The sequence below is a fragment of the Tubulanus polymorphus genome, chromosome 6, assembly GCF_964204645.1.
Source record: "Tubulanus polymorphus chromosome 6, tnTubPoly1.2, whole genome shotgun sequence".
Taxonomy (NCBI): Eukaryota; Metazoa; Nemertea; class Palaeonemertea; order Tubulaniformes; family Tubulanidae; genus Tubulanus; species Tubulanus polymorphus.
This window is the reverse complement of record NC_134030.1, coordinates 17,929,145-18,001,233: the sequence shown is the minus strand read 5'-3', so window position 1 is coordinate 18,001,233 and position 72,089 is coordinate 17,929,145. Positions and strand designations below refer to the sequence as shown.

Genomic DNA, 72,089 nt, shown 5'->3' with positions numbered 1-72,089 from the left:
GATATAGCAACTTTTCCTTTTTGAGCTAAAGATATTGTTTTGCGGTTTTTGAAACTTTTAGTACCATCGGCTGCGTAGAATCCAATGAAGAACCATTTTTTTAAATTATTTTTTGCATTTAATACATAATCTGGAACTATCTTTTCTTTAGTTGAAGTATTACTTTTCACTATTGCATGAATATAGAATTCGTTATTATATTTTATAGCAAAATCTTTAGGATTATTCACATGTATTCTATAAACTGCTGATGATTTCATAACATCCATGATTTTAAAAGTTTTATTTGGATAAACTTCTTCACAGAATTTCTTAATTCTTTCTAATAATTTTAAGTCTTGATTGCATAAATACCAACAATATTTAGTTCCACTAACATAATTATACACACCTGCTGAACCATCACCCATGAAAAATCCTTTGATAAAATATTCTTTTTCTTCCAATGTTTCGGGTTCTATATTATAAATATTATCAATTATCATCAAATGACATATGATTCATTCTTGGGTAAAATCTTTTATGTAATAATTCATCTCCAATTTTTATATCAGTTGGTTTTATTTCATCACCATTTTGTTTAATTAAACTATGATCTTCTGTAACATCTACAAATCCTAATTTAGTTCTAACTCTATAGATTTTCTTATTTGTTTTATGTCTGATAATTTTATTTAATTTTTTCCATCCATTTCTCGTCCAAACATCCATTAATCCATTTATTTGTATTAATTCTTTTTCACCATATGAAATATAACATTCATTTTGTTTTGGAATTATTTCTGAAATTCTTCTTACCAATATTTTATTATTACATTTTAATAATATTGGGGTGTCAGCTGTTACAGAATCAAAATATAATATTTCTATATTTTTTTCTCCAAAATGGGGTTGTAATATGTTATAGTAAAATTGATACATTAATAATTTTGAAATTTCTAGAACTGATGCACCAATAAATATAGGTTTATTGAACTTCATTGAAGTTCTCCTCATTTTAACTGCTGCTAAATTTTCATCAAATATTCTGTTGCCTATAAATTTCGGATACGATTGTAAATGCCTTAATCTTTTACCATTACTAACTAACTCAATATCATTTCTATTTCTTATGTTTTCACAAGTCTTGCCATAGAACGCATTATTCATCAGTTTAAAGTAATCTTTTTCAAAATCATTTTTTGATATTGTTCTCTGTTGAGTATTGAAATCTATATATTTTTCTAACCACTTTGATTGATTAAATTCAATATATCTATGTACTTTCTTTAATTTCATTCCTTGTTTTAGATAAAATTTTAACATTCTATAATGAACAATATAATTGTATTTATTATTTTGAGTAAGTATTAATTTTTCTGTAAAAACATGATCTTTCGGTTTTATTTTCTTCTGGTATTCACTTAAATAACTATCATCTACAGTTAAATGTTCTGGGCAATAAGGTAAGTTTCTTGTTTTAAACTTTATATTTTCAGGATATTCTAAATCAACTACAAAGAAATAACCAATTGGTGCTTCGTCTTTTAAACTCGCAATTGCGCTTTCCCAATCAGTTTTATCATCATTTTCAACTTCTGTTAATATAAAATTTTTATATGGTTGAGGTTGCATCATTGCCCAACCATATAAATTATTGGCGTCAATATATAATAATTTATATTCATCATTTGCTTTAAAATACCTATCTCCCATAACACCACTAATTCCACCTCTAATTGATTTTTCAAATAATAAAACCATATCTGGTTCTTTTAATAAATCTAATTCTACATTTGTATATTTTAAACCACATTGCCAGGTTAAACCAGGACTAGAGTAGCAATAACAAGGATCAACATTAAAATGGTTTAGATTAACTTCTCTAAACTTTTCAAATATGTCAGCCAATATCATAACATCTGATTTTAAATATAAATCAACTAATTCGCCATGATTTTTCATCTTAAAATGGTTCCAAATATTTAATGTTCTATCAAAAACTTCGTCTTTCACATACTCCTCTTTTAATTTATCATAAAATTGATCTTCATAATTCTGTTATATTAAAATCATCATGTGTTTTATAAAATGAATAAGGAATTGCGCCTTTATATCTCAATAATTTAAAATCTTGTTCATTTGGATAATAATATCGAGTTATAATAAAATCATTATTTTGAAATCATTATAAAATGATTTTGATAAATTATCTAATGAACTTGCTAGAAATCTATAAGAATCTAAAAATCTAATGCAACCAAATTGAAATGAAATATAATTTTCAGATGTTTTAGCTAATAGTTTAAAATCATATTTTCTTACATTTGCTTCATTCATAGCATTATATTCTTCTATTTCTTGATTAATTGCGCCCAATTTTCCCGATAATTGTTTTATAAATAGATGGGTATCATAGCCTGATAAATTATGAAATAATATTGGTACGAAATTTACTTTTTTAGCTTGTAAATTGCAATCTTCATGAGCAGCTCCACGATATTTTGAATTTAAATGATCATGATCTCTAACTCTTTTATCAAATGAATAAAAACGTTTTTCACAATAACAACAATGAGTTGCATAATTAAAATCAATTTCATCTTCTTTTGTCATAACTATTCTTTTATTTTTGTTTAATAATTTTGCAAAATCACTTTCTAATTCAATAATTTTATCACAAAAATCATTAACTACATTTTCACCTCTAAAAGAAATATATTGACTTTCATATAATTCGGGATAATTTGATTTTATATAAATTCCATAAGCAGCAGCTCTTTGATGAACTTTTTTAATTGTATTTATAATTGGTGGGTCTTGTATTATGTCTTCATTTAATTCACTTCCTTTATCCATTGATTTTAATAATTGCTTTTTGTTATATATTTCTTTTCTATCTTGATCAGTTAATTCTTTATTCAACGATTCAAAATCCCCATAAATTACAAATGGAACAATATTTTTAAATTTATGATTAGTAAATTTCAATTTATAATCTTTTTCTGTTGGCATTATTAATTTACAAAAATCTTTATTATCACATAATTCTTTATGTTTTAATAATGTATTCTCAATCATAAATTTAGATAAACATTTTCTACATAGATAAATTTTATTATGATGATCACTTTCTGTTCTAAAGAATAAATCAATTTGTTTTAACCACATATAATGTTCATTTTCATCTTTTTTGTAATATAACAAATCTATAGCATTTTCATCATCATAATATTCTGTTAAATATAAAGCTTCCAATGTATAATCTTTAATATTTTCACCTTTTGTCTTTGGTAATTGCATTAATTCGAATACATTTATTTTTAAATTATTAACTTTTTCTATTTTAGGAATCATTTTTATAGTTACTGGATATTGATCAATTTTATATAATGTTTCATATTTCCGGTAATTTGTTATTCTAAAACTATGCGTCATATCTTCTGTTGGGTGTAAACAACTTATAATCGCCCACAGAAAACATTTATTATCATCATTCTGTATATTAATTACTGCATTAGTTTTAAATGGTAATTTAATATAACTTGATGCTTTCATATCTTTTTCTGTTGTAAAGTTTGAATCATTTTTAAACATTTTATTACTTTTTGATGTTTTATTTCTTTTTGTATTATAAACATTTAAATCTAAATATATAATTTCATTCAATGTTAAACCAGAAACCTCAAAATATCTTTCTTCAATATGACGTTTAAATTCATTTAATATTTTTTCTAACTTCTCTTTTATTTGTGTTTTTGAAATTATTTCTTCAGAGTGTGTTTGAATATTATAATCCATTTTTTCTTCTGACTTAATAAAACTTACTTTCCCAGAGATACTAATTTTTGGATATTCAACATCTGTTATCAAATCTAGTATTTTTTCTATTATTTCATTAAATTTACTATAATCTTCTATTGTTGTACCTTTAAAAAATCTAAATATAATTGCTGCAGGACCAATTTTACTATGTAATGTTTCTAAGATTTCAATTGTATCTTTTATTTCTAGTGAATCAATATAATTTCTAACATTTTCCATGTAAGGTTTATTTGAAATGGATTTTGTTTTTGAAGTTGATTCTTTTACTTGTTGAGGTTTATTATCAAAATATTCTAATCCTAAAACATTTTTATTTAAATTTTTATAATGTTTTTGTGATTCGAGATGTCTATTATAATTCCTTTTTACTATAAATTCATTACAAACTTCACATTTTATTTCATCCACATTCATATTTTCTAATCGTTCTTTTCTTTCATTGGAATTTTCTGGAGTTTCAAAATCTATTAAATTTTGTATATGATTTGAAGATTTTTCATGTTTAGTTTTATTAGATTTATCGATGTATTTTTTACAATATTGACAATAATATTGATTTTTATTGACATTATTGTTTTCTAGTTGGAACTCACTCTCTCCCATTTATTAGGGAAAAAAATTACTTGTGGTGATGAGTAGGAAAAAAAAATTACTTGTGGTGATGAGTGGTGTTTAGTACTCTCGTACTCTGGTATGAAAGCCTGATATTCTAATTACTGTCAGCTGTAGCTTCACTTCAGGATAGAACGATAACCACACTCAAACGTGGTGAACGGATAATAAAAATTTTTTAGATTCAATAAATAAATTCTTGTTTTTACGTATATATATATATATAAAAGCTTCAGTTACACACATGTTTTAATACTATTCGATCAGATTGCTCTCAATACTTTTAATACGAATACGAATATTCATTACACTCCAATCACTTCTATGGTATATGGAGGAGGAAAAACAGCATTCATTTAGGAGGTAAATGAAAACGTATCTTAAAACATAACAAACATTATTTACCGAACATACTATTTACATATTACCCATTGGATTCATATACATCTAAAGGTGTCCCCCCTTTCGAGTTTAGAACATTTATATTCCGTGGTATTATACCGGTACCTTCTGAAACATGGCCATGGCCGCGACTGCACATCAATACCCGGCATTGCGATTTTCCGTGTTACACTTATATATAAAACATGTACAACGTAAGGTAAACGGAGATCGGGAAAACACAAACAATGAACGCTTTTACGGTTCGCAGCGCTTTTACGGCCGCAAAATGTGATCTACCGATCTCAGAAAAATTATGTGACCCAAGCCTCAATAACCCTCATCCCCCCTAAATCTCTACATATTTCCACTGCTCTCTGGAATGATGAGATAAAAGAATAGAAATCGACATCAGTAGCACCAAAGCTAACCGTACCATTTTTTTCTCACTACTTGAAATAAACTATGCGCAAAGCCAGAGAAAAATTTGCGATTTAGAGAGAGATAAATACAATGCAACACTCATCATCGATTCGATACAGCAGTTGCAGGCCTATTTGAATACTTGTAGTAAAGCGCGGTCGATTGATGCGCGCGGGCAGTATCTTATCTTCAAGCACAAAACTATCGTATTATTTCCAATAATTAATTGTTACATGTTTACACTCTTTGCGTAAAAGTAACGACACATCTGAATTTCTTCCGGAAAGCAAAGTAAAATTAGGTGACAATTGGAACTATTTAATTTCGCGCATTGAAACATACATACGCTTTAAGCGGCGTGATCAGTACGCACAATAGGGAGCATTTACTGATTGCTAGAAAAGCGATAAACTTGTCGTGTTGTATTGCTATAATACTTAACACTGCATTTTCACATTTGTGATCATACGTACTAATTTCCCCTGGAGCGGTGCCCCGGCAACAGTGCGTCAGCAACAGGTGGGATTCTCACGCGTATCTCATTGAGCGGTGATGAGTGATAACAGATATCAATTTCTTCACACGGTCAGCTTTTCCGATATCAAAATAGTAGGTCAGCATCATTGCTTGGTGACGTAGCTACGATAGTCCCAGTTGATCGTGTCATCACGTCTGGCGCAACCTCGGAAATCCTCTCGATGACAGACACTGTCCAATAACCATCGGATCGCCTCTCTGGCGCCATACTTGCGTGGGTTTGATTGCAGCCCACCGAAACTCGCTTCAGCGTCTCAAACGTTTTTTCTTTTGGCCACATGGCCAATGAATTGTACTTTTCGTGATTGATAAACGCAATGCTTATTTCGCAAAGGAATGATTTCTTATAAATGCGTCGTTCATTTACTCTTCACTTTGTTTACACAGTTCACCAAACTCACTGTTGCTTTTTTCACGGTATGTCGGTGATAAACCTAAGCACGTATGCGCTCTCTAGCGTATACAATTGATATATACGTATCCAATTGATAGTCATAATTTGTTCCCTCTTATATATCACGGCTATATGATGCACCCACTAACATATATGTTTATCATATCATATACGATGGCACCAACAATACTTTAGAAATCATTAATTTAAAAAATCTTAAATACCCCTTTTAAATGAATAGAAACTGAGTAAACAGTAAGCTTTCAATAGAGATGACGTCAGGAACACGTACCTGCACACATCTAGATACAGTGAGCACCTGCTCAAACTGCCGATTTATAAGTGTATTTCAGGAAATGACTGAAATGATAATCAGTAGCATATTATAACTTGTGAACATATTACTTCATAGAAAAAGTATGACATGATATTCTATTAATTGTACATGTGCCCTTTAAGCAAGTAGAATCAACATCGCGGATTGAATCCTTCATTGTAAAGGAGACATGCTGAAACTTCACTATCATTAAGTTCCAAACTTTTTTTTTTTCTATTCCAGAAATTATATAACTATGCCTTTAAAATTCCAATAAATCGACCCTCTAAACCTTCGACCTTCATTATATATGACTCATCAACGATATTCGAGATATATCAAAAATTTTGAAATTATGTACTTTTACAAAGGAATTCCGTTGGTAGTAATAAGTTGGAAAACTGTTCCGATTCGACTTTTTTTACTAAAACACCCTAAATCGATTCGGCGCTATGGTTTAAGTTACAGCGCATCATCAAATACATCGAAAAACCAACCGATGACCTCTCGTAACATCTCTATTCATGGCCGTCGGAACAGGGGCGGCAGGGGCGGCAGGGGCGGCCAAAGCCGCCCCACTTTTTTGCTTAACAAAATATTTTTCAAAAGCACGCTGAACCGCGTAGCAGCTCGTCGTTCTCTGTACTAAGTGGTTGGCTCACCGCTTCTCGTGCTTCTGTGAGTGAGACCGTGAAATGGCCCCAAAACGCATCTCCGGCGATTGAATTTTCAAAATTTTTCTAGGGGAGGGCCCCTAAACCCCCTTCAGAAATAAGCCTCGCCACTTAAAAATTCCTTCCGACGGCTCTGCTATTACCTTTTGACATTTCATTCGTTCCAGGTTTTCTATTCTCACATGGCACGAGTATACGATATTCCTCAGTCCAGACGTATTTACGTAACCATGTCTCGCCTGAGATAAGCGATAGCTAACCTGACCTCGGTCACTAGGCTAATCGAGACGTTTCACAGTTGCTATGCAACCACAGTAACCATTGGATTAGAATACATATGAATATATTTACCTACACTACAACCCTTTCTTCCAAATTATCCACATGTTTTCGTTTTCTAGTGTGTTATAATATTTACGGAAAATAATACTCAACAAAAAAGGCGACTATAGGTATGTATATGTAGGTGATTCAGACGGTGGGCAGACGTCTCGATCGAACGCCTGTTTATTTGACGATGTCACAATTTTGATCTTGTTGATCGCATTTTCACCAGAGTCGGGTTTCGGGTTTCACGAAGGGGAATTTAAGCTCCCCCTAATTCCGGTGTGCATAATTAGCGACGGGGCTGGTCATTTTATTAATGATAGTTTTTTCATCGTATAGGAATAATGCAATAATTAATTTGGAATTAACTTCGGAGATAATTACAATTAATTACTTTTCCCTAATTAGCGTTTGTGAAAGAGATTTAATCATCGAATTCACTAACTAGAATAAAGCACTTTCAATTCGAATTATCACCTAAACCGGGCCCAGGGCATTAACCCATTTGGCTGTGGGAAAAACTACATATCATATAAGTCACGCGTACAATCTATCTCGTAGCTTCATACACTCATATCGGAATGATGACGTACGTATTAGCAGTAGCTGGCAGTTTTTAAAAGGAAAGAAATTTCCGAGGATTTCACTTATTTCACAAAACCTTCAATGAATAAAAGAAGATATTATGAGTTGCTGAGTCAAAGTGCATGTCAACGCTCCGGGCAACGCTCGCGGTCAGCACACCTGGTTGCGCGATGTGTTAAGACGTCTCGATTAGCCTCGTCTCGACTGGTGGTCAAGGTTGCGGCTAGCACTTGAGAGCAGACACCATAGTTACGCAATCATATCATTTACCTGTCCGCAATAGAGTCGAATCGAATATACCAGCGCCACCTGGCGAATAACTAGCCAGCTTCACATTTTGAATTGGGAGCCGGGAACCGGGAGCCGGCTACCGGTTCCCGGTTCCCGATTCGGCTCCCGATTAAAATGATTTTCAAATATGTTGACAATATTTCAATACACATTTCAATAGCCAACTTCATATCGCTGACAAAGGTAAACCAATTAACTAACCCGAATTAAGCATTTTCCATTAGAATTATCACCTAAACCGGGCCCAGGGCAGAAGAACTAGTAACATATAACAAATCATGCAGTACATCTTTCTCGTATCAGACCGATGATGCTCACATCGCAGTATTCTCCACTATTACATTCCCCAGAATTGACGTCACCGCGTCTCTGTAGGCAGACAAAATGAAATTAGGTCACCGGCGTCTCTGTAGTCAACGAGCAACAGCTGACGCTCACATCGCGCAAATGTTTGTTTTCATCATCGCGCGCAGTGACGTCACGCGGAAAGTCCAAACTTAATGGTAGAAAAGTCTACCTAAACTTTATCGTATCGGCACGAAATCTATTCGTTAACACAGATCAGACCATCCTCTTTCAATCCATACCACTCAACGCGTAATCGAAGCCACACGAACGGAGATTACGCGCTACAAAGTTAATACGCTATGGCTTAGCCGCTTATAGTATAGAATATAGTTGCATAGTAACTGTGTATATTGAAGTCACACGCGTGCTGTTAATTCAGACGTCTCTATTAGCCTGGTGGCCGAGGTCAGGTTGCACTCATTTCAGCAGACATAGTTACGTAATTATGTTTACCTGCTGTCCGCAATAGAGTCGAATCGAATAAGTAGCCAGCTTCACATTTTGAATCGGGAGCTGAACCAGTAGCCGGCTCCCGGTTCCCGGTTCCCGATTCGGCTCCCGATTCAAAATGTTTTTGAATCGGTAGCTGAACCAGTAGCCGGCTCCCGGTTCCCGGTTCGGCTCCCGATTCAAAATGGTTTTGAACCGGGAACCGGGAACCAGTAGCCGGTTCCCGGTTCCCGATTCGGCTCCCGATTCAAAATGATTTTGAATCGGGAGGAAATCGTCACACGCGTGGTGTTAATTCAGGTCTCGATTAGCCTGGTGGCCGAGGTCAAGGTTGCACTCATTTCAGCAGACATAGTTACGTAATTATGTTTACCTGCTGTCCGCAATAGAGTCGAATCTATGGTGGCTGATTAGGGCCAAGTTAAAAAAAAAAAATTTCGTGCAATATACCATGCAAAAAATATATTGCTTCGTTTCTGCGTCCGTTTCTGCGCGGCGCAAAAACGAAATTTACCGCGCTAAAACGCGCCAAAACGAGCGCAGAAACGAAATTTCGTTTTAGCGCCCGTTTTGGCGCGTTTCTGCGCGGTGATTTCTCGTTTTTGCGCGGCGCAAAAACGAAGTTCGTTTCTGCGTCCGTTTTTGCGCCGCGCAAAAACGAAATTTACCGCGCAGAAACGCGCCAAAACGAGCGCAGAAACGAACCTTCGTTTTAGCGCCCGTTTTGGCGCGTTTTAGCGCGGTGATTTCTCGTTTTTGCGCCCCGCAAAAACGAACTTCGTTTCTGCGTCCGTTTTTGCGGGGCGCCAAAACGAAATTTACCGCGCAGAAACGCGCCAAAACGAGCGCAGAAACGAACCTTCGTTTTAGCGCCCATTTTGGCGCGTTTTAGCGCGGTGATTTCTCGTTTTTGCGCCCCGCAAAAACGAACTTCGTTTCTGCGTCCGTTTTTGCGGGGCGCCAAAACGAAATTTACCGCGCAGAAACGCGCCAAAACGAGCGCAGAAACGAACCTTCGTTTTAGCGCCCGTTTTGGCGCGTTTTAGCGCGGTGATTTCTCGTTTTTGCGCCCCGCAAAAACGAACTTCGTTTCTGCGTCCGTTTTTGCGGGGCGCCAAAACGAAATTTACCGCGCAGAAACGCGCCAAAACGAGCGCAGAAACGAACCTTCGTTTTAGCGCCCGTTTTGGCGCGTTTTAGCGCGGTGATTTCTCGTTTTTGCGCCCCGCAAAAACGAACTTCGTTTCTGCGTCCGTTTTTGCGGGGCGCAAAAACGAAATTTACCGCGCAGAAACGCGCCAAAACGAGCGCAGAAACGAACGTTCGTTTTAGCGCCCGTTTTGGCGCGTTTTAGCGCGGTGATTTCTCGTTTTTGCGCCCCGCAAAAACGAACTTCGTTTCTGCGTCCGTTTTTGCGGGGCGCCAAAACGAAATTTACCGCGCAGAAACGCGCCAAAACGAGCGCAGAAACGAACCTTCGTTTTAGCGCCCGTTTTGGCGCGTTTTAGCGCGGTGATTTCTCGTTTTTGCGCCCCGCAAAAACGAACTTCGTTTCTGCGTCCGTTTTTGCGGGGCGCAAAAACGAAATTTACCGCGCAGAAACGCGCCAAAACGAGCGCAGAAACGAACGTTCGTTTTAGCGCCCGTTTTGGCGCGTTTTAGCGCGGTGATTTCTCGTTTTTGCGCCGCGCAAAAACGAACTTCGTTTCTTCGTTCATGCGCGGTAATTTTGGTCGGATGGTGGCGCCAGGGTTCATCTCGTGATACTAATTACGGCCTTAAAACGTTGTATTATTATACCAATTATTTTCTAATTAATTTAATTTTCAGAATTACGTTTATACGCAATAAAACTTCCTTTATCGGTGATTTTCTGATTTTTTACGAAAGCCAGTAGCACTGCCTTCAGTTAAAAGTAAACAAATTCAAATTAAATATTTGTAAAAATTGACGTTTTGATGCGGTAGCCAGTGCGTCAAGAATAGTGGTTATATTCACGGTTGAGAAGAGAGTAGGGCGTGCGCGTGTAGTTTTAATACAATACAATAAGGTCAGTTCAGTTGAACGTCTGACTGCCCCATTGATACGTGTGATATTGACGACGCGCTATAAGGGTTCCTACGCCGCTACGGCCTCCCAAATCCCACAAATAAACCCCTCGCGCGGTAGATCATGTCGTGTTTTCTACAAGAAGAAGGACAGGATGATGATGTCAGCTCAGGTATGGAAATTGTCTGATTGTCAATACTGATATTTCGAAATTTCATCAAAATATTAATTCTTGGTATTCTAATCCACTCTGACAACTGGTTATATTTCTTTATAGAGGACAATATCATCACACAATTGTTCAACGACGGATTTACTAATAAGGAAATTTGCCACTCACTCGAGACTTATTTTGGATTGGCAATGAGGTAAGAGGTTATGTAGCCCCTAAATAAATGTTACATCCTGAGAGATCGATTAGGCTTAATTATGCATTTTTGCTAAAATATTCGCAGAATCGTTCTCAAAACCTTGCTCTCTTTGCAGTGAGCGTACATTAAAACGGCGACTCAACAAACTGGGATTGAAAAGGAGATGTAACTATCAATTACATGAAGTTGTCAGTGTAGTAGAGGTAATTATACGGTGAGACCTATCCATATTTAATTTCTAGTGTTTCATTAATATCAAAATGTGTCATCGTAATATCAAGAATGTATGAATGGAGATTCAGATATCATTCTGACAAGTTAATTACTGCCAGTAATATAGGTTTCTTTAATTATAGGAAGAGGTACGTGGCAGTGGTAGCTGTTTGGGCTACAGAGCCATGACTAGTCGATTGAGGAATCGCTATGGAATTCGTGTTCCTAGGTACGATGATGGTCCGTAATTATCAGGAGTGATACATCGACTGTTAACCTATATTTTAACCCAGCATTGATGAATTATTTTCAGGACAGTTGATTCGGGTGTCCAGCGCTTGATTGATCCTGAAGGAGTCAGGGAAAGAGCTAGTGGTATCCTCCGTCGCCGTAATTATTCAGCCAAAGGTCCTAATTATTTGATACATGTTGATGGGCATGATAAGCTTAAGCCGTATGGCTTTGCTATACATGGAGCCATAGATGGGTAGGTAATCGGTTGTTTTTCCATATGCTGGCCTGGATTGTTCTATTATTTGATCTGATATGTGTGTGTGTGTGTGTGTGTATGTCTAAGTTATTGCTCCAATGTATAGTTATTCTAGGAGGATTCTTTGGCTCAACGTAAGCAATACAAATAATGACCCTGCTGTTATTGGCTGGTATTTTGTCGATTTTATAGAGCAAATAAAAGGTAGGTATTTTGTCATTATGCAACAACCCTGAAAATATCATCTCAATTTTCCAATATTTTCGATACTCTAATCGAAATAATGCATGAAAAATATTAAATTGTTATTGCCTTACAACGACTGCTTTGAGAAATACAATGACTTCACTATTACAATGCAATGCCATATATACATGTCAAGAACAATTGGGTATTCATGTATTTTTTATTATTTGAATTTTTTTAGCTGTACCTCGTTGCGTCAGGATTGATGCGGGGACCGAAAATGGTATTTTGGCATCCATTCAAGAAGCTTTCCTTACGGACCATACAAATGAAGCCAGTGTAGGAATCGGAAGATCTACTAGTAATCAGGTTCGTTGACGATAAAAATTTCACTCTTTTACAATGAAAAAGATTCAATCATCACTTTCTGATTACATATATTTAATTGTTGACATGTATCCGTAATAACCAACCTTAAAAACACTGCTAGCTAAAATAAATTTATAACCAAAGCTCAGGCGCGGATCCATGAGGTAGCACCTGGGGCACGTGCTACCCGCTTGACTTTCAGTTGGGCCCCAAAAACCTTTCCCATCATAAATTTGGTACCACCTGAGGACGTCCAATGGCCTAATATGTCCCCTAATATGTTTTTCTTTGTTTGAAAGAAGCTCAAATGCTTGAAATTGCATCTGCAGGGGCTTATTTTCAGAGGGAGGAAACCCCCTTTGGCTTTGCGTCTTCGGCGCTCACTACCAGTGGATATTGCCTCTTTGCAATAATTATCGCCCTTTCATCAGGTGCTACCCCTCCATATATGCCCTGGATCCGCCCCTGAAGCTTTTGCATACCTATTTGATTTGTTTTGTCATTTTATTAGTTCCCTGTAAATATGTACATTATTTACATCAGCAAAAACACCAAAAAGGGTACGTGCGCACACAAACTATAAATAGAAAATGTTATTTTCCTTCAGCGAATAGAGAGGTGGTGGCGAACACTGAGACATTCACTTGGCCAATATTGGATGAATCTGTTCAAAGACATGGCGGATCGTGGTTTGTTTTCGAATGCTGATCCTATTCATATGTAAGACTTAATCACTGAATGTTTGTTTTTAGCCCACTTGGGACTTTAGTCCCAGCGGGCTATTGCGTTCACTTTTCATCCGTAGATGGAATCCAGCTTCAATGCATGGATTGTCTTGATCTTTGATTTATACATGTATCTCCCCTAAACACATCTTCAGCCCAAAAACTGGCCCGGTCAGATTCAAGATGGCCGACTCGCGGCTATTTTTGTTCGCCAAAATCGTACTTACACATTTTTGGAGTTTTTAAGGGCAATTTTAAAGACACTTCAATCTTGATCTTTCAGATATGTTTGTATCCCCCTATGGTGCATCAGCATAAGAAAAATTGGGTCGATCGGACACAATATGGCCGTCCTGTGACCTTTTTTATGCCCAAATAGTTCATTTTTGACCAGAATTCAGAGACCTGAATGGTTTGCCATTTTTCATTGAAATTCGTGATGGGTATATTTTGAGAAGGGCTCTTAAACAAATTGTTCGATCAGTCAAGCCTGACGCAATTGACAGCCATCTTAGTGTCGACAGTCCTCATTTGTAGATAGAAAATGGTTTTCCGGACTCATTCTATGATTGTGTTGAATTTCAAGGTCATTGGTTTTTGTATTATGGTCACCAGGGGCGTTGAATAGCCGATTAACTTAGTATTTTCATATTGTATTTGTCCCTAGGCATATTTTGTAACCACAATCAATTGCAAAATTGTAGCTTGCGACATTTTGAATGATTGTGGTCAGTTTCAAGGTCATTCTTTTCTTGATATGTTCACTAGGTCCATTGAATATTGAAATTTTCAGATTGTTGAGCATTTCAAACCACTTTCCAAGTGGGCGTGGTGTCCCTGGTCCCCTAGTTGTATCATTAATATGATATATGGATATATTTTCAAGTATTACCATTTTCAGTGACACGCTACGATACTGTTTTTTTTATTTGATCACCAACGACTTGCTTGACTTCCAAAGGGAATGGAACACACATGTAATTCGTCCACAGAGTAACATGGAAGTACCGAGTGGTAAACCTGATTTATTGTACTTCACTCCAGAGGTGTTTGGTGAGTTATATTAAAATAATGTCACAAATTATACCATTTATCATTTGCCTACATAAAACGTTTGAATATATATCTCTAGTGAGGGAATTTATTATTATGTGGAAACTAGGGTAGGATCCAGGATTTTGGATAAGGGAGGCGGGAGGCATGCGGCTAAATCCCCCGAGGGGGTCTGGAGGCCGTTCTCCTACAAAATTCTGAAATACAGGATTTTCAGGCATGAGGACAAAATCCACACCTGGGGTCTTTTTCAAAACGTATCTCGGTGATATCAAGGGGGCGGGCGGGGCGTACGCCGCTTCCGTCCCTCTAAATCCACCCCTGGACCATACGCATTTATAGCATTGTTGTCTTTGATATGGTCATTGTACTTATGGTTCTCGTATAATGACCAGTATGTTTATCTGAATTTGTATTCTAGGAACAGATGATTACAAAGTGGCCATTGATACGGGAATACTGGATCAAATACGCCGGGATTTTTGCAAAATCCCAAATCAAACTCGAGGGTGTGATCCACAATTTTCCGCGTTATGTGATGGAATTCTCGCGCAAAGCAATTTTGGAAGATTTCCTTCAACCTCGATCGAAGCTTGCGACATGTATGATTGGCTATTATCTCAGTTTAGATAAATGTGTAAAATGTATTTTGTATACATGTTAGTACTGTATGTATATATTGGAAGATAAAGACAGAATAAATTCATATTTTCCAAGATACTTCTTATTAGATCTTTATTCTTGTAGACTTGCTGGCGGACACATATTCAACAATGTTAGAATACGTCTCTTGGTGGAAATATCTATTTATTGAAGGCAGTTGTCTTGGGCAAAGCCTTTACATGTTGTTCTTATCGAAACATATTTGAATGGTATCTAAACTCGATCAATGGTTAATTGAAGAAGTCCTACTGGTACCCTTGGATGTTTTTATTGCTGTCTGTTTCTTTAGTTCTGACACATTAGCTTCTGTTTTTCATCCTGCGAGTTTATATACTTTAGGTTACTTGTATTTCTGGTCATTCCACCTGATGATGGCTGTTAATCAACAGCCAAAACGTTGTGGTCTCGTTTTAATAAATTCTATTATTTAAAATTCAAATTGTGGGACTTCTTCAATTATGTACAGTCTACACGGATTAGAGTGTTTATTCAACTACTATCAATCAATAGTGGTGGGTTAAATTGACCAATTGGCATCTAATTCTGCTAATCTAATCTATTAACACAATCAAGTCTAAGCATATCCAACTCATGATCAACACTGACTTTAGTTTTGAGTTGTTCTGTTTAACTTAATGGTTTCTCTTGAAGAACAAACAGTCTCAACCAGAATGCCGACAAACATCAAGAGAAAGCGATTATATTTCTATTAACTGGCAATAAATTTTATTGTTATATTCAACCACTGTGGGGAAATAAACATTAAAAAATGTGTCAGGCATATAACTTTGTCTTCATAAAATGACCTTAACATTCATACTTTGATGTGCTAGCACACAATAGGTAGTATTTTAAACAGATTGCTTAGTCATCCCTAGGCAATCAATAAAAAAAAAGTTAATGTTAAACAGTAGATTATCCTAAGTTTCGTTTCCATAATACTTAGTCGTCCATCAATGAATTGTAAAAACATTTTAGTGCATTTATAACCGTAATCAATACCATAAAATCTAAGCTAGCATAATCACTTTTACTTAAAACAGTAGATAATGCAGTGTCACACATGTAACTAGAAGTAAAGTCTACAAACAGTTTAACAGATTATAATCCAGCAAATCACGGTTATGACCTATGCCTCAGTGAAAGTTTGGCTGGCATTTTTTATTGCTGCATCCATATAAAATTTAAACAATTCGTAAGAATTGTGTACCGGCACCGAAAGAACATTGCCGCATGTGTTTGCAATGGGAAAGTCTTTAGTACAGTCACCAATATCTCCCGGATGTCGAAACTGCAGGGTTAATTTAGGGCTGAACCCTAAAACTGGAATCTCTTCTAGGCCAGTGATGAAACGTATGAAATCCGTAATGAATTCACCTAAAAAACAAATTTAATCAGAAAAATACTTAATTTGCTATGAAAAACGCCACCTGGTTGTAAAGCAACCACATTTTAGAACCACCAAATATCAAAAGGATCCATAGAAGCGTCTTCAAAATTTCTCAAACTAACTGGATTCTGTCTAGGGACGAATGAAAAGTGAACGCAATAGCCCGCTGAGACTCAAGTTCCAAGTGGGCTAAAAATTGGTATTACTGTCTATTACAGCTAAAGTCCCAAGTGGGCTAAAAATTACAACATTGCTAAATTTACCTTCGATATCAAGGATATATTCCTTGAAATATCCGTATGCTCTGTTTTCCAAACGTAATCGATTTGATTCTGGTTCGCTCCAGTAGGTTTGTTCCATGTCGAATAGAGCATACACATCCTCGGCTGTATATTTTCTGCCATCCAGTTTACAAAACGCATCTTTAAAAAGATGTGGGTATGCGGTTATGTAAAATAACACGCCATTATCCTCCAATCCAGATTTTAACCTGAAAGGAATGATACATTTTAAAGCAAATCGTGGCATCTCATCGACTCAATCAATTATATAATGCATTTTTAATTTCTATAGTTTGGTGGCCATTTTTAAAGAATTATTTAAGTGAAAAAACATGTAGTCTGTCCACTGATGTAGCCCTGCTGTGTATCGTTAACCCTAATTATTCTTTATTTATGTAATGGCTCGAATGTTGCAGCCACTTGTATTATATGGATGATGAACTGAATTACTATTAAATTACTTATTGCCATTGGGAGTAGGCCTAAGGAAAGAATATACGAGCTTAATAAGTTCCAGGTTTATCATGTTATCAAATTTCAAGATTTTAAAGTTTTCAAAAAGCGGTGAGATCGAAGCATTGTATTTTGAATTAGTTATTACCCGAACAGCTTTTTCCGCAATTTAGTTAACGTATTGATTTATTGTTTAGAAATCATAGGCCCCAAACAGGAAGACAATAATTGAGGTGTGAATCTATATAGCTATATTATAAATGTCCGAATTGCCTTTGAGATAATACTTGTGTCCACAAAATACAACATATATAATATAAAGGCACTGAACTTACTGTGCCAAAGGTACACTCAGTCGCTGAACAGCCAGAAATTTACATAGTCCTTTGATTAGTCGCTCCTTGTTGTTATATGTTGCCAGAGTCATGCAGCCAGAAACTGAGATGACGCATTCATGTTTTGCCACCATCTCGTTGAAGCTTTCTTCATCTTCACATCCTGCTATCTATAGAATCAAAAATACATGTATTTTTGATAGAATTCAGAGAAAAAAGATAACTGTTGCTGTGAATACATGTTTACTTGATCTTGCCCATCATCTGGGGAAATTTGTTTACATGAAGGCTTGGCTGCGTTTCTAAGCTACGTTCAAGAGGTAATTTTTTCTTTATAAAAATGTATCAGATTAAGAAGACATTTCCTTACCTGTTCTAAAGTATCTTTCTCATCCCCGCAAGCTTCCAACGGTATCTCATTCCCTCTAGTCTCGTTTGCAATCATCGCATACGTAAATGGATCCAAGAAGGTTGGTAGTGGTCCTCTGTGCGTTATGCTGTACGAAAGTATGCGTCCAGCTGCCAGATAATACTGCTTTTCAACGGCTTGAATTAATGGAATACAATTAATTAATCATTCTGTGATACACTTACAATGTATAAATTATTTGTGTTTAATTTTTCTTCCTTTTACACATTTCTGTCAGTCTAGCATAATGCATACTGAGCCGTCCTTGTTTAAGACAAGTGTCACCAATTACTGTAATAAATATTTTTCCAGAGATTCGCGATGGTAAACTACAGGTTAATCATTCTTACCAATAAGCTGTTGAATGATGCCAAGTGATTAGTATGTGATTATATAAACAACAATTTTTGGGAGCTGTATGAGTTTTTGAGATGAAATGATGTGCCGATAGATATTCACCTGATGCGCTCAAAGCCAAGAATTTTTTCTCTTCATTTCCAGTGAACAAACACGAATTACTCAGCTGTTTGACGAAATAAGTAAGAAATTCTCTCGTTGGACCACCTCCATCAATTGCAAATTCCGCCTCAAACAATACGTTTAATCTGTTTCGGGCGCACCACTGTCTTCTTAAAGCAGCTCGAAATCCGACGTAGAGTGCCTCACTGCGGTCCCCTACATTTATCAAATTTACCCCATTTGCGTGTTCATCGGGCTGAAGCATGTTCAATATATCTCTGAGTGTCATGAGATCGTCTGTGTCACGAATGATAATTGTACTACTAGCACCGTCAATAATAGAGTCCTGATCTGAAACCAAGCCTGCTATTGGACTGAGAACAGTCGCAGAATGTTGAGAAGTACTTGCAACAGCTACTTGGTTCATCTGAATGTGCTGATTCTGTGTTGTTGGTTGTTCCATCATCTGATGAATTTCAGGGGGGCGAAACTCGTCAGAAGAGAAAAGAAATGCTGACATCGAACTTCCATTTGTTTGGCCGAGTGCTGACTGTGAGGGGGTTGATTGGTTAGGTTGACCGGTTTGGAAAGGCGGGTAAGAGAGTCCAGTGGTGAAATCAAGTGCTGACTGTGAGGGGGTTGACTGGTTAGGTTGACTGGTGACCGAAGGCTGATGAGATCCGAATGCTGATATTGAACTTCCAATTGTTTGACCGAGTGCTGACTGTGAGGGGGTTGACTGGTTAGGTTGACTGGTGACCGAAGGCTGATGAGATCCGACAGCTGATAAAGGGTCCGTATCTGCTTCATGTGTCGACAGTTCTTCACAACGCGTATGTAGATAAAGTCTTATGGGAAAATTGTTCACCGATGTCGCATAAGTCCCGAGACAGAATGGTTCTCCATTTATAAGATTTGGTACGGACTTCCCAGTAAAATCACCGACGTAAACATCCGTAAGATCGGAGCATTGTACATTATTGGCTCGTGACAAACCATTCGGAAGAAAATAGTTTTGTAACTCTTGTTTTAGTTCTTCGTAACTGAGGGATTTTTCTAAGTCCAATTTAAACGATCCTCCTCCTCTACTGATTGGCACCAGTTCGTATTTGCCGTTTGCCTTCGCATGTTTCCACCCAATTCGAATTTTGTAAGTTGTTTTGACAGCGTTTTGGTTTCCTATTTTACTATTCTCAGCTGCTTTATCCTTGTTGCTTACGCCTTGTTTAGTTTTCAGTCGCCGGTACGAGTGAAGTCTGTGAAGGACGCTGCTTGAACTTGTCCCTGAAATAAGAATTCATATAGTAAAATGCTGGAATCAAATTTTAAAATTATCCATTTAAAGTGCGTACGCTTGACTTCTGGGTATTTTTAACCCCCCTTCCCCCCATGTACGCTATCTGTACATTTTTATAACCCACTTGAGTAAATACTTCAGTAAATACTAAATAACCCCCCTCCCTATAAAACTAAATTTTTCAGGATTCATGGTTTAAAGAAGGCAAAATTCTCCAGCCTTCATCAGAGCTCCGACGACGATGTACCGTATCGACAAAGTGAAAATTCCTGGGAAATCCCAAGAAATATAGGGGATATTTGTAAAAATCACAATAAACTTCCCCCCTTAGAAAGTATGTACACTTTTAGCTCACCCCTCCCCTCCCCCTGTACGTTTTTGTACGGATTTTTAAAACCCCCCTTCCCCTATGGGCATACGTACTTTATGCACGGCTCCATATTTTTCACAATCAGAATCCACAGATTAATGCATGAACTGTTTCTACTTTTTAGAATTAGGCAAATGTAGATTAATGAGAGATTAATAATAGAACAAATTCTTAGTATAATCAGATCACTTACCAGTACTGTTCCGAGCTACTCTGCATCGTTGTTTCAGACGATTTCGGTCACCAACCGTTGTGATTCCTATCGTACAAAAATCTTCATCGCTCAACATCTCTACATCTTCTAAGCCGATCTAGAGTAAAGATATGAATTGATTAAATAACAGCTATAGCCCATAAGCTACAACTTAATAGATGGGACGCGTATATGTGGATACTACAATGTGTCTGAAATATATTTCTTTTATCAGATTTAATGTCGTTTGACCCTTAAACCTCGATGAGAGTCCCTGTAGAAGCGATTTGCCTTAAAGCCTTGCGGCGAACAGGCACCTCGCTCGAGCAGCAACGTCGCGGTCGGCAAAACATTTAGTTGCCGCCCCTTCCTCACCAAAAATGGAACTCTCAGCCACGTACACCATTTATTTTGAACCGTACATTCCCGGCTCGCGCGATATTTTGACAGAAAAATTTTTTTCAAATCAATTTTGTAAGTAATTGTATTAATAATGTTTTCCTAGGGAATTTTCGGTAACTTTTCTTGCAGAAAAATATATTATTTAGATTTATTACACTTATCTAGATTTCATCTATTACATATTAACTACTTGTTAGCAATCTGAGCCAGGCCAGCACTACTACTTACCTTCTGTTCTTTGAATATACTAATGAATTGCCCGAGACCAAGTTCCTGTAATATATCCACAAGCTGAAAAACGAATTACAATTTACTTCTGGGTTCATACGACCTTGACGTGTTGCTGGAACCGAAATTGACACAGAAAAGGAGTGTGATTTGGAGCCGTCGGAGCACACGTCGGAGCATTGTAACTCCGATATCGCCATCGGGAATTACCGTACACTTCGGATATATAAATTATGGACCGGGCCCTCACTATCACGGATAGTTTTGTAAAATTACAATTGTCTTTGCTTTATAGGCCTTTGATTTATTCATTTTTACCAATTCTATGAGGCCCGGGAAAATTTTGACCGGCAGCGCCCTTTTCGGGTTTCCAGCGCGATATCCATAGCAACGTAGGCTACCTGGTTAACATACCGGTACGCACGTGCTATTATATCCCAAATCAATGTAGGCCAACAGACGATGAAAATATATACGTATAGTATTGAGTAGTTTCTTTGAGATGACCACAATAAAATCGGGTCACTGATAAAGTATCTGATGATGATGATGATGATGAAATAACAAGAGAAAAAGCTCACCTCAACAGCGTCCATGATTGCGAAGAAGGCGATCGATACAGGGGTCGTCTCAAAACTTCTATAGAAAACGAATATCTTCTAGTCCTCGAAACCCTCTTCCCGATGATTTTAAAGAGCACCCTTCTTTTACAGAAAAATGACACTTCTTTAGATGAGAATAGAAGGGCCCAGACACTATGATGCCAGAGTTAATCGTTTAATTTGAAAATAAATCGAGTTGAACCATTCTGTTTCCAAAAGCACGCAACCATGAATTAGATCTTCGACAATAAAAACTCAAGGGAGTTCATAACTCGATGTGCACTGGGCATCAATATCGGCGTTTAGATAGACCTAACAAAATTTTGAATTATATGGCGTTTATTGTAATTAGACAAATTTCATGATATATTTTCTATTTAATAATTTTTTCGTCATTAATGGGCTTACTGATCAATTCAATGTTTTTCACGCCGTCAATAAACTTTCAATTTAGTTTTCTTGTTTTTCCACGATTTCGGGAAGTGGGGGCTAGTTAGTCAAGTAAGTGAATTAGTGCCTTGGGCTCTAAAATAGGCTACGTTTTAGGATGAAGTGTTGAACTTTAGAGATGGGCCCCGAACGTGGTGCCGTTGTGACCTAGAATGCACGGCTCGGGACTGCACCACGTGGTAAAAATGGACGCAGAAACGAAGTTCGTTTTTGCGGGGCGCAAAAACGAGAAAACACCGCGCTAAAACGCGCCAAAACGGGCGCTAAAACGAAAGTTCGTTTCTGCGCTCGTTTTGGCGCGTTTCTGCGCGGTAAATTTCGTTTTTGCGCCCCGCAAAAACGGACGCAGAAACGAAGTTCGTTTTTGCGGGGCGCAAAAACGAGAAATCACCGCGCTTAAACGCGCCAAAACGGGCGCTAAAACGAAAGTTCGTTTCTGCGCTCGTTTTGGCGCGTTTCTGCGCGGTAAATTTCGTTTTTGCGCCCCGCAAAAACGGACGCAGAAACGAAGTTCGTTTTTGCGGGGCGCAAAAACGAGAAATCACCGCGCTAAAACGCGCCAAAACGGGCGCTAAAACGAAGGTTCGTTTCTGCGCTCGTTTTGGCGCGTTTCTGCGCGGTAAATTTCGTTTTTGCGCCCCGCAAAAACGGACGCAGAAACGAAGTTCGTTTTTGCGGGGCGCAAAAACGAGAAATCACCGCGCTAAAACGCGCCAAAACGGGCGCTAAAACGAAGGTTCGTTTCTGCGCTCGTTTTGGCGCGTTTCTGCGCGGTAAATTTCGTTTTTGCGCGGCGCAAAAACGGACGCAGAAACGAACTTCGTTTTTGCGCGGCGCAAAAACGAGAAATCACCGCGCTAAAACGCGCCAAAACGGGCGCTAAAACGAAGGTTCGTTTCTGCGCTCGTTTTGGCGCGTTTCTGCGCGGTAAATTTCGTTTTTGCGCGGCGCAAAAACGGACGCAGAAACGAAGTTCGTTTTTGCGGGGCGCAAAAACGAGAAATCACCGCGCTAAAACGCGCCAAAACGGGCGCTAAAACGAACGTTCGTTTCTGCGCTCGTTTTGGCGCGTTTCTGCGCGGTAAATTTCGTTTTTGCGCGGCGCAAAAACGGACGCAGAAACGAACTTCGTTTTTGCGGGGCGCAAAAACGAGAAATCACCGCGCTAAAACGCGCCAAAACGGGCGCTAAAACGAAGGTTCGTTTCTGCGCTCGTTTTGGCGCGTTTCTGCGCGGTAAATTTCGTTTTTGCGCGGCGCAAAAACGGACGCAGAAACGAACTTCGTTTTTGCGCGGCGCAAAAACGAGAAATCACCGCGCAGAAACGCGCCAAAACGGGCGCTAAAACGAAATTTCGTTTCTGCGCTCGTTTTGGCGCGTTTTAGCGCGGTAAATTTCGTTTTTGCGCCGCGCAGAAACGGACGCAGAAACGAAGCAATATATTTTTTGCATGGTATATTGCACGAAATTTTTTTTTTTTAACTTGGCCCTAATCAGCCACCATACGAATCGAATAAGTAGCCAGCTTCACATTTTGCAATTGAGACGTCTAAACAACCATCTTATCTCTGCGCCAATGTTAGTGGTCTCACTGTTTTACCATGCAGCCGTGGTAACTATTGGATTAGAATTTTGTGTGCGCTCTCATTTCAAGCTATTTTCGGTTTAGGGATGAGAAAAATGTTCTTTTATGTTTTCTATGGAATTTGATAGATAGGAAAATATTAAGTTTAATAGAATATTGAAGTGATAGTTTTTTCATCTTCGACAATGGATTTACCCTGCATGAAGGGTGATTTATACGGTAGGCAGAAGCGTCTGTTTATTTTATATCTTACAATTTCATGGGCTTGCAGATATTGTTGTCTTGGGGATTCGATAACTTTCGTTAGAAACTTTCTCTCTTGTTAACCCTTTCAGTGCTGACTAATCAATACCCTATAGCTCGGGAACAATCGATGGTTTATTGATTAAATGATTAAAGAGGCGAATAACATATGAAGAAGTCGATTCGGTGACGAGAAAAACGACCGAGCAATACACACGTTCTTAAACCAAGTTATGTTATTAATAGACGCAGCTTACTGACGTATAGCGACCGCGAGTCTCGCGGTCGCATACGCAATCGTGTTTAGACGTCTGGATTGGCTCGCGCCACACCTGGCGATTTCTTGTCAAGGTCGAGGTCGAGTTTGTTTATCAGCAGAGTAGACATAGTTACGTAAAATGTCTGGACTACAGCACAGTGTACACCAGCGCCACCTGGCGAATAAGTAGCCAGCTTCACATTTTGAATCGGGAGCTGAACCAGTAGCCGGCTCCCGGTTCCCGGTTCCCGATTCGGCTCCCGGTTCAAAAGCATTTTGAATCTGGAGCTGAACCAGTAGCCGGCTCCCGGTTCCCGATTCGGCTCCCGGTTCAAAAGCATTTTGAATCGGGAGCTGAACCAGTAGCCGGCTCCCGGTTCCCGGTTCCCGATTCGGCTCCCGGGTCAAAAGCATTTTGAATCGGGAGCTGAACCAGTAGCCGGCTCCCGGTTCCCGATTCCCGATTCGGCTCCCGGGTCAAAAGCATTTTGAATCGGGAGCTGAACCAGTAGCCGGCTCCCGGTTCCCGGTTCCCGATTCGGCTCCCGGTTCAACAGCATTTTGAATCGGGAGCCGAATAAGGAACCGGGAACCGGGAGCCAGCTTCACAGGGATATTTCTGGTAGGATATTATCAAGACCCGGTGATTTGCCTTTTTTTAAGATTTCTTATCGTTCTTAAAACTTCATCTCTAGTTATGGGGATGTCTAGATCGTGAGGCATATTAATAGTTTCCGTATCATTTTCATTAAGCAAAGGATCAGGATCAATGTCATCGTTTGATTCAGATTGAATTATTCCGCGAAAAAAAGTTTCGAATTTAGCTAAATTTGGGCAGTTCTCATTTTTATCTGCGTGTCGAGTTTCAAATGATTTTAAAATCTTCCAAAAAGACTTAGTGTCATTTTGAGATAAAGCATTTTTAAGTTTTTTAGCTATCTTTTTTCTCGTTGCGGATTTTTGCTATAGATATTATCTTTCTGTAACGCTTACGTTTGGTTGGTATGTCTCGTAAATTGTTAAGATTGAGTTGGTTGTGGTAGAGCCCATTCGCTTTGCTAAATTTATTCCTGGCTATGGAGCAATTTCTATTAAATTAACGACGTCTTATCCGGCGTCTGATTGGTCCCGCAGCATGCCGAGTATTTCCATCATACCAGGGGCCAGTTGCTGGAAAGTTGGTTAAAGATAACCAGCGGATAGCTACCATAGATACAATGAACTTTTAATTGTCACTATGTCAATTATCCACTAGTTAACTCTGACCAACCTTTGAGCAACTGGCCCCCGGACGATAAGAGATTGGTTATATTATAAGTAGCTTCGTTGACGACATTTGTATTAGGAGATTCTTTATAGATTAGATTATCCATGCAGTGGGTTAGTTGATTTATGAAATCATCGCTCTGAACGGTTTCTAAGAATCTGTTCTGTGTTAGTTTGTTCCAGGTTATACGCTCCGGTAAGGCATTATACTCTGGATTACTATGTAAAGAACTGTGGTCATGTACCGTGGTTCTAAGCTTTTACCGATAGAAACAAAAACCGTGGCATGATCTGTGAAATGATTTAAATCGGAGATTTCAAAATCTCGTATAATGCGTAGTGCATCTGAGTTTATTTTGTGTAATAGTCCAACGTACTCTTTCCATTCGGTTGGAAACATGAATTTACCCAAATCTTTGTCATTAAACGCTTTTCCGTTAATTAAGAATGAAAGATTGGGTACTTACATAATTCTAATAGATCGTTTCCATAATCGTTGCAAATTTCATCACATGAGCTTCTTTGTGTGCTAAGATTAATATCGTTTTCTAAGTATATCAAATTGTTATTAGTGAATAGATTTTCATTAGCATCTGTTTTATTACCAATTTCATCTACAATGGGACCCAATTTATTTGCCGTTCTGGAATTGAAGTCTCCGAGAACAAGTACATTCCCTTCGATTGAATACGCCAGAATTTCAGTTCGTAATACAGTCATTGTATCCGCTTGTGCGCGGCTGATATGAACGGGCGATACATACTGGTGTTTGGACGCTGTTTCGGCGGAATTCCATGTTTCTGATATCAGCACGATATCATTATTATTGAATAAGTTGAGAACGTCAGGTAGCAAGTTTGCAAATTCTGACATTGTTATTTCTGTTGAACAGGCCGTGAATGTTTACATGGCATATTTTTATCACCGCACTTTTTGGATCCTAACCCGGTGTCGGGTCGGTTTGGTCTCTTTCTTGCGAATTTTCCGCAGTTGGGGCCTGGGGTGTAGGCTGTTCGCAGGTGAATTCGCTGCCGTTCCCTTTGAACAGTTTGCCGTCGATGTAAAGTTTCACTAAAGTATCACTAAATTAAATATCAATATTCGTTGTACAAAAATACATTGTTCATTGTGAATCCAATTCTAGTATTTCAGGAATGTGGATGTATGGAATACAAGTTATGTTATTTCGTTGTTCAATTATTTAAGGATACCCGTGCTTGATTATGTGTTGAATTCAATATACCCCTGGGCCTTTGATCCAATCTAATAATAAGTTATAGACACTAATTATTGATTACATCTCAGTGCGCAGCTGCTGATTTCTGTTCACCTTTCATTGCAAGGAAATTAGTTCTTAGACTTAAGTGATATAGATAGATAGAAACAAAGACAACTTTATTAAACAAGAATCACTTAGCAATGCATACTTTTTAATCAAGAAATATTTCATTTCATTTATGACTTTCAAGTGTTTTGAACATAGAAATCAATGTACAGAAAAAGAAAGTCACATAATCTGCAGCACAGATGATTCTTTTACAGAGATAAAAAAGTAGATAATTTAAATGATAATAATGATCATACAAAGTTATTTTCAATAATAACACAGAATGACTGATAAGTTGATATAATATACATTTGATATTATAATAAGTTTAATTAATAGCCGCATATTATACCCGATCCCACGAAGAAATTCCCTTTTTGTTCAGTATTATAATCTTCACACAGATTTTTCAAATGGAGTTGAAGGGCGACATAATTGCGGCGTACTCGTTTGGTTGGGCGTTGTCCGATATTATCCTGTGCAATTGCCCCCGAAACCGACGCATTGTCCTGTTGAAAGCTGGCAGGAGTTCGCCAAATTGAGGGATGATGATGCCAAACGATATCAAAAAAAGTTGCAGTTCCACGATACGCAAATATTGTTTGTACGTGCATCATCCTATTTGTTCAATTGTGTTAGCCCCAAACTGTTGTATTTTCCTCCATGTTGACTGCGTCAGATGAAAAAAGCACCCCTTTATTTCAACTAGACCATCGAATGTAGTGTACACGGCGTTTTGGAACTGCCTTTTCAAAGTCTGCCATGATAAACTCCGGATCTGGAAAGAACTCCCGTGTTTCCCCCTCTCTTCTTACCTACAAAATCGAAATAGAGAACAATTTTTACAAACTTAATGTAATGAGTACGAAAGCAATGTCTCTTGTCATTCAGAATGTCTCTTGTTTTCACTCTGAGATAACGTATTCTTTTTAGCGCCAAAATCTTTAAATCCGAGGTTTTTAGCTTGCAGTAAATTCATTTTCTCTGTAAATTCTCTCTTATTGGACAATACGCGGCTGTAATTGCAGTTTCTACGAGTGGCACCCGAATGACGTAGAAACCTATTCAAATAATGGTGGGGCCATCGAAAAGAATCCTTCCATGAACCATGCTCTTGCTTCTCCAAATTTCCCAATACCATTTTCGGTTGCAAATATTGCTATTCGCCGCCGTTCTGCGGTTCTGTTGTCGTAAAGTTAAAATCGTTCGTCTTGTCCATCGTCAAGGGAGGTAGAAGCCCTTTTTCTTTCGATGACTAGTTCCTCGAGTTTCTTTAGGTAGATTCTCCTTTTTTTCTCGACGAGTTGACCTTTTGCAAACTTCTTCCCTTGCCATTCGAGCCCTGGCACCACTATCATCAACTTCTATCATAACCCTGCTATATATTTGGACTGGATTATTTGCGGTTGCATCTGATGTGATTTTCTTCATCGCCAAGTCGATCTTGTTTTGGTGGCTGCTACAGCAGTGGTATCGACGAAATCGTTATGGTACACTGTTTCCATCGGATTTTCCATTTGTTGATCTGTTATAATAGCACCACGACACCCATCAGTTTTGTTTTTCACACTGTTCCATCTTATTTGCTTTTTGTGTAGTATATTTCTTTACGTCCATGTAGGTATTTAGACATAGCTTAAATCCGCTTTTCCCTGTTTTAATGAATTCTGCCATGTTCTATTGTAATTGAATTAATTAAATTAGATAATTACGTTTGGGTTAAGTAGTTATTAGAAAACATTCAAACACATGGATGTGAGTGAATGTTTTGAACTCACAAATACTAATTAAATATATTATCACTGGAAATCAATTACGTAATCAATTAATCACTTTTGCCTTGGTATTTACTGGATTTACGGTTGATTAACGCCGTTCATTAAGGTTCTTTACCAAGTTTTTTATGAAAATATGTATTTGTATTAGAGCTATAATCGGGGATGTAGAGGGCTGGGTGACATTTCAATTTCGCTTTGGATAAACAGTTTCCGTTTGCTTTAGATTAGACATATATCTTAAAATTGTTCTTGCTAGTCTAATGGGAATTATATATTTTTTCTTTTTATCATGTAAATTATGCAATGAAATTAGAAACTGTGTGTAGGGGGAGCACGAAAATCCCTACATCTACTAATAACAGTTACAACGACGACGTAGACATGGACTGTATTATAGCTTTATTTCGAATGACCAACATTCTAAGAATACTTGACAATTTATACAAGTTTGAATAGGAGATAATGGACGGACAAAAGCAAAAAAATTGCAGGTTGAGAAACCAGGAATAATGATCAAGAAGAGTTGAACAAGTGCTTACTATTCAGATAAGTATTCGAAAAGTAATGGAACAACGGTTAAATACAGCCAAGATTAACGGTGAGCGAGCTCAGCCCATTGTGGTATTGCTTTACAAGTGTACGAGCGTTGAAAATTTCATGAATCAATATCACGGCGATAACACTGTGGTTTAAGCTCGATAAAAGTTAATCGATCAGTAATTCAATTTTAACAATGGTCTATTCATGTACACCAGATGGTGAACTGATATCAGTACACTCAATGCAAACTAAGTTATAACTAATTAGGGTTTTCTGACATTCATCTTTCAATGATATTTCAGAATTTGGTTTAATTAACAAATCTTTAAAAATAACTTTTTATCTATTAATATTATAATCATATGATTTTATAATAATAAATCTTTTTCTTCTTTCTGTAATTCTCAATTAATTTTTTAAATCATCAATTTCTTTTTCTAAACTTAATTCTTTTTGTCTATATTCAATTTCATCAATTACTTGATCAATTACTCTAAATCACACTTAATTGTTTTAATTTTTTCTTGATTTAGTTAATTCATCCTCTAAAGTATAAATTTTTTTATCGCTAATCATTTCATCGTGTGCAATTTTATCAGGTGATTTTTGTAAACCTTTAATTTTTCTACGTGCTTGTTCAGGAAATGTCTCTAAATCTTCATCAGTTAAATCAATAAATCCTTTTTCTAATAAAAGTTGCATTTGATTTTATTCGGTTCCAGTACCAGATGTATCTAAAGTACTATTTATCTGTTCTTCTGAATTATTCAGTCTATCAATTTGTTTTTCTATTACTACTTGTAATTGAATCATTACTAATTGGTTGAGTGTCTCTTCTCGATGTTTCTGGTGTTGAAGTTCTTAATTTATCTAATCGATCTCCATACTCTTCCATTTCTGGATCAACATCAAAAGGATTTAGATTTGGATTTTTAAATGGTGAATATTTGTTATTATCAATATTCTTAATTGGTTCTTCTTCATTTACTTTTTCGACTGCATTCCATATAATTCTGATAAATTCTGTACCACCTTTTGATTTTTCAATTGTAGATCTTGCTAACATTCCAGGATGGAACAGATCTTCTTGCCCCATTTTAGATAATATAAATACAAGATTATAAACCCAGGAATCATTTTTAAACTCTAAATTAGACATGAAAAATTGATCATCTTTTCTAATATGTTCTGAAATATCTTCTGGTTCAATGTTATATGTTACATCTTTTGGTAATATTTCATCAATAACTGTATTTGTTACACTATGTTTTATGATTAATAAATCTTTTTGCAATATAGGATTTTCTTTCTTTTCTAGTTTTAATTACTTTCCTATCGGCAGCTTAAAAATAATCTATTAATTTTTCATTTGTTTCAATATCATATTTACATTCTTCATGATCACTATTTCCACTAAAATCATCATCATATTCATCATCATTAGTTATTGTATAATAGTTGGTTCAGGCCAATGGTCGAGAGGTCGTGATCATAAAAAATGATAGTTGGCTCACAATGATAGTTGGTTAAAGGTTGAGAGGGCGAAACAGAACATTGTTCGATTTGTTTGGACTGATCCTCCCTTTTCCTGCTTCTTTCCTGTAAACAAGTCACTGAGTGCATTACAAGGACCTTCTTCACCTACGCATATATGTTTTTAAGATGATTTATTAAATGAAAAAAAACTGTAGTCCAAGGTGTACACCTCCCGAAGTCAATACTTTGAATATCAGACCTGAAGGTCAAATTCTCTTCGTTTGACCTTGGGAGGAATATTCCTCCCAAAGTCAATTGTTTGAATATCGAACCCCTTGGTCAAGTTTCCATCGATTGACTTTGGGAGGAATATTCCTCCCAAGGTCAATTTTCACAATAGGGGTCCCCTTAATTGGTGACACTCAAAGAACGCGCGGCTCAGATTCCTATTGTGTGCCTATCACGCGCTGCTCGTGAATCACTTACGTAATCTTTTCCGTAAATGTGAAGACCTCGGGGAAATAATGTTCTCTTAAGCCCGACATTATCCCACATTCCGGACTGTTAATAGGTTGACTTTACGGCAGAGTCGACAAGTTTCAACAATTTTTAACTGTTCATTTATGAATATTTGTGGACTTATGGACTAAAATTTAGTTAAATTTTTGATACATTTTGAGAAAGTCACAAAATATAAACTGCGTTTATTATATTCGTACCTGTGCATATTTCGTTACCACGATCAATTGCAAAATTGTAGCCGCTGAGATGTTCTATGATTGTGGTGAGTTTCCAGGTCATTGGTTTTTGTAAATGGTAACCAGGGGAGTTGACCATTGGAATTGTTAGATTGTTGAGCATTTGAAACCACTTTCCAAGTGGGTATCGTGTCCCTGGACTCCTAGTTACTTTCATACGCACATTATTATTTTGAAAACATTGCATTTGGCCAACCAATAACGACATCTGAAAGCAAGACAGCAGAACTTGTTTTGCCTACTACAACTGAACCTACAAACGACATCCTCATTTTATCATTTCCATACGATAATTGATTCATATGACAATTGAAGTTTATGTATGTCGATTTGTGCGTTAAAGAGATATTTTCGGATAATTCACTGGCCACAACGAACAAACGAATGCACTCTCGTTTAGTTAATGTAGTTATATTTCTTAGTTAACATCCTACGCCGTGACAAATTTCAGCTAAAGAATGCAAAATGACCACGATGGGAAGAGAATACAGTCAGGGGAACTTTGAATCAAGTGCGATCCGGGAAAACTTGTCAAGCCTGGAATTCTCGATCACCTCACAAACATGACCGTTACAATATGCTCTCCGACCGGAATACGGCTGCGAACTATTGTAGGAACCCCGACAATACAACAGGAGGACCCTGGTGTTATACCACTGGTCCCGCGTTACGTTGGGAATACTGCGACGTGAAGATATGTCCAGGTAAATAAATTCTCTGTCATGAGGCCAGTAACTTAAAAGTTTGCTGTAAGTATAGTTAATTGCCTGCGGCCATAATGCGGTAAAGATCCCACAATACAGAAAAGAAAAATTAATTCTCGAGTTTTCTCTTTATTTGACATTTTACTGTATCCTATTAGTCATCTTCAGGAACTTTTCAGTATTCCCCAAAGAAGTAAAATGTCGGAATAATGTATAGTTCAAGAAAAGATTTCGGACTTATTTTTCTTCTCTGTATTGTGAGATGTTCACTATCCGGACACAGTGTTTGGTCAGGATCATCAGGGGCAAGTTGCTAAGAATTTGATTGAAATTAACTGGGAATGAATGCCACAGCGACAATTGACACAGTAGTATAACTATGTTTTTACTCACAAAACCTTTTTGAATCTGGTTTGTGATAATACTACGGTAACAATGTAGTATCATTTTCACTACGTCAATTATCCACAGGATAAGCAAAGTTCAACTCATTTTTGGACAACTGACACCTGTTGTGGTTTTAACTTTCATTCGCAGGGGCGTTGAATAATACAATAACTTAGTATTTCGTTATTATATTCGTACCTGTGCATATTTTGTTACCACAATCAATTGCAAAATTGTAGCCGCTGAGATGGTGTATGATTGTGGTGAGTTTCCAGGTCATTGGTCTTTGTATATGGTCACCAGTGGAGTTGACCATTGGAATTGTTAGATTGTTGAGCATTTGAAACCTCTTTCCAAGTGGGTATCGTGTCCCTGGACTCCTAGTTACGTTCATACGCACATTATTTTTCTGAAGAAAAACCATGTGGCCAACCAATAACGATATCTGAAAGCAAGGACAGCAAAACTTGTTTTGCCTACCACAACTGAACCTACAAACAACATCCTCATTTTATCATTTCCACACGATAAGTGATTCATATGACAATTGAAGTTTCCGTATGACGATTTGTGCGTTAAAGAGATATTTTCGGATAATTCACTGGCCACAACGGACAAACGAATGCACTCTCGTTTAGTTAATGTAGTTATATTTCTTAGTTAACATCCTACGCCGTGACAAATTTCAGTGAAAGAATGCAAAATGACCACGATGGGAAGAGAATACAGGGGAACTTTGAATCAAGTGCGATCCGGGAAAACTTGTCAAGCCTGGAATTCTCGATCACCTCACAAACATGACCGTTACAATATGCTCTCCGACCGGAATACGGCTGCGAATTATTGTAGGAACCCCGACAATACAACAGGAGGACCCTGGTGTTATACCACTGATCCCGCGTTACGTTGGGAATACTGCGACGTGAAAATATGTCCAGGTAAATAAATTCTCTGTCGTGAGGCCAGTAGCTTAAAAGTTTGCTGTAAGTATAGTCAATTGTCTGCGGCCATAATGCGGTAAAGATCTCACAATACAGAAAAGAAAAATTAATTCTCGAGTTTTCTCTTTATTTGACATTTTACTGTATCCTTTTAGTCATCTTCAGGAACTTTTCAGTATTCCCCAAAGAAGTAAAATGTCGGAATAATGTACAGCTCAAGAAAAGCTTTCGGACTTATTTTTCTTTTCTGTATTGTGAGATGTTCACTATCCGGACACAGTGTTTGGTCAGGATCATCAGGGGCAAGTTGCTAAGAATTTGATTGAAATTAACTGGGAATGAATGCCACCGCGACAATTGACAGAATCTTGTTTCTGATAATACTACGGTAACAATGTAGTACCATTTTCACTACGTCAATTATACACAGGATAAGCAAAGTTCAACTCATTTTTGGACAACTGACACCTGTTGTGGTTTTGACTTTCATTCGCAGGTGCGTTGAATAATGCAATAACTTAGTATTTCGATATTATATTCGTACCTGTGCATATCTTGTTACCACAATCAATTGCAAAATTGTGATTTTTGTATATGGTCACCAGGGGAGTTGACCATTGGAATTGTTAAATTGTTGAGCATTTGAAACCACTTTCCAAGTGGGTATCGTGTCCCTGGACTCCTAGTTACTTTCATACGCACATTATTTTTCTGAAGACAAACCATGTGGCCAACCAATAACGACATCTGAAAGCAAGACAGCAAAACTTGTTTTGCCTACCACAACTGAACCTACAAACAACATCCTCATTTTATCATTTCCACGCGATAAGTGATTCATATGACAATTGAAGTTTCTGTAAGTCGATTCGTGCGTTAAAGAGATATGTCCGGATAATTCACTGGCCACAACGGACAAACGAATGCACTCTCGTTTAGTTAATGTAGTTATATTTCTTAGTTAACATCCTACGCCGTGACAAATTTCAGTGAAAGAATGCAAAATGACCACGATGGGAAGAGAATACAGGGGAACTTTGAATCAAGTGCGATCCGGGAAAACGTGTCAAGCCTGGAATTCTCGATCACCTCACAAACATGACCGTTACAATATGCTCTCCGACCGGAATACGGCTGCGAATTATTGTAGGAACCCCGACAATACAACAGGAGGACCCTGGTGTTATACCACTGATCCCGCGGTACGTTGGGAATATTGCGACGTGAAAATATGTCCAGGTAAATAAATTCTCTGTCATGAGGCCAGTAACTTTAAAGTTTGCTGTAAGTATAGTTAATTGCCTGCAGCCATAACGCGGTAAAGATCCCACAATACAGAAAAGAAAAATTAATTCTCGAGTTTTCTCTTTATTTGACATTTTACTGTATCCTATTAGTCATCTCCAGGAACTTTTTAGTATTCCCCAAAGAAGTAAAATGTCGGAATAATGTATAGCTCAAGAAAAGATTTCGGACTTATTTTACTTTTCTGTATTGTGAGATGTTCACTATCCGGACACAGTGTTTGGTCAGGATCATCAGGGTCAAGTTGCTAAGAATTTGATTGAAATTAACTGGGAATGAATGCCACAGCGACAATTGACACAGTAGTATAACTATGTTTTTACTCACAAAACCTTTTTGAATCTGGTTTCTGATAATACTACGGTAACAATGTAGTATTATTTTCACTACGTCAATTATCCACAGGATAAGCAAAGTTCAACTCACTTTTGGACAACTGACACCTGTTGTGGTTTTAACTTTCATTCGCAGGGGCGTTGAATAATACAATAACTTAGTATTTCGTTATTATATTCGTACCTGTGCATATTTTGTTACCACAATCAATTGCAAAATTGTAGCCGCTGAGATGTTCTATGATTGTGGTGAGTTTCCAGGTCATTGGTCTTTGTATATGGTCACCAGGGGAGTTGACCATTGGAATTGTTAGATTGTTGAGCATTTTAAACCTCTTCCCAAGTGGGTATCGTGTCCCTGGACTCCTAGTTACTTTCACACGCACATTATTTTTCTGAAGACAAACCATGTGGCCAACCAATAACGACATCTGAAAGCAAGACAGCAGAACTTGTTTTGCCTACCACAACTGAACCTACGAACAACATCATTATTTAGTCATTTCCACACGATAAGTGTTTCGTATGACAATTGAAGTTTCCGTATGTCGATTTGTGCGTTAAAGAGATATTTTCGGATAATTCACTGGCCACAACGGACAAACAAATGCACTCTCGTTTAGTTAATGTAGTTATATCTCTTAGTTAACATCCTACGCCGTGACAAATTTCAGTTAAAGAATGCAAAATGACCACGATGGGAAGAGAATACAGGGGAACTTTGAATCAAGTGCTATCTGGGAAAACGTGTCAAGCCTGGAATTCTCGATCACCTCACAAACATGACCGTTACAATATGCTCTCCGACCGGAATACGGCTGCGAATTATTGTAGGAACCCCGACAATACAACAGGAGGACCCTGGTGTTATACCACTGATCCCGCGGTACGTTGGGAATACTGCGACGTAAAAATATGTCCAGGTAAGTTTATTCTCTGTCATGAGGCCAGTAGCTTAAAAGTTTGTTGAAAGTATAGTTAACTCTCTGCGGCCATAATGCGGTAAAAATCCCACAATACGGAAAAGAAGAATACATTCTCGAGTTACACTTTATTTGACATTTTACTGTATCCTATTAGTCATCTTCAGGAACTTTTCAGTATTCCCCAAAGAAGTGAAATGTCGGAATAATGTATAGCTCAAGAAAAGCTTCCAGACTTATTTTTCTTTTCTGTATTGTGAGATGTTCATTATCGCTCCAACATGGAGCGTAATATTTTATACATTAATATTTTATACATTAGAATATCATATCTGCGTAAATTATTTTAGAAATATTTATTACATTTAATACATTTAATAGCAGGGCACATTCAGTCGTCGCTATATCGATCCCAAAAGTAGAGAAGGTAACATTTTAATAAGGCGAGGCAAATGATTTTAAACAAAAGGGCACATTCAATTTCAAGCCGAGTTGCTTTTTCCTGATCGGGGCGTGGAAGCGTGGAAGCGTTCATGTAATCAGGATCTTTCAGCGTGGAAGCGTTCGTGAAAACTAGGCTTGATGTATGAGATCGAAGCCTGATTTTTCTAATTCGGTTGGTTATTTCTCGTTTCAGATCATTCAACTACTGATCTACCGAAGGTGAGAATCTGCCTCTCAAGCCTTAGCCAAATCAGGGAAGTAGTTCTTAGGAAGAGAGTTCAAGTATTCGAATAACCATAGAAGCGATAACACTAAAAACCTAATTTTCTAATGAGTAAATACAGTTTATTAACACGAACGTTTTCGGGATCATATCCCCTCATCGGGTGAAATACAAGTGAATAAAATGATTAAACTACAGGTTTATATACAACATAAGTTACAAAATTACAAGTGCTAAATTCTAAACTAATTACAAACCAAGTATCTAATTACAAGCTAATTATTTGAATACATTTAGGATAAAGGATGAGCCGTTTTGAAATAATTGTTGATTTAAAGAGGGTCGTTGCGCTTTAATAAACAGGGCCTCCATAATTTTACAGTCGAGATCAGATGAACCTTTTGTCTAGAATTTTGAATTTGTTGTCACTGAATTCCTGATCACAAGTGTGACAAATTGCGAGATGTTGTCCAATCGCAGAAGTCTTTGACCTGTGTTCTCTAATCCTGATGGCCAAATGTCGTTTAGTTTTCCCAATATAGGAAGTGTTTATATCACATAAACAATTACATTTATATATTACTTTAGCCTTCAGCGATTTAGGGGTAGCACATTTCAAAGAGAAAAAATTCTTAATTTTGGTCGTAGTGAATGCGCATTTCAAGTTGATGACAAAATTCCTTTTAAATAGATGTTTTAATTTTCGGGCAAATAGGATTGACGGGTTACCAATATACGGTAATGAAATTAATACCATCTTCATCAACAGGTTTCGGTTTAGGTTCTGAGTTCTGAGTTCTGTCTTGATTTCAAAATTTGCCCATGGTGACCCCATCAACTTGCTTGAAAATACGATCATTGTACATGAACAATCCCGACTCTAAACCTTCATATGATCAGGCTACATTCAAAGAATTACTGAAAATCGCAACTTCGGTTTCATGTTCATGTACAATGATCGTATTTTCAAGCAAGTTGATGGGGTCACCATGGGCAGCCCCTTAGGCCCAACCTTATGTAAGACTTTGATACACAACGTAACACAAATAATTATAATCCAAGATCAAACACGAGAGACAGCAATCGGTATGACTATATAGAGCGTTGTTTATTCTTCGAGTCGGTTAGTAGATTTGACAGTGATATAATAAATGTTAGTATCTTTTATACATAATAGTTGCTATTTACAAAAAACAAAACATGAATATAATTAAAAACCATGAGCACTAATTAGGCTATGTCTGGGTGGAACCCGTTAATCCGTGTTCCGCTCAGGCCTAACATATAGCTCCCCCCCCCCCTACTTAGAGTTCGACCCGAACTTTACATATATAAGAGGGTAGAAACAATAAAGTTTAAGAAAACAAAAGGTTGGGGAAACAGAAGGAAGAAATACATGCATTTAAAAGCTGAACATATATCATAGAAAACGTAATGTAAAATGCATACAAAATTGCGAAACAATACAGACGAAAAGAGAAAAAACATACAAAATAACGAGAAAATAAAAAAAAATTCATTGGCAATGGCAAAATAAGAGAAAAGAAATCATACAAAATAGTGAAATTAATCGTACAAATGTAAATAAGTAAATCATGTGATAAACACAACAAAACATTTAACATCGAAAAAAAAACAAAATATGACAACAAAAGTTTACATATACTTCGGAGAATAGAATATGAAGAATCATAACAAATAGCGAGAGAAAAGAATAACACATGTAATATGAAAATTGCCAATGGTAAATAAGAACAACCATACAAAATATTGAAAACAAGCGTATACGGAAAACAATAAAAATCATGCAATTAGACTAAAAAAACACATAAAGATTGAACAATACATGACTTTGTCAGCAAATAGACATGCAAACATTTGGGTTTCTTCTCTTTTTTTTCTATACGATGCTATTTAATTCTTGTGCATTTATATCCTGCATCTCGAGCTCAAATTCCACATTTGGCGCAGGTAACATGGTCCGAAGTGAAATGGCCTGGATCCATGAAACGGTCACAACGTTCGGTAGCTGCATTTCTATTGCTGCTGATGAGGAGTTTTCTTAGGTTTGCTGGTTGGCGGTACGCGATGACTGGTCTTAGTGGTATTATGTCGCGTATGATCATCCTCTTCGATTATGGGTTGGAGATCTGATATGAATCATCGAACACCGGTGTCCCTTCACTACCGTTTACCACGGGTTTCGGAGACACCGGTGTCTCTTCGCACTTTTTTGTTTTCAGATTCATTCGATTCCACGATCGGCAGTCGCTACGAGCGCAACCTGTCGACCAAACTAGAAACCTCTCGACGAACGCTTCCCTAACCTTTCCACTGGTCATCGCGTAAATGAGGAAATTGACCGAGTAGCTTATTTCCCAAAGGATGACGGACATCGGACCCGATACGGTACAGACTTCAATACTTGTCGTAATTGTGGGAGCACGCCTGCGAGCGTTATAGTAATTGTACCAGGAAATAGTAATACGAGAAAAACGAGCATGACGAACAGCATGAGACGAGTGACTCTGTTATTGGTCAGTTTGACAGCGGCGATCGGTATTCTCGCACTGCGCCTGCGCAAGACTCCGACTATACTGACGCAACAGATTTTTAAAATGATAAAAGGCAAGTAGCCAATCATAAGAGCCCCTAACGTGGGTGACTGGTAGCGTTGACTGGGTAGCCAACAAGTGACGTCATAGTCCATCCACGGACGCAGGGAACCGTCGACTAGCATAACGCATAGGACGCCGAGAACCGTGCAACAGGAGGCGCCACATGCCGTTTGACGGCGGCACAAACGCAACGCCGACATCGGAAAACAGACAACGATGAAACGTTCAACACTGATCAATGTTACCAACCAACTGCTCAATGCCGCGAAATACAAACTTATATATTTGAGAAAAGTTTTTGCCAACACGCCACCGACCACGATGACCAAGGGTCCACCCGAGAGCGCGCTGATGGAATTAATCCAGAAAATACCGTACAATACCAAATCACACCCGTCGCTCACGGCTAAAACTGTCAGGTAGACCGCGAACGAGCTCTTGCGCATTTTCTGCGACGTCATAACGATAAATGATACGACATTCGACATCAGACCGAAGACAATAAAGAACGACGTGCAAATAATGTGAACCCATTTCACCCACGGGTTCATAGTGTTCACCAACTCCACGGGGTACACGAAATAGAGGAAACAGTACGATCCTTGCAGGTTTCCTTCTCGTTGATGACTTCCATTCGGCGCGTGATTTGATGTCGAATTCATCTGTTTTTGATATATTTCGACTCAAAAATATCAATGTTTCAATTTAACAAGATTAATGTTTTTTTTTTGTGTGCACGAAAATCAACAATATTCTGATAACCACCGTATACAGCTTAACCTTCCCGTTCGAGCGCACGCTGAGTTCGTTGTGTCGTTTTCAAAAAAGATGTTTGTAATAAAAGAAACTTTCGTTATTTACGGGAAAGTTAGAAATTGTAGAAAACGATTATATCTGATTTCACTATGTCGAGAATATACGGATGATAATCCAATGATATCAACTTCAAACGCAAGTTTTGTCGAACAGCGAAAGTTTTTATTTCGAGGTTTCAAAATTAGCAAACGTTCAGGTTTCGGCTGCAAACACGGAAGATGAACAAACGACGCGCGTGCGGTTATTTTTATACTGGCGGCAGACGAACCGCTGACACGTCACGCGTCAATCAAATTGTATCGTCACGCCTCCTGCATGTCCAGTCCTTGAAACGAGCAAACATCATTTTACCAGATTCAAGTATACGGTACGGTGTCCAGTGGCCTAATCTAATTTTATCTGATGTCTTATTTCAACTTGACTTGAGAGCAAGCACATCAGGTGGCCTAGCTCGGTCAGTTTTGGCGGTACATACTTGATAAGAGTCAAGTTTGCTATGTAGCCATGGAAACATATCTGTAAATAGTTGGTTTTATTAGACTTTCAAATTATGGCCTTTCAATGAAGACTTTTTGGCATTCCTTCAATACAGTGAAGAATGGATTAAAAAAAACGATGTTTTAGGTCAACTGCCAGTCTTTTCCTAATAAGACTCATATCAGGTAGGCTAGTACCATCAAAACTGACTGAGCTAGGCCAACTCGATGTGCTCTGAAGTCAAGTTGAAATAGACATTAGCAGCTGTGTGGCTTTCACTATTCTATTACTACCGTGTCAAATGAAGCTGATTGAACCATGGATTCGTTTTGAAGAATTCATGTTTGAACTGATGAGACACTGTTTAGCGCCACGTCCCTCTTCTTTGTCTCTGACATCTGAACGCTGCGCCGAACATGAAAGCGTCGATGGTCAGGACCGACTCAGCTCCCTGGTTCTAATTCAAACCCAACATGACTATACATAATGATGTCGGCCTATTTTGTTCAATGTGGTAGACACATTTAAGGCCCCAATATCGCTATGAATTCAAAAATTATTGGGCAATTTTCGTTCTCACAAGGTCCAGCGATTGTTACAAATCCACTGTGGAATCAGTGAAGTATCCACTACGGAATCAGTAGTATATTCACTGCGGAATCAGTAGCTCATCCACTGCGGAATCAGTAGTTTATCCAATTCAGGTATAGGTTGGCCATGCGACGCGACGCGATCGTCGCTGGTTAAGTTAAGTTAAGTTAAGCTTAGGTTGAAGAGAAATTATTTTATGCGTCATTGTCATCAGATATAAATGAAAGCCGCATGTATTGCAAGAGGTGTGGATCGGTGTGGGGCCACTTAGCGGCGTATAGGTGAAAATCTGATTAACGCTATTAGGTTATACGTAAACACCAAGATTAATTGTAATTATCAATACGTGACCAGGGGGTCATCCTGTTTGACAACCTGACCACTTATAAAAGGGCAAGGATATTTAACAAAAAAATAATATAAATTGAGGTCCTGAGATGCAATTTGAGAGGTTCCCTGTAGCTTAAACCACTAAAAATCTAAGCGGAATTTTCAGATTAAATACTCCGAGAAGCTTTTTTGCCATTCTTAGAAAATTTTCTTTTCACAGCATCGGCCCGAAAATGCCCTTCTTTTCGTTTTACTTTACATGCCTTTTAAATTGGATATGCTGCCCCTTTACCTGTCATAGATACCTAGGATTGACCAGTGATAGTGCCCTTTTTATGAGATCATCCGGAATTTGGTCCCATCGTATCGGCCCATACAAAGTGTCCTTTTATTTGTTCTTTTTACTTTATGTTCCATTTTCATGTGATATGGTGCCCCTTTTTATCTGTGTTCACCAATCGTCTCAGGGTATTTTGGAAATGCATTCCACCTTCCGGAAGGCATGGATGGTATAAAGCTGGATCCGACCCTGATCCGCATCAAATCATGAATTCAACTCAGATGCGGATTGGTCGACGACCTTTTCTTGGTTACATCGTTCTCATGTCTGTGATAAACGGGTCTGGAATCTACTGTACTGTGTCACTGGTCTGCTTGTCTTGTTCACGTCAGGAATGTTTGGAAATTCAGGAACGTACTTTCCTGATAGCGATAAGTCGCAGATTCCGCAGTTTACCTCACGCTATCTATCCGATCGCTTTGTGTCTCAGTGATTCCTTGCACTTTATCAAATTAACACTGATGCCTGTTTAACAGTTCGTTCTCTTTCGCGTTAAAGGCGTTCCTATATTCATCACGAATTCACTGATCAGTTGTCAAATATATGATCTGTGATGTCACTTGCAGGCTGTAATAGTTAATCGAGACTCGGAGCCACGGCACGAAATTTGCGGCGCTCAGATTGTTCGAATGCGTCGATTTTATGTAGGTCGGGGCCGTAGTTTATGTCTAGTTTAGGTCCCGATTGTACGTAATTAGGAAATTTATATTTTGGTGGTAAATGCGTTACTTTTTAGTTCACAGAAATTCCGCTATCGTTATTCATAGGGGCAGCACTCAATGGTTTTCATCCAAAAGTCTCGCCATTCTGCTGTATCCTACGCAATATCTCGCCGCAAACCCTTCATTGGTCTATTACATCGCCCATGACATTTTGGGCGGACGAGGGCTGCCGCTAATTTCGAGTTAATTCGATACGTGGCTTTTTCACCACCGCCGATTTACGAGTCAAATCGAATAAAAATGTCGTTCCGAAAATCATAGAAAAAAAAGGAAATTTGTTCGCGAAATAGTGACCTCAGAAAAGGCAAATTCACAATTTCATCATCCGAAACTTATGAAAAAGGTATTTTTTGCCAGTTATGAAATATGTTTGATAAAAAAATGAACGCCAAAATTCATTATTGCAAAATTACGGATAGAGTAACTACTGTGACCTCTATATGACCTCTATTTGACGTGTATGAACATGAATTCTGAAGGATAAAAGCTGCGCTGTATATTTATGCATACATCTGTGATTATTTAGGATAAAGGATTCACGCTAAATGCGTCACTAATAACCTACAATATGGCGCTTTGAAAATAATCGATGGCCTTTTCGAAACGGCATCATTGTGTAGCATCGCGCACATAGGTAGGTTTGGATTGGCCTATACCGGAATTCTTCAGAATGTGCTCTATTCCATTCCGGAATTATAGCAAAATCTCTAAACCAGAAAGGTTAAATGGCCTCTACTAATTCGGAAATACTCATCTGGCGCTTTAGTCACGATCAAGATAAGCTACATATTCCAGTATCTGTAAACCTGATAGAAGCGGCCGGGAGAGAGTTTGGCAGGTTTGATTCGTCTATTTTCTATCGATTCAGGAATTCTCTTCAGGGCCGTTCGTGTCGACAAGAATTACGCCTAAACGGTTCGATAGGAACCTGTCTAGAAAAGGCACCCATAGTTTATGATACTGGGGGCCAGTTGCTCAAAAGTTGGTTTCAAAGATAACCGATGGATGAATCAAAGTACAAATGAGCTTTCAATAATTGTCACTATGTCAACTATTCACTGGTAAACTCTTACCAACTATTGAGTCACTGGCTCCCGGTATATAATATAGAAATGTTTCTTTTTAGCAGACGGCAGCCGAGTTACGATGAACGACCTGAAATACGGCGAAAGTCTCCGATATTTTCGTCTGAATTGCAGCGAAATTAACTTCGGATTGAAGAGATTATGTGAAGCAGTTCGCGCCGTCCGTCAGACCGCTACCGATCACCTGATGACGGCAGACGGTAGGCGGAGAGGTTTGAGAGTGCTATCAGTCGGCGCGGCTCACGGGTATCTGTTAGAAGACGCGTTCATCGAACTCGGTGATGAAGTGAGTTTCGAACGCGTCGACTGCGTTGAACCGAATGACGTCATGTCGCTGGAGCTGGAGACTCGAATGGCAAAACTCGCCAGTAAGTACGAATTCCAGTCCGAGGTCTATAGACGTAAATTCTCTAGCGAGGAGGCGCCTTCTTTCTTACCGAACGACTTCTACGATTTGATCATTTTTTCGCACGTTCTCTATTACTTCGACGATCCGGCGGAATGTTTGGAAGTGTCGCTTTATAAGTTAGCTAACGAGTGTGGACGAGTTTACCTGAGCTCAACGACCAAGACAGATTATTTTAGCATCGCTCGAGAAATCCAAGCCCTCACCGATGACGGTTCATCGTCCATTCCCTGCGGACTAGTTGACATAGATGAACTCCTACGCGCGGAAGCTGCTGAGATGAAAGTGGTTTCGCGCTCGACCGACGAGGGCGCGATTTTGATGCACCTAGCTCTGAAACCGGTCAGATCGCGCATCAGCCAACAGGACGCAGCCATTCGTAAAATGGGTGACGCGATACCGACGTTCATCGCGGGTCGGGATATAGATACCTTACTGGAAACATCGCGCGCACAAGTTCAGGATATCATCCGTAAATATGTCGTCTACAGTTATGGATTCCCGATGTTGCCTATAACCCTGAAACACTTTTTATTGGCCAGAAACGTCTGAGCTTTGACTCTCGAATAAATGTTGATCCATCGAATATACCTGACCTGACCGGGCCCGTACCGAGCGAACCCTTAAATTTTCAAAGTACCTTTCTATTAAAAGCCAGGATCAGAAAATTCGGTTCAAGATTTTTTCGAGATTTGGAAATAGATTCCCTGTTTTTTTATCGTTTGAAATTATAATCCATGAATATGTAGAAATTAAAATGGATACTTATTTACTTATCTATATAATCAAAAACAGGAACGATGCTTCAGCCTCTCTTTGTTTAGGGACCATCGTCAGGTGTTGGGTATATAGTATTTTCTTGATTCCGATCGCGGATACAGAAATTTCGTTCTGCTTATAAACGTGTAGCTCTATATGCGAATAGTTTTGTCAAATAAAATGTTATTGAATACAATTCTATACGTTTAAAAGCTTATTTTTTTGTGATTGAGTTTTTGCTGGTGGATTTTCAAAAAGCCACAGCTGCTGTACATGTCATAATACGTCAATATTGGTCCTGTAAACCTCTAAATCTAAAGGAACTAGTTGCAAATCTTCCTACGCCGAGTACGCTCTCGATATTTCTGAAGTCAGCTTTACGAACAGACTATTATCGATATGTCTGAGCTCTGCAAACATCGGTGTGTCACGTGTTACATTCGGTCACGTGTTGGAATGTCGTCCGCTTTCGGGTCACGTGATGGAGTGTCTCGATTCCGTTTCGCGACGACGCCCTCGGACTAGTCGTTGTCGTTACCCTGGGTATCGCTATTCACAGGAAGGTCTCGATATCGGCAGCATACCTGCGCCGGTGGGTGGGTCGGAGAATAGAAGGCGGTCAACATTGGCTCTTGGAACCGCCATACGGGATGGGTTTCAAGGGGGGATCAGCTTCAACGGTCAGTTAAGTTTGTCTCATTTTGTTGTTTCTCATTGTTTTGTAGGTTTGATTTGTCTCTGAATCTTGTTGCACAGCTTCTCCTGAACACTCGCGGATAACTTAGGATTCGAACCCATGCAAGCCCGCTTTTCCTGAACACTGAGGACAACGTAGGATTCGAACCCTTGCGAGCCCATTTCTCATTGGCACCAAAGAAAACGTAGGATTCAAACCCAGACAAGTCCACTTCTCCTGAACTCTGAGAGGATAACTTAGGATTCCAACCCTTGCGAGCCAACTGCTCTTGGACGCAAAAGACAACCTAGTATTCGAACCGTTACGAGCAAATTTCTCATAGATACCGAGGAGTACTAAGGGTCATTGTATCTATGTACTATCTTCCCTATAACACAGATCGTAGTACCGTCAAGAAGATATAATAGATTCCGCTTCCGTCACTACATGTCTAAAACTGTTGATAAACGATTTTACTAAGTTATGAACAGATACATAGACCCGATCATCCACGTTATTATTTCAAATATTCTCGTTTTCCTAGCAAACATTGCTCTTATTATTGTCTTACACGTCAAAAGTAAGCAACGTGAAACTCTCTCAGCGTCCAAAATCTCATTATCTCAAAATCAAACTAAAGTTTATAAAATGGTGCTTACAATGAGTAGTGTATATACTGTTCTAGAACTTCCAGGTTTTGTCGGTAAGTTTGAAGGCCGCGCAGATTACAAGGATCTGTTAAATCAAATTTACGGGGTTACATCACTTACTGTATTCAATTGTAAACAAACAATTCAGAAAAATGTTATTTCATTTATCTAAAATCAGTTGAATCCACGCGACGATAGAAATTATACAGCTTGTGACTCCCACACTCAGTGACTCCAAAACTCAAGTGACGTTGGGAATGCTGGTGTAGCTGGTGATTCCTGAGTCAATGACGTGTGAAATAATGTGTAGCTCGTGACTTAAGATTCAATGACTCAAATTAGATACACCAACGAATATCGGTCCACGAAAAAGAATAATTTCACGAAGACCAATTCAAATTGAAAGACAGATGGTTTCTAGAACTGGTCGATGAAACGGCTGTAAGACTGCGGGTTGTGTCTGTGTAATGTTGCGGCCCGATTCGGATGGCCGTGACTCGAACCAGTTGTATATCAATACGCGACGAGTACGCTCTCAATATTCCTGAAGTCGGCTTTTCGAACAGACTATAATCGATATGTCCGATGTCGATATCTGCAGACTATACATATAATATAGTAGCGAAAGTTCGAACTTCATTGACCGATCAAGTACCATCCGTCAGAATCATCTCTATCGGCGTGATGACTGATAGATTGACTGTTTTGCAAGGACATATACTGGCAGGTCAACCGTTTATTTTTTCAGATATAGATGACGCATAGGGACTATGTTATCTAACCTTCCTGTGAACATCGGTGATGACAACTGCCCTCCGTGTAAAGGAAGGGTCATTTTGTAATGAGTCACACTATATCATTCATTGTCTGTCCCTTGTATTTGAAAGATAATTTTTTTTGCCGAAGTCCCGAATGATTGTAATTTTCAAAATATCCTGATTGATCTTTTTGCTCAACCACCTAAAGACCTTACAGTTTTTTTGCAAGAAACTTATAAACAAGAAAATTAATTTTAGAAAATTATTTGACACCTGCGAAAAAAATGTTGAATTTCTGGGCTAAGCTAATGTGGAATTGCAAATTTGAAATCGAAGTTTTAAGAAATTTGGGGAATGATGAGATTTGGCGATTGGGTAGATGATACAGGTCTTCGACTCTAGTAGTGCTTTAAATCTTTTTATTGAAAATTCTCAATAATTGATCGCGAACTTGCGACCGACTTCATTTACTTATGCCTCTAAGCTGGTCTGCAACTTCATTGCCTCCATGGTTGAAGAAAGAGCTCTTCTGATGTCTGCTTCATATGACGTCGAGCATATCGTGTGGCCTAGCCAGCCGGCCCGGTCCCCCGGCCCGGGCTACGGGTTTGGCTGTCACTCGATATCCTAGTCTTGAGTCTGGGTGGGTTGAAGTAGACATTGTTATTTAAAATAACATGCTTATGTTGTTCTGTATGAATTACCCGTGTGTCATGTATGTTGTATTAATTTATTCTAAAATTTGTATTTATTGAATTTGGGAATTTTATCCCAGAATTTCAATGTAATAAGGATCAATAAAGAATTGAATTGAATTGTCACCTAATACACATGTCATCAGAGGACGCGGAGCCGTATATGAATGACAGCTATGCTATTATAAATTGCTAATCTCACGAAACCTGCATACTCCTAATATCAAACATATTTTCTAAAACGTTTAAATATTGAAATTATATGTTTACACATTTTCATATTTACCGCTTGTAGCCGCTGATGAAATTCAAGCCGGCCCTACACACATCGTAGATAGCTTCGTTTCGGCATGCCCACGTCAGGGTCTGAATTTATATCAGACTTCCAAATCGTGTATACATCCGCCATTTAACCGAATAATCCGATTTACTTATCATTTCTATTTATGCCTGCCGCTTCTAATATAATCATTCATCCTTTACTATTACAATACGTCTTCTAATGATATTCAATGCAATATAACATTTCGACGTTCAAATATAGGTCATTATATAATCACAGGAAGCCATTCTACGTCTATGTCAATAATATTTTGCCAGATAGCTTGTTTGTGTACACATAGACCTGTGACGTTTTGCACATCGATTTACGGTTGTCGTTTGTAAAATGACGCTGAATGGTTAACATTGTTTAGGTTTCATAATGGTAACGTTTTATAAGGCGTCAAAAAATTGAATTCGTCTACTGAATGACTGCTCTCATTTGTATTTTTCTAAAGTGTTATATTTGAATGCATATCTCTATGCATGGATAGTTCTAATTAGTTACTAGTTATTTTCTGTTTGTTATACATCTGTAAATCTTGTGTTGTCCCTCTAATACCTGTAATGGGTTTGAGTGTAAATAAAATAAATAAATAGATCAATAAATAGATACTTGTTCTCAAAATATCCAACGCTATCTATGGCCTCTCGCTTGGTTCGGTTAGCGACATTGTATAGATTGTCTGGAGGTCGTTGCTAAGTGCTAGCTAACAGCAGAGTTTCTTAATCTATTTTGACTAATGATTTCTTAATTCATTGATGAAAAAAGTCATTCAGTTTTCGTGATTTTGACATTTCGCCGACCTTTTTTTTGGGGGGGGGCATGATTTGGCCCCATCAGTCCAAAATCATCAATCAGCCGATTTTTAAAAGAAAACAGTCTTAGAAATTACTAAAATTAATATTGACCCACCAGGTAGCGCGTGATTCATTTCTATCTGAATGATAAATACCATGACATCATGATAATATAATACTCAGCTATATCTTTAAAGAAAAAGTCTATTGAATGGATACTATACACTACAATATTTACATCAGCTCATTGTGGATTTCACAGCTATCTATATTTTAAAGACCGGCTTTTATCTCGACGGATTCTTCGGTTTCCCGGCCCATATACGGATAGCTTCATATGCCCCTGGGTAAACAGTCGCATCGGTTCTAACCCAAACCACGTCATACGGCCATTTAGTGTGGTCATTACCTAGACATTGAGAGCCGTTAAGTACGCTCTGAAAACATTGATAGCCCAGTTTATGCATAAGCGCTACCATATGTTTACCAGTTTCCCCGACCTTCACCCAGATCCATTCCATCAGTATAAACGGTATATCTACCGTTTTTAAAAACGACTCGAGATGTTGAAACGCCTTCAGTTCGAAGCCCTGAATATCTATCTTAATCATAGCGCGTTTAAATCTAATCACCGGAATCAAATCGGTGACTAGAATTGTTTTAACTTGAAATTTCACTCGCGCTATCACACCGTGGCTGACTACTACTACCTGACTACTAATCTTTTATTTTGAATGGCCACGAAAAGTATCGAACCAAAAACATGATATAAGCATTATTGAATTGTGTACGTTTAATGATAAATCAACATGATTTGACACATTGAAATTAGATCAACAGAAACCCATTTCACCTCGATAAAATTTTTGACCCGCTTTACAAATTACGCTGACCCAAAGCTGCGCCGGAATTGTTCAATATCGTAACCAATATCTACCGATGCGCAGATCGGCTCGACGTCTCGTTTCCCACGTCAGGTTCAGTATTTCAAGGCTTATTTTTGTATCGGGTCTATTATGTGTTCATCACTTCGAAAAATGGTATACTGGTTAACATTCTATATAAGTCGACATCCAGGCCTATCTATCAACTAAACCCCAAGAAAATCTTCAGCTATGGTTTATTAATGAATAGCCTTAACTCTACGGTAACACATTTCTGAGATATCAAGCAAGTCATATTCCCGAATGTATTTACTTACAAAAATATTTCTACAGTATCGGTCGAAGTGACGTAAGATCAATGGTTATTTCATAGCATTTCTACAGCGGATTTTCGTACAGAAATATTCACGAATTTCCCGCCCCAATTAAAGATATATATATAAAAATTTATGACATAATTGCATAATACAAACTGAGCGAAAATGTCGAAAAGAAATCCACTCCATTCAGTCGAGATCGGTGTGAATACAGTGACAGTGGATGGAAGTGTGAATACTAGAAATGAAAGTGAAACTGTTACGAGCATTAATTGTCGTACGTTTTGATTTTGTTGTTTTCTGATCGGACGAAACTATTTTTGAACCCCTGAATAACAGAATAAATATAACAGAATTTGATAGAAAGATCAATTTCAAAGGCAGGAAATACCCGTAGACGATTGGTACCATGGAGAGTATCGATTGGTCTGATAATTTGAAGTAGCATGCCGACAATCGGTCTGAAAACTCCGGTAGTACTGCTGAAGGAATACCAGCTATGGAAAAGTTCGTAATAAGAATGATAGCAACGACGCATCGGGCGAATCTGGGTGTACATATCAAACGAGATGTGAACGGGAAGAGAATAACCGCCGCGCGTTCCAGAGATATCGCTACTACCAACCACGCACTAATGGATGGTGCAAGCGCCATGACAAATTCATAGATAAGACAACCGATCAGTGAATTCACTAGGAATATTTGACCGATGTTTTCACTCATGAGAACAAACTGTTACACGGGCATCAGCGTTAAAGTGGTACAGTAAAGAAAATCACTAGCAAACAAAACGATGATGATGATGGATTTTTTTGGGATCTTAAAATAGGGATTGTCCCCGTTATTTATTCGGGGTTTGATTTTGAAATCGGAATTCGATGAGTTAGCGTAAGATAAACCGCGGAATCTGTTACTTATCATTATCAGGATAGTAGCTGAATTTCCGAAAGCTCCTAACAGGAACAGAATAAGCAGAATGACCAGTGACGCGGTACGGTGCACACCAGACTTGTTCAACAGAGACATGAGAATGATGTAACTGCTGTACGATCAACCGATCTGCGTCTGGGTAGAATTCATTTTGCTTCGAATCTAGCAAGTTATGAGAATGGTTAACATTAAGTGTATCAATTTTCTCATTTGCATTCACGAAAATTAATTGAAATGCAACATTTAATACGATCCCATTGTGTCAACTTATTGACCCTATGAAATAGTCGACTCACATCTTCGTGGATTGACCAAAATGTTGCGGAAATTCACAGAGATACTAATAAAGTCTCGTTTTGCGAAAGCTATGTTCATCATTTCTTAGAGACGAATTCGCTATTATATAAAGTGACTGAATTAGATTTCAGGGGAAATATACAGTCAGATGTCGAATGACCGGTCCTATACGGATACTGGGAAAAACAAATGAAACCGATTAGATATTCAGGCACAGTAGTACAACGTGAGGAAAGTTGCTTAAATTCAACTGTCTGAACCGAGGTGTAATATATCAATTTGAACTTTCTTCACCTTTTAGATTTTAGCTGTTTCATGTACTATCTAATCTATTCCATACGTCGATATTATAACCATTTGAAATAAATGACATCGATGTTTAGATGATAGAGCAACAAAGGCCGCATTGATGTAAGTAGTGTTACTTCAGACTTACGAAGGTGACCAGTGGGACACGTTTTTATTCCTAGTACAGGGATTTTATACTATCTTTACAACACGGACTCAGAGTGTTTCATCAATGGTTATAATAAGGATAACAGCAGTATTCCTGAAGATGACTATTAGGATATAGTCGAAACGTTGAATAAACTACACAAGCTCAAGGAAACATTTCAGACTCTTTTTATTCTTAGTGTGCAGGGATTTTATACTATCTTCACAACACGGACTCACAGTGTTTCATCAATGGTTATAATAAGGATAACAGCAGTATTCCTGAAGATGACTATTAGGATATAGTCGAAACGTTGAATAAACTACACAAGCTCAAGGAAACATTTCAGACTCTTTTTATTCTTAGTGTGCAGGGATTTAACATTATCTTTACAACGCGGACTCACAGTGTTTTATCAATAATTGTCTCTATTTTAGATGTATATGCCGCGGCGTCGTCGCCCTACCAAATATCTCTCTCCTGTCTGAACGATATGCCAATCCATATGATACAATGGCTGTCTGGACCGGAGGACGCCAGCAGTTCCGAGAACTGTACGCTGAAAAATGAGGCAACGCCTCTTTGAAATCATAATCTCTTTATTTGTAATAGTACCCTACCTCCAATATAAAACCTAACATAAGCCATCTCAGTTTAAACGACAATTATCTTGCCAACTATTGCAGATGTCGACTTACACTTAGTAAATCGAATTATTTTGAATACAAATTGAGACTCAAAATAGAAAATGACTTCCGCACTGTGACAGCTTATCATAATCATGAATAACATCTAATAGATTGAATTAGAAAGAAGACCAATTATCAAAATGATTGCTTGCACTTAATGAATTTAATCTAATTAAAAGTAAGAAATCTAATTGGGACTTATGACACGTCTTAGATGACGACCTATACCTTGTAAATTGAATTGCAAATACAAATTGGTTTTCTACAGGCCTGGCCCCGCAATATATTCAACCAGCCCAGCCCAACGTGGGGAAAAGCAAGAAGTGATTGCGAATTGAAAAACGATTGCGATTTCACATTCAAACCTCTCGTAGTCAACGAGTGCTATAACAAGTCATATGTCGTGTATACATGCATCCGTCCTGTAGGTATGTACAACATGCACTATTGATATTTGATTGATATTTTTTTAAGGTAAGGGTTTAATCAGAGGGATTGAATGGCAGGCGGTTTCGAGTCCTGCTGGGTGGTTGCCTGCCGCCAACACTTCGTATGGGTCGCAATCTCGCCGTCAACAGTCCTCCAATAGGGTTAGACTCGGCTTGGAGTAATAAGACTGAAACCTTATTACTCCAAGGACTTGGGATAAAAACAAGATCAGCGCAGGTTACGGACTGTGTTCGTCGATATGGCAAGGGGGGCGATGGATTTATCCACTCTCTTGGAAACTTGCGCGTAAGTAAAAGAACGATATTCGGTGAATAAAATCGTCACTCGAAATCATTTTATAAATTTCCTTAATGCATGTGCAAAAATTGATGTTTTCTACTTTCTTAATCCGATATCGATAGGAACGAAATATCGGGAAAAGAAAATATGTCAGTAGATGAGACGGAGGAGGAAAGTGTTGACGAAAATCAGGTAATTATGACCAAAAAAACGTTACCTTAACATGCAACACCGAGAGACCGTCCTATTCACATCTGTCATACGTAAAATTCGATTAATTAAATCTAGTGTTTGTTTGCCCTAGAACATCAATGAAAACCAACAAAAGATGATGAAACGACAGCACCATCCAATCATCGAGCTTTCACTGAAAAGGTAATGGTCGCATATTCCAACAGTTTTTCCATTCAATACCCACTGTTATGTCGTTGATTATGATAACGTGATAAAATTTCTAATTATAGGTCACGAACACAGAAAGAAATGCTATATTAAATGAAAATCTTGTCAAAATAAAGGTATTGAATTTTTAGAATCGTTATAATTTTAGACTAAATTATAGAATTTAGCATCAGCCTATTAGAGCCTGTATATCTATTATGTAGTTAAGTACATTTCATTTCTTTATATTCCAGGAGAAAAACAACGAACTAAGATCGGCGGTCAGTGATCTGAAGGCAAAACTCAAACAACAGAAGGTACGTTTATCCCGAGTTGATATTCCGTTAAATAGAATATACGATTATGCTGTTAATGTGTGCATTCGTCGTTCAATTGTAGGGTGTGAATTCAGAGACGCTGTTCAAACTCAAGAACTGTGACCATACAATATCAGTTTTGGAGGTAGGCATTTAAACCGAATGTGTAGGCTTAATTATCTGATATATTTGAACTACATGGAACTAAAAACAATCATTTCGTTTTTATTCAGAAAGAAAAGGAGTGCCTCGAGGCTAAAATAAACGAACTAGAAACCCAACTGCAGATAAACTATTCATCTTTTTGTTATATTCACAGTACCCGGTATATCATGGTTTATGTGCGAAACAGAATACGCTTTAGTTAAACGCAAAATATCCAGGCGGCGCTACGTACCGGTTTGAGTCTGGTTAACTCTATGACACTCTCAAAGAAATTAAAATGTGTACTCCGAGACCAGCACGTACAAGAGATAGATTTTAAGTTGAATGATAACTCGCTATACACTAATTTTAGGCAATATAAGAAGAACCCTGAGAGTTCGGTTGCTTATTCTTCTACTAAAAATATATGGCGTAAAGTAAAACAAGATAAATTAGATAAGATAATCCCACAAAATTTAGTTAAATACAAAGATATAAATGAATTTATGTTAGAACAACCAACATATACAACACATAAAAAAATTGTTAGAAAATATAAAACTCGTAAAACTATGGTAAGTTATGTAGATCAACAGTGGCAAGGAGATTTAATTGATATGAAAAATCTTAAAAAAGATAATAATGATTATTGGTGGATATTGAATATAATTGATATTTTTAGTCGTTATGTATGGAGCTTCCCACTTTATAGAAAAGATGCTGCACAAACATCACATGTTTTAAGAAAATTTCTTTCAGGTGGTAAACTAAAACCAGAAAAAATACAATTTGATGATGGAAAAGAATTTGATAATTCATTAGTTCATGGACTTTTGGATTTTCATAATATTAAATATTTTTCGACAAAATCTAATAAAAAAGCAGCAGTTGTTGAACGATTTAATAGAACATTGAGAACAAGAATATCAAAATATTTCACAGCAAATAATACTTATAAATGGATTGATGTTTTACCAAAATTTATAGAAGGATATAATAATTCTTATCATTCTTCTATTGGAATGAAACCTATTGATGCTAGAAAACCTGAAAATGCTGAAATTGTTTGGAATAATTTATATGGAGCATTTCTTGTAGATGATTTTGGTGAACCTAAATTTAAAGTTGGTCAAAATGTTAGAATTTCTAAGTATAAAAAGATATTTGACAAAGGATACGATCGAAATTTTACTAGAGAAATATATAAAATAAAAAAGGTAATAACAACAAAACCATATGTCTATAAATTAGAAGATTTAGATGGTGAAGAAGTTGATGGCTACTTTTACGAAGAAGAATTAAGTTTAACTACTGAAAATCTAGAACAAGAATATAAAATTGAAAAAGTACTAAAAACAAAAACTGTTAAAAGAAAAAAATATTCTTTAGTAAAATGGGTTGGATGGCCAGATAAATTCAATGAATGGATATTATCAAGTAAAATTAAAAATATATAAATGAATAAGGAATTATTCATATTTGAGCCTCATAATATGTTAATTTCTGGTGTAACAAATTGTGGAAAAACTTATTTTATATTAAATTTATTAGAAACTGTTTACGAAAACTATTTTGATAATATAGTATTATTTTGTCCAACATATGAATTTAATCAAACTTATGATAGAAATATTACTAGAAATAATAAATTTATTATATTAGATCCTAAAACAGTAAAAGAAAATTTAGATAATTGTATAAAAATAGCAATTGATATTTATAAAGGATCAAATACATTATTCATTATAGATGATTGTGCTAATCTACATGATTCAAAAGTTAGAGAAAGTGAGTTATGTTATTTAGCTTTTTCTGGCAGACATTTTGGGATAACAACTTGGGTTTTAAATCAAAAATATAATTCAATTGTTAAAGACTTTAGAGAAAACATTAGATTTCTAGTTTTATTCTACAATAAAGATAGAAAATCGATGAAAAATGCACTTGAGGAAAATGATATTATTCCACATGATTTACATAATGAATATATGGATAAGTTGAAAAATATTAAAAGATCAAAATTACTATTTAGATTACAACACCCATTTAAATATGAATTTATTTAAATTCAACTAGCTTGTTAATCTAGTTGAATTCTGGTTATTAGTAGTTGTAACAAAAATCAAATAGATTTAACAATATTTTAACTAGCTTGTTAATCTAGTTTAATTCTAGTTACATTCTAGTTGAATTCTAGTTGTTAGTAGTTGAAACAAAAATCAACTAGAATGTAACTAGAAATAAACAAAAACAACAATATTTCAACTAGCTTGTTAATCTAGTTGAATTCTAGTTACATTCTAGTTGAATTCTAGTTGCAACAACACAACTAATTTGTTTGTTATATAAATGGGAGGTGAAAAGAAAATAAAATCTAAAAATGGTGATGTTCCAATTGAAAAAACTTTAGATGATTTAGGAATAACAGAAACAAAATTAACTCCAGATGATGGTGCTTTAAATAATGTTACAACAAATAATAATTATGAATATTATCTTTATTGTAAACATCAATTAGAAATATTAATAGCATCTGGAAAATGTAAAAATTTTGTCAGTAAAAATTTAACTTATAATGAATTAGATACAATGAAATCAGATGAAATTATTAGATTATTTAAGATTTATGAATCCGCGAGAACAGCTAGAATTAATGACGCGATATCAGAAAATGTAGTAAAAGGTTATAGTAAATTATGTAATTATATACTACCAATTGAAGATGAAAATAGATTATATTCTGATTTAAAAAATGATTATTTAGTTATGACTGAATTAAATAAATGGATTGGATATTTATCATTTCAATTAGGTGGATTTATGACATTATTATCAACTGGAGTTATAACATTTTCAAATATTGAAAGTAAAAATATTTCTATAATAAATGAGCGAGGTGAAAGAAGTGAAGAAAAAACCGAGAACTCAGAAACAAATTGAATGGTCTCGACAATTAGGAATTAAATCACAAGAATATAAAAAAGCTGTAAAAGAAAAAATAAGTAATAAAAATGGTGAAAATATTGTTATTTCTACTCCTTCTGATAGTAGAATATTTGATAAATATTTATATTTTACAGTTGGATTTGTAATTGTATTCATTTTGATTGGGTGTAATTGGTATAAGAAATCAAATAAAATTCATGATATTAGTAATTCTGAACCAACTGCTATCAAAAATGAAAGTACTTCTGAAATTCCAAAATTTATAATAAAAAAATGGATTAATATTTTAGAAAAAAAACCAAAAAATAATTAAATATCTCACTGTGCGGCAATTAAATTATCCAGATAAGTCATTTCGGATCCTTGATATCAAATTCCTCAACGTATCGTTCATTATTTGGATTATTGTTCCATAATTCAATAAATTTTTTTGTTTTTTCCAGTTGATCTAAATATAATTTCATATCTAGTTTGTTAGATTTAATTATATTTTCTTTCTTTTCTAAAGGTCTTAAAGTTCTCCAGTTCCAGATTAGCTTCTTATCATATTCATCATTCATATCAAATTTAGAAATCGGCAACACATGATCAATATGAAAGTATTCACCATAATTATCTATATTCATTTTATTGTCGAATTGATATATTATCCATGATTTGAGAAATTCATCTGAACAACCCAACAAATTAGATAGTGTTTCTGAATGTGTTTCTTTGTTGAATAATTGCGTTAATCTTACTAAATTCTATTAAAGCTAATTTATCTAATTCACATTTAGAACACTTCTTGTAGTATATGTTTATAACACCAGTGTTATTTGTAATATTGATAGTTTGTAGTTGTTCTAGTTCCATTTATTAGGGAAAAAAAATTACTTGTGGTGATGAGTATGAAAAAAAATAATTGAATATCTCACTACTTTTGTCTATCTATGTGGAGCAATTAAATTGTCCAGATAAGTCATTTCGGATTCTAGATATTCATTATTTTTATTAATTTATTTTTTTAAAAATTTAATCAACAATTTCTAAATCATGATGACCGTCTTCATTTTTCCCATGATATATTATTTTAAATCCTACTAAATCTTTCAATTCCTCCATACTCAATGAAACCCATTTATCGGGTAAAAACACTTTAAATTCTCGCGATGTACTAACATTACAGTAGCTTAAATTAGCTGATACTTTCTCTCCATATTTAGTTTTTATCTTTTCTAATTTCAATAATTTATGTTCAATTTCTTTTGTAACATCAACTAACTTTTTTATTTCAAATTGTTTTTTTGCTGGTTTTATTCTGTTATTTATTGTTGCTAAGAATGCTTTTCTATCTCCCATTTATAAGGAAAACAAATTACTTGTGGTGATGAGTGGGGATTACTTCCCCCTATATAACAAGCACGCTATTAACCGTTCTCACCCAAGCCTCACAGCATCTATTTATCCGGGTACAGTTGACACGCAATCACTGTACTACAGTAATAGCACTCACATTAATAACCGTTCTCAGTAGAGACTCACTGTATCGATCTATCCACACACAGCTGTTGTTACGCGCACTCACTGTTTATGTGTGTCACAATTTTACTACGTAATATTTCTAAAATTTCAATTGTATCTTTTATTTCTAATGAATCAATATAATTTCTAACATTTTCCATGTAAGGTTTATCGATGTATTTTTTACAATATGGACAATAATATTGATTTTTATTGACATTATTGTTTTCTAGTTGGAACTCACTGTCTCCCATTTATTAGGGAAAAAAATTACTTGTGGTGATGAGTGGTGTTTAGTACTCTCGTACTCTGGCCTGAAAGCCTACTTTTCTAATTACTATTGACCAAAATGTTGCGGAAATTCACAGAGATACTAATAAAGTCTTGTTTTGCGAAAGCTATGTTCATCATTTCTTAGAGACGAATTCGCTATTATATAAAGTGACTGAATTAGATTTCAGGGGAAATATACAGTCAGATGTCGAATGACCGGTCCTATACGGATACTGGGAAAAACAAATGAAACCGATTAGATATTCAGGCACAGTAGTACAACGTGAGGAAAGTTGCTCAAATTCAACTGTCTGAACCGAGGTGTAATATATCAATTTGAACTTTCTTCACCTTTTAGATTTTAGCTGTTTCATGTACTATCTAATCTATTCCATACGTCGATATTATAACCATTTGAAATAAATGACATCGATGTTTAGATGATAGAGCAACAAAGGCCGCATTATGTAAGTAGTGTTACTTCAGACTTACGAAGGTGACCAGTGGGACACGTTTTTATTCCTAGTACAGGGATTTTATACTATCTTCACAACACGGGCTCACAGTGTTTCATCAATGGTTATAATAAGGATAACATCAGTATTCCTGAAGATGACTATTAGGATATAGTCGAAACGTTGAATAAACTACACAAGCTCAAGGAAACATTTCAGACTCTTTTTATTCTTAGTGTGCAGGGATTTAACATTATCTTTACAACGCGGACTCACAGTGTTTCATCAATAATTGTCTCTATTTTAGATGTATATGCCGCGGCGTCGTCGCCCTACCAAATATCTCTCTCCTGTCTGAACGATATGCCAATCCATATGATACAATGGCTGTCTGGACCGGAGGACGCCAGCAGTTCCGAGAACTGTACGCTGAAAAATGAGGCAACGCCTCTTTGAAATCATAATCTCTTTATTTGTAATAGTACCCTAGCTCCAATATAAAACCTAACATAAGCCATCTCAGTTTAAACGACAATTATCTTGCCAACTATTGCAGATGTCGACTTACACTTAGTAAATCGAATTATTTTGAATACAAATTGAGACTCAAAATAGAAAATGACTTCCGCACTGTGACAGCTTATCATAATCATGAATAACATCTAATAGATTGAATTAGAAAGAAGATCAATTATCAAAATGATTGCTTGCACTTAATGAATTTAATCTAATTAAAAGTAAGAAATCTAATTGGGACTTATGACACGTCTTCCACAGATGACGACCTATACCTTGTTAATTGAATTGCAAATACAAATTGGTTTTCTACAGGCCTGGCCCCGCAATATATTCAACCAGCTCAGCCCAACGTGGGGAAAAGCAAGAAGTGATTGCGAATTGAAAAACGATTGCGATTTCACATTCAAACCTCTCGTAGTCAACGAGTGCTATAACAGGTCATATGTCGTGTATACATGCACCCGTCCTGTAGGTATGTACAACATGCACTATTGATATTTGATTGATATTTTTTTAAGGTAAGGGTTTAATCAGAGGGATTGAATGGCAGGCGGTTTCGAGTCCTGCTGGGTGGTTGCCTGCCGCCAACACTTCGTATGGGTCGCAATCTCGCCGTCAACAGTCCTCCAATAGGGTTAGACTCGGCTTGGAGTAATAAGACTGAAACCTTATTACTCCAAGGACTTGGGATAAAAACAAGATCAGCGCAGGTTACGGACTGTGTTCGTCGATATGGCAAGGGGGGCGATGGATTTATCCACTCTCTTGGAAACTTGCGCGTAAGTAAAAGAACGATATTCGGTGAATAAAATCGTCACTCGAAATCATTTTATAAATTTCCTTAATGCATGTGCAAAAATTGATGTTTTTTACTTTCTTAAACCGATATCGATAGGAACGAAATATCGGGAAAAGACAATATGTCAGTAGATGAGACGGAGGAGGAAAGTGTTGACGAAAATCAGGTAATTATGACCAAAAAAACGTTACCTTAACATGCAACACCGAGAGACCGTCCTATTCACATCTGTCATACGTAAAATTCGATTAATTAAATCTAGTGTTTGTTTGCCCTAGAACATCAATGAAAACCAACAAAAGGTGATGAAACGACACCACAATCCAATCATCGAGCTTTCACTGAAAAGGTAATTGTCGCATATTCCAACAGTTTTTCCATTTAGTACCCACTGTTATGTCGTTGATTATGATAACGTGATAAAATTTCTAATTATAGGTCACGAACACAGAAAGAAATGCTATATTGAATGAAAATCTTGTCAAAATAAAGGTATTGAATTTTTAGAATCGTTATAATTTTAGACTAAATTATAGAATTTAGCATCAGCCTATTAGAGCCTGTATATCTATTATGTAGTTAAGTACATTTCATTTCTTTATATTCCAGGAGAAAAACAACGAACTAAGATCGGCGGTCAGTGATCTGAAGGCAAAACTCAAACAACAGAAGGTACGTTTATCCCGAGTTGATATTCCGTTAAATAGAATATACGATTATGCTGTTAATGTGTGCATTCGTCGTTCAATTGTAGGGTGTGAATTCAGAGACGCTGTTCAAACTCAAGAACTGTGACCATACAATATCAGTTTTGGAGGTAGGCATTTAAACCGAATGTGTAGGCTTAATTATCTGATATATTTGTGAACTACATGGAACTAAAAACAATCATTTCGTTTTTATTCAGAAAGAAAAGGAGTGCCTCGAGGCTAAAATAAACGAACTAGAAACCCAACTGCAGATAAACTATTCATCTTTTTGTTATATTCACAGTACCCGGTATATCATGGTTTATGTGCGAAACAGAATACGCTTTAGTTAAACGCAAAATATCCAGGCGGCGCTACGTACCGGTTTGAGTCTGGTTAACTCTATGACACTCTCAAAGAAATTAAAATGTGTACTCCGAGACCAGCACGTACAAGAGATAGATTTTAAGTTGAATGATAACTCGCTATACACTAATTTTAGGCAATATAAGAAGGATATTAAATTTGAAAACTATATTAATCAGCTTGATGACGATTTAGTGACCAGTTTATTCCAGTTCAGGATTGGGTCTTATCTCCTACCTGTAAATAGATTATCAAACCTTCATTTACCCAGAACCGATAGATTATGCCCCGCCTGCAACGCTTTAGGGGACGAAGTACATTTTATTTTCGATTGTAATTTGCTAACCGAACCCCGTGAAAACCACTTAGATATAAATACCTTTCGGAACTTAGATGTATTAAAAAATCCAACTTTAAATATGGCTAAATTCCTCAAAATAGGTCTAGATGTATATCAATCCCTCCGGTAGTATATGTATTGTAAATATATGTATTGTAAATAGTAAATAGTATATTATGTACATAAGTGTGAGACCAGTTAATTAAGTTTTGTAGCTTTTATCTACTTTATGTAATTATTGTAAATACTGTTTTACCTCCATATACAATGGAAATGGTTGGAGTGTAAATAAATATTCGTATTCGTATTCGTATTCGTAGTCTGAATATCTTCCAGTGGTTTATTGAACCGCTACAAATGAACTCAATGAATAATACTCCGGTACACGCAATTCAGTGTTAATTATGAATATTCATTTTTAGAAGCGACCAGCAGTAACAACAAAGGCGACCGAAAAGACAGAAGGTAAGCGATTTCAAATAATGAAATTAATTCCGTGTCAAATGGTTTCAATCGTGTTGTCAAAACCGATCATTGGCAATGTGTTCTTGGTCTTTTTAATTTAGGTTGGGCAGGATGTAAATAAGACGTTATCGACAAACTACAGTAAGTAACATTGTTGCTATAAAATATGTCTACTTATCAGTCGATAGAATTAAGATAAGGATATTAAAATCATTTCTATTTTTCCGCTCGTTTTAGCTGTTCCTGGCTTGGATATAAACGTCGTTTGCCCAGACGTTGGTGAAAATCTTCTCATCAAACCGGGTATGTCATCGTTTTAACACTAGAGTAATTACATTGGATACAATCGAAAGTGTCCTGTGCACACATAACAACAAATCAAAGTTTATCCCGATTCGAAGTCACGTTTTACTGCTAACTTTTGACAAACTCGGCATAAACCTCGACTGCGGTTGTTTACTCATCTAGAATGAAAATATAAATGAATGTGTTCTACACTAAAACCCGTTTATGTATGTTATATTACAGGCTAGAGAGCTAAGAATATCCAGTTCGTCGACGGAGACGTCGTTCTCGTTGATTGGGAAAATTACGAGATTTACGTGGCCGCAGTATCCGAAAAACAATTAATAAGTTGCAGAAGGCCGGTCAGGAAATTATCAGGATCTATCGTACTCGATGATGACTCGTTATCAAATTTAGACGTACACGATCGGCAGGAACTGAAACAAGTCCTTTTCGTGGTTCCCGGCGCCAGTATCGTTGACGGAAAGAAAATAAACGAAGTGAATGGTTCGTGGATAGTGGCTAGCCTTGATTTTCGATTTCTAAATTAATTTATATTGTCGTATTGTTTTGCTTATATTACATGTCTCAGTAAACTATATTATGACGGCTTTCTGACTGCTAAAAACCACACAGCAGCTGTCGGTGTTAGCTCATTTAAACGTTTTATTTTTAGTCCTGAATTTTCCGATCCGTCTATCAAACCGTCGCGAAATCATCGAATAGACCGTATCTTATATAACATATCACTGCATGATTAATTTGGTCCCAATAAGCCAAATCAACTAAATTGTCGTCGAAACGTATCGGAAAAACGAAAGCTGCTGTAATGAGCTAAGATTTCATGATCGGTTTTAATTCTACTGTTCTGCCTCCTATCGGGAAGTTTTGAAATTACTTTTTGAGACAAATCGTAGATAAATATTGAAAAGGTGAAATAAGGTATTGTTGTTGACGTCATAAGCATTATTCATGTACACCATATGGATATTCTCTTGTTTAAAGTATACATTCAGATATTAATTCCACTTTTCTAGCATTGAAACTTCTACGGTAAATCCGTACACCGTATTTTGGATATGACATATATATATTTTCTGGAATCGTAATATATAAGGTTTACTGTATAAGGAGCACATCAATGTCTCATTCATTTTGTTTAATTATGTGCGCTTGATTGAAGTGTTTCTATATCTGGATTTGCGGTAGTTTACTTACAATGGGCTTGTCCGCAATGTTTTTCTTTAATTTTAATCCCCTATGGATTTTTGATTGTAGATTGCAATTTTGTGTGTGTGTTTATTGTCTTTTTCCGATAAGGAGGCATGATGGTTTCGTTTGTGGCGTAGCTTATGATAGACTTAGCCCACGTTTAGCATTATTGTCGTATAGAACGTTTGTTAAGTACTTTCACCAGAAGATCTGCTGTTTTTGGATATTCAATTCTTAGTGTTAAAAGTATCTAGCTTGATTATCTATCATACATGTATTCCCTAAACCATGGTGGCTTTTTCAACTGGTTTTTCATCCGCGGCTCAAATGGGCTGAGGACTCAAATCTACAGATTACTAATCTTGAATGAACGTTTTAAAATGCGTCCTGAAATCTGGTGCAGCAAATACTAAAATAAGTTTCAATTCTGGAATCGAATGATACATTGAGTGAATGATTTAGAACGTTAGAGTCCTATGACGCAATTTAGTAAATCAGATATTAAAATGAGTCTCAAGACTCGAATCTAACGATGAATGAGTCCTAAGACGCAATTTAGAAAAGTAGATACAAAAATGAGTCTCAAGACTCGAATCTAACGATGAATGAGTCCTAGGACGCAATTTAGTAAATCAGATACTAAAATGAGTCTCAACACTCGAATCTAACGATGAATGAGTCCTAGGACGCAATTTAGAAAAGTAGATACAAAAAGTCTCAAGACTCGATTCTAATTTCTCATCATAGCAATATTCCTAAAATGCATGTTTTAAGACCCGATACAAATAATACCTCAAACTAATCTTTTAAAATGCGTCCTGAGACTCAATTTCTTGTATTAACTACAAATACTTGAATCATGTAACCCCATTGATTGTGTCTCAGGACTCAAAGCTCTTGATTTTGTATGTAAGATTCTGTTTTATGTGAACTAATAAATGACATTTTCACTCTATAGTCGACGCGATTCAGTTGTTTTTGGCTATGGAGGAGTGTATTCTGTGTTTATATTGCAGGAATTAGGACTAAAAAGGAACTAAAACGAAATTCCCTTTTTATTTGGGAAGGCCTTATTGATCTTATTTCAAATTTTACTTGTACAAGAAATAAAATGTTGTGTGAATCTCATTCATCAATTTTGACGTTTTAAATATGCTAACCTAAAAAGAAAGATAATGAATTTAAATTTTGTGAGATGATTAATGGCTATATGGGTTAACCCTTTTTGAGTCTATAAGTATGGAAATAATAATGCCCTTTCAAAAGCTGTGACATGTTCAAATTGAGGGCTAGATCCGCCCACTGCGCATTTTATCGTTAGGTGTGGCAACTTCAACTCGGTTGTATTGTTGGGTTTGGCAATTTCAACTCAGTCGTTTTATTAAGCGTGGCAGCGAATTACATCGCATTTAATGAGAAATTGATTGGAACAACAATGTTCATATTAAACGAAAAGTTATTAGTCTAAAATATTCATCAGTGTCATTTGGATCAAATATTCCGATGAGAAGGGGTCTCGATTGAGGAGGCCGCCAGCGAAAAAATCTGAGACAGCGTATATACGTTACATAGGGAAAATGTACGCTGAAAATAATGGTACGAACTCCGAGTCGAATTCGAATTGGCTTCTGGCGCAACGTATTTCCGCGATTGTCGGGCTGTGTACGATTTTACCGATCGGTTCTTTCGGAAACGTGATCGCTATCGTTGTGCTGAAGTCGAAAACGTATCGAAAGTTCACCGTTTATTCGATTTTTCTGCTGCTTTGCATCAGCGATCAGATATGTTTGCTTTTTTCGTACTTGCCGATGAATTTAGCCGACTCGACGGTGCACAACTTACAGAACCGCAGTGTACTATTCTGCCGAACCGTCCATTTCAGTCGATGTTTCCTAACAACTATTTCGACTTGGATCACGTGTGACTTATGCGTTGAACGGACGTTAATCATGGCTCGGGCGAGATATAACCCGCGCATTTCGGTAGAGCTTAGACGAAAGAAGTTCTGGCATGCCGTTATCGTAGTTCAAATCGTTGCCTTATCGCTGTTTTATTCCCAACTGATTTTTGGCTTTGACATCGTAGATGGAATTTGCCAACCGCTGCCGTTTTTTAGCCCGCATTACGAATCGTTTTTATTTGTGGACATGATGCTGTATTTCGTTTTACCCTCCGCTATCATCATCGTGTCCAATTCGGTGATTTTGCGCGCGGTCCTGCGTCACCGTAGATCAGCCGTTAACCCGGAGAATTCCTCCGCGCGGAACATCATCTCCGAACCGATAACACAAAGCATCGTAACTGTCGGCATGATTTACGTCATAACGAGTTCGGTAGCGACGATCTTCGTGAAAGCCAACCCAGAATTTTACTCGGACGATAAACTTCTACTCATCTATAACATTCTTGCCCATTTTTCGTCGCTAAACAATATAATAAACATGTATTTCTTGAGTGCCACCAGTGAAAGGTTTTACAACGATATAAAATACGTTTTAAAGTTGTCATTGTGCATTTTTGATATGTGTTGTAAGTGCCAACTTGATGCCCGTGGATCCGCCAATCGGTTAGGTGAAGATCTACCCCGAGAATCCACTATTCGGTCGACTAAAGATCTACCGCAGGGACCCAATATCTGGTGGTCGGCTGAAGATCTATCCCAGGAACCCGCTACTTGGTCGAGTAAACATCTACCCAGGGAACACGCTATTCGTTCGGGGCAAGATCTCACGGTGGAGACTATTGTGAATGAGGATCTACCAAATGTCAGTGTGTAGTAGGTCATCAACTACGCGGCAATGGAAAATGTTCATCTGCCATGCGTCGCAAGTGAGCATGGAAAGAAAGTGTAGTGGAAATTGTCCTATTGAATTGTGTACTGGTAATTTTAGCGAATAACTGGCTCGGATCGGTTGGAATACGGGAAAGAGATCACACGTGAACCCACAAAATTCGTCAATATCGATGTATATCAAATAATCCATTATTTAACACTTCCGACGTGTGTACGTCATTATGGTGTTTCAAATTATCAAGTGTAATTATTTTCTACTCGGCGTCAAAAATTACTGTCGGAAAATTACTGGTCAGATAAAACTATGACGTCGGGAGCTAGCGGTTTCTTCAAATTGTAGTAAAAGCGTAAGTTCCCCAACGGGCTAAACGTGGCAAGCGAAATCTATCTCAAATTCTATGCATGATGTATGAAGATGTTGCCACATATGAATTCTAACGACTAAACCGAGTTCATTTTGATGCGTGATTTGCCTAATATTTTTGGATTGGATGACCGAAAATTAAGATCAAAAATACTTCAATATGAACTAACTTTGGTTAAGTTTACTTATTTATTTTTTTGTATTTAACTATTTATTAAAGGACTACTGAACACTTTCCCAATATGCATCGTATTTTCCTACTATAATGTTGATTGAGTAACACATATTCCCTATACAATGTAGATTCCCAAAAAACATCTACATGAAGTTGTTTTAAGGGAAAAAAAACTTTTGTAAGATCTCCGCTGTTTTGTTTACCACATGTTATTAGCAGGTCACGTGAGTAAACGTCAGCGCGAGAAGTTACTTTGTAAACAAACATGGCGGATACAATTAACAACGTAAGCAACAGCGATGAAAGTTCAGACGATTCTTAGTCAGATAATGATTATATTGAAAAGGAAGACAGTGAGTCGGGCAGTGAATTATCTGAGGAGACTGTAGACATGGCAGAACCAATTCTAGATCCATATTTATATGAGCCAGATGCATCCGACTCGGAAGAGGGCGACCGACCTGATGACAGGCCGGATAGACTAAATAGATTAGACGTGGATCTCCAAGATGAACGGTAATGAATAACTATTGTTTAAAAAAACTATTCATAATAAGGCAAAATATTTCATTCACGGCTCTTGTAAGAAAAAGTATTGTCTAACTAACCATACACTATTATTACAACGTGGTAGGCCTATAACTCACTACTCACAAAATGTTATTGTCATCGAACTCAACAATAGTTGTTGTAGTTACGTTACTCGAGCGAAGCAGAACTAACCTTGGTTTAGTTTACTTATAAGGGTTTCTACTGCCTCGGTAGAAACCGTATTGGATTCCTGCTGATTATTATTTTAACATATTTTCCACTGAGTTTCGTCACATAAAAATCATCTTCTATTAAATTTGACTACTAACAACTTTGAAACGAAATGTTAAACTCTGATAATAATATAACAGACTCTTTCTGCGCGTAGTTTCTATGGATGTACTGTGCTTCCTATTTCAAACTTGAAGTTACTTAAAGATAACACCGGTGGAAATAGCAATCATCAATCGTGGCGCGCATACTGGCGCGAATCTGAAAGTTTGTGACGTCATTTCATAAATAAATAAAGAAATAAGGCTCCGAGAATATCACAGATTATTGTGAATAACTGGGGTTCGACCATTCACAAGTTAAAAATGTACTTCCTTGTTTGTGAAGTAAGTTTATTCATACTGTTATTAAAAGCAGTTCCTTTTAAACAACCTATAATAGTATAGTTTTGTTCGTGGATTTAACACAATTATCAATGTTTGGATTATCAAACTTCTCCTTGTTTCATCTAAATATAAGGAGTTTTAATAAGAATTTTGAGAATTTGCTATTATATTTACACTCCCTCTGTTTCAATTTTGGGATCTTAGCTTTTACTGAAACGTGGACTAAACTTCAACATGTCAATGTATAATTTGCCTGATTATGAGTCGATTTTCATAAGTAGACAGGATACACGTGATGGTGGAATAGCGATGTTTGTCCACAACACCATTAGATTTAGGATACTGGATGATTTTACATGTGTAAATGACACATTCGAAAGTTTATTTATAGAAATCCAATTACCACATAACATGCCAAAACATATTGTTGGCACTATCTATCGACCGCCTGATGCAAGTGTCAATAACTTTGATACTGATTTTCTACCACTCTTAGAAAACTTAACTAGAACAGGGCGTAAGTGTTTCATATTGGGCGATTTCAATATCAATCTTTTCAACGCCGACTCTTCTAAACCGACTGGAGATTTTATTTTTAATATGCTCTCAACTGGTTTCACGAATTTAATAGAAAAGTCAACACGAGTAACCGACAGATCTTCTACTCTTATTGACAATATATATTCAAACTGTTATTCTAGTTTCGATGCAATTTCAGGGATACTGATCAATGATATATCTGACCACTTTCCAATTTTTGCAATTATGCCGGAAATCAAAGTCAACCATTCATCAACTAGGACAGTTAGTTATCGAAAAATGTCTGATCATGATATCGCTCGATTTAAACGAAAGCTAATTGCACATGATCGGACTCATGTGTTTAATATTCATGATGCTAATGTTGCCTATAACTCTTTTTATGATGTATTCTATAAATACTACACAGAATGTTCCCTATAATCAATAAAAAGTTTTCGATATATAGGGACAAGAAATACGGATGGTTTTCTAACGGTTTATTGATTGCTTTAAAAGAGAAGGATTCTCCTTATAGAAGACACCTGTCTAGTAAACTTCAAACTGATAGAGATATCTACAATAGATATAGAAACGTTTTTAATACTTGTATCGAAAAGGCTAAAAGGCTTCACTATAACTCTATATTAAACAATGCGAGAGATCCCAAGGAAACCTGGAAAATAATAAATGACCTAATTAATAGAAAATCAACAAATTCTAAATTTCCTGATGTTTTTGAACTGGATGGTGTTATGTACAAAAATAATTTTAGTATAGCCAATGAATTTAATAAGTGTTTTGCACAAGCGGGTCCAAATCTAGCCAATGATATTTTACCTACTAACAAAACATTTTTCTCTTTTCTGAGTCCGCCACAACAAAATACTATCTTTTTCTCTCCCACAGATTCTTTAGAAATTGAAAATATTGTTTCAAAATTTAAAAATAGTAATAACATTGGTCATGATGGCATCAATCAAAAGATCCTCAAGAGAGTAATTGACGCTATATCTCGGCCGTTAGCTCATATTTTAAATCTAAGTTTGATTAATGGGCAAGTACCTGAATCCTTCAAAATATCTAAGATATTACCTTCGTTCAAATCTGGAGATGTTTCACATTTTACAAACTACAGACCAATATCGGGCAAACAGGCTTTCATTGAATTTGAAAAAGACTCTTCTCATGTTTTTCAGTCGTGCTAAACATAAACACTCAATTTATATCAAAATCAACAATATGTCTATATCGACAACACAATTTCTAGGCGTTCAAGTTGACGACCAGCTTACTTGGAAGGCACACATTAATAGCATCTGTACTAAACTATTACGGTTCATTGGTATAATGGGTAGACTTTATGGAATTTTGTTAAAAACAACTTTACTGCAGTTTTATTATTCTTTCATTTATTGCCATCTCACCTATTGTAATATTGTATGGGGTAATACTTATCCTTCAAACTTAAGAAAGCTGGAACTTCTCCAGAAGAAAACGGTCCGCATTATCTTTAAAACCGATTTTAAAGCCCATACCTCACCATTATTTAAGTCTGCAAAAATTCTTAAATTGGCAGATTTAAACAATTTTCAAATTGGACAATTCATGTATCTATATGTCAATAACAAGTTACCTGAGATGTTCAATAATTTTTTTAAGCCGAATTACGTTGGATACAACACTAGAAACAGGAACAACATCCACCCTGACTCATTCAAAACAAATCTAAAACGTTTTTCAATAAAAGTCAATGAATGATTTATTTACTTATAATATGTACAAGATTATAAACATAGTTTCTTTGGATATGATTGCGTAGATAAATAGACATATATAAGAAGGAAAACCCCAAGCCCTAGGGGCTGAGCCTGATAGGGGGATTGCCCAGTCAACGGTCCAAATATTTGGAATATTATGAATGATTCAATTAAAAACTCCCCTTCTATTGAAAGTTTCAAAAATCGAACAAAAACCTTTTACTTTCTCATTATTAATCGTTAAAGTTTATTCATGAAAATAATAATAATGATAATTATGTATAAGGTGCAATGACCTTCTCAAATGGTACTTACTTATGCTCATATGATGTATGTATAACCTTGGAGTAAACTCCAAGGTATAACTTAATGTATTTATATGTATACATTTTTTGTGTGTGTCTACTTGTAAATGTGTGTGAATATATGTGTGTGCTTTTCTTATATGTGGTGGGTGTTTTGGTGTGTGCGTGTGTGCTGCTTGCGAGCGTGCGTGCGTGCGTTTGTGTGTGTGTGTGTGTGTGTGTGTCCGTGCGTGTGTGTTTGTGCGTAGCGTGCGTATTTCATCTCTATTTGTTCCTTTTGGGGTGCCTGATATTACAAGCTCTGCTTTCCTCTGGTTGCCTTGCTGTTATTTTACATCAGTTTACATATATTTTGTATGAATCAAATTAATTATCTATTGTAATTTTGTCTGGTATTTATTTGTTGATGTAAATTATTCACGAAATAAATAAATAAATAAGTATATCACCAAAGTTGCCGTCTTTTTTCAATTATGAATTTTTGACAGAGCTTGTTGCACCGATATCGGGTGATTTTTGGAGCATAAACATTGTGCAAAATTGCAAACACTTTTCTTTGAAAAGTGTTTTTAGTTTAAAGCCTCAAAAGCAGACTGACAAACATTAGAAAAAAATATAGCTGCAAAGCAGCGATAACGGGTTTCTGCCCTGCTGCCTTGCTGGGTTAAATCATAGAACTATAAGCGAACAGGATGGCCGACTCCTCAAAAATCCACAAGGCACCGCTAGAAATCTTGTGTTTTGTTCAGCACCCTCACCAGTGGCGATAAACAATAGATTTTGTGGAATGGTTGGTGATCTCCATTCTTAATTTAGCGTTTTTCATTGATTTGTTTAAATCTTAATACCAAATCTTCAAAACGGTAATTTTCAATGCTGGCAGTGATTAATATAATCGTAAATATTTCCAAGAACCTATTGTTTATCGCCACCGGTGAGGGCGCTGATCAATTTCGAAGATAGCAAAGGCAAATGTATAGTGACGTCACGGAGTTGGCCTTCCCTTTGGCTTAGAGTTCTATGGTTAAATGTGGTACTAGGAAGCTTGCAAAACATTTCACTGAAATCAGTCCATTACATACCGCTTTTTTGAAGGAGCGCCACCTGGGGGTCAGCACGAATCGTATCGTTGACCCACATGACGACTAAGTGCAAAGTACTAATGTACCAAGTTTAGGTGGCAGTTTTGTGACCTAATCAGCTGGTAAGCATAGATTACATAAATATATGTATTCACGCCAGGTTTTGTGATTATCTATAATAAAATGGTTGCCTTCTCACTCGATAAACGGATACTAGAATGAGTTTTTCTAAATTTACCCCTCCTAGTGGTTAGAATAGGAACTAATTATGTGAGAGGTTGTTGTATTTCACATCCA

The 72,089-nt window shown here is 36.8% G+C and overlaps 3 protein-coding genes and 2 long non-coding RNA genes across 5 annotated transcripts; all 5 read left to right on the top strand.

Moving 5' to 3' along the window:
- Positions 1-11,985: 11,985 nt before the first annotated feature.
- Positions 11,986-15,290, top strand: LOC141907807 (uncharacterized). Its single transcript, XM_074797549.1, has 7 exons — positions 11,986-12,032; positions 12,089-12,262; positions 12,372-12,469; positions 12,693-12,820; positions 13,428-13,540; positions 14,447-14,598; positions 15,020-15,290. Exons 1-7 carry the CDS (start codon positions 11,986-11,988, stop codon positions 15,229-15,231), a joined length of 924 nt encoding a protein of 307 aa, XP_074653650.1. The 3' UTR covers positions 15,232-15,290.
- Positions 15,291-33,001: 17,711 nt separating this feature from the next.
- On the top strand, positions 33,002-36,019 carry LOC141907548 (plasminogen-like). Its single transcript, XM_074797229.1, has 3 exons — positions 33,002-33,391; positions 34,385-34,633; positions 35,709-36,019. Exons 1-3 carry the CDS (start codon positions 33,157-33,159, stop codon positions 36,002-36,004), a joined length of 780 nt encoding a protein of 259 aa, XP_074653330.1. The 5' UTR covers positions 33,002-33,156; the 3' UTR covers positions 36,005-36,019.
- Positions 36,020-43,131: 7,112 nt separating this feature from the next.
- On the top strand, positions 43,132-44,561 carry LOC141907806 (uncharacterized). The gene is made up of 2 exons (XM_074797548.1): positions 43,132-43,152; positions 43,648-44,561. Exon 2 carries the CDS (start codon positions 43,665-43,667, stop codon positions 44,559-44,561), a length of 897 nt encoding a protein of 298 aa, XP_074653649.1. The 5' UTR covers positions 43,132-43,152; positions 43,648-43,664.
- Positions 44,562-53,586: 9,025 nt separating this feature from the next.
- On the top strand, positions 53,587-53,974 carry LOC141906718 (uncharacterized). The gene is made up of 3 exons (XR_012619399.1): positions 53,587-53,649; positions 53,732-53,794; positions 53,883-53,974. It is a non-coding gene; the product is annotated as an uncharacterized LOC141906718 (long non-coding RNA).
- A 6,923-nt stretch (positions 53,975-60,897) lies between these two features.
- Positions 60,898-61,287, top strand: LOC141906719 (uncharacterized). The gene is made up of 3 exons (XR_012619400.1): positions 60,898-60,960; positions 61,043-61,105; positions 61,196-61,287. It is a non-coding gene; the product is annotated as an uncharacterized LOC141906719 (long non-coding RNA).
- Positions 61,288-72,089: the final 10,802 nt, after the last annotated feature.

Coding starts and splice junctions, on each gene's coding strand:
- LOC141907807 (XM_074797549.1), top strand. CDS start 11,986: ATGGAATTCGTGTTCCTAGGTACGATGATGGTCCGTAATTATCAGGA. Junction 12,470..12,692: donor TTTTATAGAGCAAATAAAAG/GTAGGTATTTTG, acceptor GAATTTTTTTAG/CTGTACCTCGTTGCGTCAGG. Junction 13,541..14,446: donor AATGCTGATCCTATTCATAT/GTAAGACTTAAT, acceptor TACCATTTTCAG/TGACACGCTACGATACTGTT.
- LOC141907806 (XM_074797548.1), top strand. CDS start 43,665: ATGAACGACCTGAAATACGGCGAAAGTCTCCGATATTTTCGTCTGAAT.
- LOC141907548 (XM_074797229.1), top strand. CDS start 33,157: ATGACCACGATGGGAAGAGAATACAGGGGAACTTTGAATCAAGTGCGA. Junction 33,392..34,384: donor CGACGTGAAAATATGTCCAG/GTAAATAAATTC, acceptor GACAAATTTCAG/TGAAAGAATGCAAAATGACC. Junction 34,634..35,708: donor CGACGTGAAAATATGTCCAG/GTAAATAAATTC, acceptor GACAAATTTCAG/TTAAAGAATGCAAAATGACC.